General features: G+C 50.7%; 1 long non-coding RNA gene across 1 annotated transcript; it reads left to right on the top strand.

Moving 5' to 3' along the window:
• The first annotated feature begins 16,265 nt into the window (after positions 1-16,265).
• LOC140387252 (uncharacterized) lies at positions 16,266-49,346 on the top strand. The gene is made up of 3 exons (XR_011933808.1): positions 16,266-16,385; positions 20,843-20,906; positions 49,092-49,346. It is a non-coding gene; the product is annotated as an uncharacterized lncRNA (long non-coding RNA).
• Positions 49,347-72,089: the final 22,743 nt, after the last annotated feature.

Genomic DNA, 72,089 nt, shown 5'->3' with positions numbered 1-72,089 from the left:
ATCAACCACATTCTTAACATTCCCTGCCAACACAATCTGTGCACATATATCCCCTGGTTTAATTTTAGTTCTCGCAGAAAGCACTGTAAATGACAGCTACCTACAGCTCTGGGTACTTAAGGAAGGACTTTAGTACAGGGATAAGTACAAAATTGCCACCTTTCACCATAATGAAAGGGCAAAATGAAAATTCCAAATGGAAGCAGAAAATGCAGGAAGTGTACCTTAGGTCCAAAAAAGCTTATTTCACACCAGGTTAACCTATTAGGTACAGGCCCTACCTCAGAAATGGAAACTGGAGGAGGAACAAGTCCCTTTTAAGAATGCACGTGACAGAATACTTTGGGGAGGTGTTGTGGTGAACATATGCTATTACAATTCACCACTGTACTGTGTTGTATTATGTTGATGCCCTTATGTGCTCCGCCCCTCAGGGGCGGTATATAAACCTGTAAGCCTGTAGGCGACACTCAGTACAGAGCAGTCGCAAGCAGGATCAGATCTAGCGTATTAAAACCACTGTTCACTTCTACTCTTCGTCTCGTGTGAATTGATGGTCGCATCAATTTAATACGCTAAGATATCGCAATGGAAGCCGCCCTCAAACCTGACCGACTGGAAATCGGCCCACAGGCAGCCGAAGCCAACGGGATCGTTTCGCACTGGCTCCGCTGTTTTGAGGCCTACCTCGCCGCCTCCTCCTCGCCCACTGTCACCAAGGCACAGAAGTTGAGTCTCCTCCACGCCCAGGTGAACCACAGAATCTCCCGTACTAATCGAGGAAGCGACCACGTACGCAGACGCGGTCGCGATCGTGAAAAGACATTACGTGAGGCCGGTGAACGAAGTGTTCACACGGCATCTCCTCACTACTCGTCATCAATGCCCCGGAGAATCGCTGGAGGAATACCTACGCGACCTGAGGGTACACGCTCGAAACTGCAATGACAAGGACGTCACGGCCTCGCAGCATATGGAACTCGCCATTTGGGACACCTATGTAGCTGGAGTCTGGTCCAACTATGTCAGACAGCGCCTGCTCGAAAAGGGCGCCCTCGACCTAGAAGAGACGGTAAAACTATCCACCTACTTAGTAGTAGCTTTCCAGAGCCTAAATGCTTTCCCCTCCGACCACGCGATTCCCTCGTGGTCACCCGACCAGAGGGTGTCCCAGGCCTGTGCCGCACGGCTGCCCGCCTAACCCGGTGGGACGCCCTTCTATTTCTACGGTCAGAACCAGCACCTCAGGCAGCGTTGCTCAGCTCAGAACGTGACCTGTAGCGACTGCGGCAAGAAAGGACATTTTGCCAAAGTCTGCTCGGCCCGACTCAAAGCTCCTAAATCGCAGGCCCGACTCACATGCTCGCAGACCCCGCAGCGTGGCAGCGTGCCTGCCGGTACTACCCCCTTCTGACACGTCATCTGCCTCGTGCTACCCGTGGGGGCCACCATCTTTAACCCTACCTGACACGTGCGACTCATGGGGACCGCCATCTTGGCCGCCATCTTCAACGCCGCCTGACACGTGCGACCGACGGGGGCCGCCATCTTGGCTGCCATCTTCAACGCCGCCTGACACGTGCGACCGACGGGGGCTGCCATCTTGGAACACCCCGCTACCTCCGACCACGCCGGCTATCAGCAGCTCGGCGCTGTCACCCTCGACCAGTCACGGCCCTAGCACCTCAGGAACTCGTTGATGACCGTCCGGGTCAATGGGCACGAAACGCCCTGTCTGTTTGACTCTGGGAGCGCGGAGAACTTCATACATCCAGACACGGTAAGGCGTTCCTCTCTCCAGATTTCCCCCGCATCCCAAACAATCTCCCTCACTTCCGGATCACATTCGGTGCAGATCCAGGGGTACTGTGTCGCGGACCTCGCAATACAGGGCACCGAGTACGCCAATTTTAAATTCTATGTCCTCCCCCATCTCTGCGCTCCTCTCCTGTTAGGACTGGACTTCCAGTGCAACCTCAGGAACCTGACCCTGAAGTTCAGCGGGCCCCTACCCCCTCTCACCGTATGTAGCCTCGCGACCCATAAGGTCACCCCTCCCCCACTCTTCGCGAACCTCACCGCCGACTGTAAACCCATCGCCACCAGGAGCAGGCGGTACAGTGCCCAGGACAGGATTTTCAACAAGTCAGAGGTCCAGCGGCTCTTGAGGGAGGGGATCATCGAGGCCAGTAATAGCCCCTGGAGAGCCCAAGTGATGGTCGTCAGTACCGGGGAAAAGAACCGGATGGTTGTAGACGACAGCTAAACCATAAATTGGTACACGCAACTCGATGCGTACCTCCTTCCCCGTATAGCGGATGTGGTGATATGCATCACTGTTAATACACAAGGGGTTAATGTAGGTACACTACACCTAGCTAGACCCTAGAGGGAGCACCAGAGACATCATGACACACAGACATTCAACCAATAGGTCAGTAAGATAGGACACGACCAATGGGCAGTCAGGACACACCCAGATGTGACACTACCACAGGGGGGCATTACACCAACCCATATAAAAGGACACAGCACACATGCTCAGTCTCTTTCCAGTGGAGACACTTAGTGAGTATAGACAGGGTTAAATGAAACACATCACACCCACCACGTGGATTGTAGCAGACTGGTTAGTTCGTCTGAGTAGCTATAGCAGGATTAACAGGAGAGTCAAATCCAAGTAGGAGAATTGTTAATAGTTTAATAAATGTGTTAAAGCTATCTCCAAGTCTGAACCTTTCTTTGTCAGAGTGAACAACAAGAAAGCAGCTTATCCTACGTCAAAAGCATAATAAAACAGCGGACATGGTGAATCAGATTGCACTCCCGGGTTTTCTCTACGGTAGATCTGAAGTCCGCATACCACCAGCTTCCAATCCACCTGGAAGACCGCCAGTGCACGGCTTTTGAGGCAGACGGTCGCCTCTTCCACTTCCTCAGGGTCCCCTTCGGCATCACCAACGGGGTCTCAGTCTTCAAAAGAATGATGGACCGAATGGTGGACCAGTACGGGCTGCGGGCCACGTTCCCGTACTTGGATAATGTCACCATCTGCAGCCATGATCAACAGGACCACGACCCTAACCTTCAGAAGTTCCTCCAAACCGCCTAAGCCCTCAATTGCACCTACAACAAGGAGAAATGCGTTTTCCGCACAACCCGACTAGCCATCCTCCGCTATGTCATGGAAAACAGGGTCCTAGGGCCCGACCCCGACCCCATGCGTCCCCTCCTGCAACTCTCCCTTCCCCACCGCCCCAAGGCCCTGAAAAGATGCCTCGGGTTCTTTGCATATTATGCCCAGTGGGTCCCCATCTATGCAGACAAAGCCCGCCCACTTATCAAAGCCACCATCTTCCCCCTGACCTTCAGCTACATAAAGGCAGATGCACGCGGTGGACAAGTCCATTCCCTTCCAGGTGGAGAGCGACGCATCAGATGTCGCCCTGGCCGCTACCCTTAAACAGGCAGGCAGGCCCGTGGCCTTTTTCTCCCATACCCTCAACTCCTCCGTGATTTGACACTCCTCGGTCGAAAAGGAAGCTCAAGCCATCATGGAAGCTGTGCGGCATTGGAGGCACTACCTGGCTGGTAAGAGGTTCACCCTCGTCACCGACCAACAGTCGGTAGCCTTCATGTTCAACAACACACAGTGGGGCAAGATCAAAAATGATAAAATCTTGAGGTGAAGAATCAAACTCTCCACCTATAATTACGATATTGTGTATCGTCCGGGGAAGCTCAATGAGCCCCCAGATGCCCTGTCCCGCGGCACAAGCGCCAGCGCGCAAGATTACCTACTTCGGGCCATCCACAATGACCTCTGTCACCTGGGGGTCACCCGGCTTCTCCACTTCATCAAGGCCCGCAACCTGCCCTTCTCCACCGAGGAGGTCAGGGCCATGACCAGGGACTGCCAAGTCTGTGCGGAGTGCAAGCCACACTTCTATCGGCCAGACAAGGCCCACCTGGTGAAGGCATCCCGCCCCTTTGAGCGCCTCAGCATCAATGTCAAAGGGCCCCCCCCCTCCACTGACCGCAACGTGTATTTTCTTAATGTCGTTGACGAGTACTCCCATTTCCCCTTTGCCATCCCATGCCCCGACATGACCGCGGCCACTGTCATTAAGGCCCTGCATAGCATCTTGACCCTGTTCGGTTTCCCCACTTACGTCCACAGTTACCGGGGCTCCTCGTTTATGAGTGACGAGCTGCGCCAGTATCTGCTCGGTAAGGGCATCGCCTCGAGCAGGACTACCAGCTACAACACCCGGGGAAACGGTTAGGTGGAGATGGAGAACGCGACGGTATCGAAGGCTGTCCTTTTGGCCCTACGATCTAGAAGTCTCCCAGTTTCCCGCTGGCAGGAGGTCCTCCCCGACGCGCTCCACTCCATTAGGTCGCTCCTCTGCAGAGCCACAAACGAGACCCCTCATGACCGCCTGTTTGTCTTACCCAGGAAATCCACCTCCAGGGTCTCACTTCCGTCCTGGCTGACAACACTGGAGCCTGTCCTCCTCCGAAAGCACGTGAGGAGCCATAAGTCCAACCACCTGGTCGAGAGGGTCTAGCTCCTTCACGCTAACCCGCAGTATGCCTACGTGGCGCACCACGACGGCCGACAAGATACAGTCTTCCTCCGGGATCTGGCACCCGCTGGTTCCCCTGTGACAATCATCTAGCCCCCCCACCCTACAGCGGACACCGCCCCGTCCTTACTTGGCCTACACCCCCCCTCCCCCCATCGCCGACCTATAGTGATGAAGCTCCAGACGACATGCTCCCGGATTCAACAAGCCCAACACCCGTGCCCACAACGACGAGTTCAACACCCGTGCCCGCAGTGAAGCCGGAGCTGAGGCGATCACGGAGAACAATCAAGGCACCGGACAGACTCGATCTGTGAGCCCACTTCACCCCCGCTGGACTTCAATTTTTTAACAGGGGGTGAATGTGGTGAATGTATGCTATTACAATTCACCACTGTACTGTGTTGTATTATGTTGATGCCGTTGTGGGCTCCACCTGTAGCTCAGCCCCCTCGGGGGTGGTTTATAAACCTGTAAGCCTGTTGGCGGCACTCAGTACAGAGCAGTCGCAGGCAGGCACAGATCTAGCGTCTAGCGTATTAAAATCACTGTTCACTTCTACTCTTCGTCTCGTGTGAATTGATGGTCGCATCAGGTGTAAAAGACCAGGAATACTGACCCTGTCAGAGTAATACTCTGTGGATTAAACCCCGGCTCAAGAGTAGATTGGTAGCCTCAGGGGCCATAAGCTGTGGGTTCAAGCCGGACTGCAGGACGTGAGCATGCAATCTAGGTTAACAATTGAATTGAAGTGAGTGGAGGCTCATATGAAGTATAAATGGTGGCATTGCCTTGTCTCTGTGCTTAGGGCTTATGTAATTCTGTGTGAAAGGAACCAAAAATAATGCCTTTTGTTTGGGTAATATGACTTGAGGCGGTGCGCAGTCAGCAGCTCTGAATCGGTGGGGTCAGGATTTTCTGGGAGCGCATTGCACTGGAGCTGCAGCTAGTGTTATGAGAGGAAGTTTGTCCAAGTCAGCGGTCATTTAGCTATGCTTATGTTACTTTGGCCTGTACAGGTGCAGGCCTGAAAGCCCTGAGGAAGTTAGTGTGCAGGAGCCAGCAGCCAGCCCGTGCTTCTCATCTGCATCTCACCCCTAATTTTGAATGCTATCGAGGAAGAAGGGAAAGGGACACTGGCCTCGTGGTGTGTGGCAGGTACAATTATCGCTATCTATCAACAGAGCAAAACTGCCCTGTTACTTACACTGATGGACAATCAATAAATGTGGCGCTTTTCACATCTCTTTGGATAACTCCTGGGGGCACTGGCTAACCGGTTGGGAAACACACAGAAGGCTCAGTGACAAAACCCGAGATTGTTGGATACAGTGAGGAGATTGATCTTTCAACCATTGGCAAACAGCACACAGAGTGCCAGGCGCCATCTTGTTATTCTGTCCACATTGATCATCTGCGATTGATTAATTCCACACCTCCCACAGGTGGCTAGGTCGCTCAAATCATTCTGATTGGTGGAGACTGGAGATGAGGACCAGCTCCGGGTGGCTATGATGGCTCCTGCAGTCAAATATCCCAGCAGTACTCACTGCCTAGACTCTTCAATGAAAGCAATAACTGACTGGGTGAGATAGCAATGACTTGTTGCCTCATGGAACTGTAACTCAGCGAGGTTCATGAGGGGAGGAGAGAGAGAAAAGATGCAGGCTGACAGCAACAGCCCCTGGGTGACAAGGCTCAGAGGTTTCCTGCAGGTGAAATGACAGAAAACTGTGTAAAAATCATCCATCCTTGGGCAGTAGTGATGAGATTACCATGAATAAACAGTCAGTGTTCTGCAAAATGGCTGGGAGGTCATGTAAACAAATGTCTCCTTTGTTCTGCTCCACCTCCGCTACTGACAGGTGGCCAGGTCCTATTGTAAGTGAGCATCTGGCCTGCTCAATTAATGCCACACAATGCAGCACTATAAGCAAATTAGTTTATGGACATTCAACTAGATAAAAGCACTTTACCCACCCCATCACTATGACATTTAACATACAGCTGCCATCTTTTGATAATGGACCTGAAAGGTCACTGGGGTGTTGAGTTCCATCCAGGATTGCTCATCTGAGCTGATCATATTTCACACCACCTTCAGATATTGTGCCATGTTGTAAAATTTAAATACTCAGCCGTCATTTTTTGGCGAGGCTTGTTTGCTCCATTAGCAGCAACTGGGGCCAACTGGTCACTAAAGTGAACCAGCCAATGATACAATGAGGCAGTGGTGGTTGGTACAATGTTTTATCCAGCAGAATGATCCTAAACTAACCATCCACTGGACTCCATGTGTTATCCCAGGGAGGGTAGGGAGTCATGGAATCATAGAAGGACGCCATTTGGCCCATCGAGGTTGCACCACCCCTTCGAATGAGCACTCTACCCATGTCCACCCCCACCCTATCCCCATAACCTAACCTGCACATCCCTGGACACCAAGGGGAAATTTAGCATGGCCAACCCGCCTAACCCGCACATCTTCGGACTGTGGGAGGAAGCCAGAGCACCTGGTGGAAATGCACACAGACACGGGGAGAACGTACAAACTCTACCCAAGGCCGGAATTGAACCCGGGTCCCTGGTGCTGTGAGGCAGCAGTGCTAACCACTGTGCCACCGTGCCGCCTGAATGAGATGGGCAGTTGGGAACCCTGGCCTAATTCTACCCCAGTGGAATTTGTGTGTGGTGGGAAGGGATAAGAAATTTAGGTTGAGACAGTGGGACAGTGAGACGATGGTAGGCCTCAATAGCCACGTTTACACTGCTTTGCATCACTATCATGTCTCCTTACAGGGTGAGGGAAATGGATATAGCAATCCATCCCTAACAGGTTTAAATGGGCTAAAGCTCTGTTGAAATAGCAATCAGAAGAATGGGATATAAATGTGTGATTACAACATCCACTTGCACTGCTGACAGTGACCTATCAGCCAGAGGAATTCCTACATTACTGAACTCGAGGTTTCAGGAATATATCCCACCATCACTGTTTGTGGAAACCTGACTACCTCAGTTTGAGCTTATTTATTCTTTCCTATCAATTTTAATTAATTCTTCTCTTGTTTTGCTTTTAAATCTTTCTTCATATTCCTTCCCTCTTTCCTCCCATTCATTTCAGCACAGCCTGACTGTCAGTACAGAAACTCATCATAAGTCATGTACCCTAAAGACAGTGTCAATCTACAAACCCAGGTGGGCGGCGGTAGCACAGTGGTTAGCACTGTTGCTTCACAGCGCCAGGGTCCCAGGGTCGATTCCCGGCTTGGGTCACTGTCTGTGCGGAGTCTGCATGTTCTCTCTGTGTCTGCAATAGTTTCCTCCGGGTGCTCTGGTTTCCTCCCACAAGTCCCGAAAGACGCGCTGTTAGGTAATTTGGACATTCTGAATTCTCCCTCTGTGTACCCGAACAGGCGCCAGAGTGTGGCGACTAGGGGATTTTCACAGTAGTTTCATTGCAATGTTAATGTAAGCCGACTTGTGACAAGAAAGATTATTGTTATTATTATTAAAATGGCTACTGTTTCTTGATTTCTTCAGATAACGCCTCTTCTGTATCTCAGCTCCCACTGAGAAAGGCTGGATTCTCCAGTCCCCCAGACTGTGTTTCTTGGTAGCGTGACATTCCCTGCCTCAGGATTCTCTACTGTCATGTGAGAATACCTTTAAGAAATGGGCGTTTTTTATCGAATAGCTGTAGTGGATGTACCTTTAAGAAATGTGTGTTTATTACTGCAGTGATGTCAGAGTGTGGGTGGAGCTGGGCTGTCTCTGCTTTTACTTCCGCTTTGGACTTGCAGCTACAGGGTGTGTTTCGTTTCGTTTTGAGAGCTGGATAGCTGCAGGCAAAGCAAGGAGCTGTATTAGGATCTCTCTCTGCAAACTAAAGACTGTCTCTAGATCAATTGGGTGATTTCAAAGTGCTGACTGCTCTCAGTAGTGAATTTAAACCTGATCTCTGTGTTAAAAAGGGTCTTTTGTCTTATGGATGTTAATAAGGAAAGATTAATGTTTACTTATAGAACATTGTATCTGTGGGGAGGAGTGGTGTTGATAGTTGTAAAGATGTTTACTGTGGGTTTATAAAGTATTAATTGATTTCATAAATAAACATTGTTTTAATATACAAGTACTGTAGAGTTCTGTTGCATCACACCTGCAGAGTGGGCCCGTGTGCTCCCCATAACCACAATCTATTAAAAGTTGTGGGTCAGGTGAACTCCATGATACACTTTGGGGTTCTCTAAACCCTGGCCCATAACACTACTCCTGGCGCCTGTCGATGGGATTTCCCATTGAAGCCAGCCCACGCCGCTGGGAAACCCACGGGTGAAGGTGCGCAGCTGGCGGTAACAGAGAATCCCAATGGCTGGAGAATTCCGGCCCATACCATTCCCTACTCAAAAAAAATGTTTTTTCATTCCACTTTTTCCGTCACCTTGAATGCATAACTGTGTTAAATACTAAATGATTTCTGACGTTGGATTTGCATTTCATAAACCTCTCGCCAATCTTTTTGACTGTTGCCTCTAAAGTGGATACTTGGAACCACTTTAAGCAGCTGGAGAATATGCACTGGTGATGTAATCAATCCCTTCAGCTCCAGTGAGACAACTATTGACTGCACTGAGCCAGTGTTAAGTATCAGAAAGCAGAGGCTGGACCTGGTGTTGATTTATCGATAGACTGGTGATGACAACAGAACTATAAATTCAATGGTACTAATCAATCTCTGAAATTATAGCTGGGCCTTTACCCAGAACAATATTCTTAAGTCTCTATCGCACATGCCAAACCCATAAATTCCCAGTTTTGTGAATTTCCCCGTTCACCATCAATCAAACGCTGAGTGGCAGACCCCAGATGCCTCAGCCGGTGGGGGAGGGGAGGGGGTGGAGCGTTGCCCAGTGTGAATGATACAGAACAGGAAGGTTTGGTTCTATTCTGAGTTTGTTCTGGGTCAGTTTATCCCAGTCAAGACACCACGGTTAAACTCAGCACCCTTTACTGACGGAATGAAAATATATAATGATTTCCATTCAATGATCTGCTGCTCTGAAGTGTGAAATGAAGACAGGACTGGATGAACTACCACGGCAACAACCACATTGGCAGTGAGAAAACTGCACTTAGTGTTGGGGGGAGAATTCCCTGGAGTGGAGGTTCCTGATTCTTTTGGGAGGGTCTGTCGGGGTGAGGATGGGGTGCGGGGAAAGGTTCCCAGGGCATGCTTGTGGAGGTGGTTCTCCGGGGAGATATTTTTGCATGGAATGTGGGGGTTCCTCAGTGTCGGTGCATTCAGGAAAGTGAAGAGCAAGTGCAGGGAAACCCAAACGTTTAACGAGAGGATATTGAAGAAGAATGATGTCTAGGGTAAATTAGAACCTATTCCACTCAACTGCAAGACAGCAGTAAGTTAAAATAATCGTAAAGACTTGTTGCTTTGTTTCCGTTTGATTCCTGCCTATCAGTAGGTGACAATCTCATTATTACTCCTCAGATACTAAAGCAGTCCATGTCCAGATGCAATAGGACCTGGACAAGTGGCAAGTAAATTTTGGGCCACACAAATTCCAGGCAACGACCATTTCTAACAAGGGAGAGTTGCATTATTACCTCTTGACATCCAACGGCATTACCATCACTGAACCCCCATCATCAACATTCTGGGGGTTACCATTGACCAGAAACTGAACTGGACTAGCCATATAAATACTGTGGCTATAAGAGCAGGTGAGAGGCTAGGGATAACTCACTTCCTGACTCTCCAACGCCTGTTCACCATCCACAAGGCACAAGTCAGGAATGTGATGGAATATTCTTGCCTGGATGAGTGCAGCTCCAAAAACACTGAAGAGGCTCAACACCATCCAGGACAAAACAGTCCGCTTGATTGGCACACCTTCCACAACATCCCCCCCCCCCCCCCCCCCCCCCCCCCCCACCAGCAAACAGTGACAGCTGTGTGTAGCATCTACAAGGTGCACTGTAGGAACTCACCTAGGCTCCTTTGACAGCGTGTTCCAAACCCAGGATCTCTACCACTTAGAAGGGCAAGGGTACCAAATGCAACCCCTCCAAGCCACATATCATCCTGTGTTGGAACTATATTGGTGTTCCTTCACAGCCCTTGGATCAAAAGGCTCCCTAGGCAGCACCTTCCAAGCCCACAACTGCAACAACTTAGGAGGACAAGGGCAACAGATACCTGGGAACACCCACCACCTGGAAGTTCCCCTCCAAGTAACTCACTATTCTGACTTGGAAACAGTTTGTTTCTTCACTGTCACTGAGTCAAATTTGTGTAACTCCCTCCTTAACAGCACAGTGGGTGTACCCGTATCTCAGGGACTGCAGCGGTTCAGGAAGGCAGCTCGCCACCACCTTCTGAAAGGCAATTAGGGATGGGCAATAAATGCTGGCCTAGCCAGCGACATCCACATCCCATAAATGAATTTGAAGAAAGATGCAAGTCAGGGTGCCCTGATGTCTTTGGAACACCAAAGGCATTTTAAAAGCCAGACGAGAGGGGACCCAGTCAGGAAAGTAGAGAAATCCCTTCAGAATAAGTCCCGGAGGAACAATGAATTCCACACGAGCATTATGGAGCAAAATTGGACACCGAGCTAACTAAACTGATCTTAGATAGATGGCCAAAACTTTGTTTCAAAGAATTTGCATATAAGAATTGTCTTAAAGAAGGAAAGAAAGATAGAGAGGAGGAACGATTTTGGGAAAAATTCCAGAAATTAAGATCTGTGCAGCTGGAATCACAGCTGTCAATGGTGGAGCAGTTAAAACTGGGGATTCTGAAAAGGCCAGAATTAGTTAAGTGCAGGTATTGTGTAATGTTGTAGAGGAAGAGGAAATTACTGAGGCAGATAGAAGTCTAGACCTCTGCTTCCCCAGAGTCCTTGATCCTCCTAACTTTAAAATATCACTCATTCTCCCACCCTCACACAATGTAGTCTGGTGCCAATGTGCATTCAGATTGAAGCTAGCTCAAGGCTGGACAGCTGTGCCTTCCCAGTGGTTTTGGGTGAGTAACTGGGCACCGGATTACCAAAAGACCTGGGGGTTAAGGTAACCCTGCCCTCAAAATTCACAACTCAAGCGCGCAATTTGCCCAATATTCACTTGCCATTAAAACCGCTCCTTCAGGTCAACAACTGCTTGAATCCCAGAGGGCAGCTCAGACAACATACACTTGCCAGCAGAGTTCTCGCTCGAATGGTTGGGAACAGGAATCCTGACTAGATTTCTCTGACAACCTAGCAGTGTAGATTCAGGATTGAGCCTGACACCACCATGCCCCCACCCTACCTCCCCTCTGCCCTCATCTCCTGTACCTTTGTACAAACCCTTCTCTGTTTACCCAACATCTGGTGGTGGAACTTTCCAGTACCTTTGGTTTGCTCCCTGGCACTCCTTCCCTATTACCTCTGCCCCTCCATTTCCTTCTCTAAACTTTAAGGACAATCTCAAAACCTTTTATTTGAGCAGTATTTTGGTCAACCATCATAAATCTCTTCCTCCCTGGATTGACATCTTAGACTCTACGAAACACCCTGAGACATTATCCACATGGAAGAGGCTTTAGAAATACAAGTTGTCGTCGTCGTGTGAATTGTTGTTGAGGCCTCTGAGACTGAAGGTTGCCGGATTCAAGTTGAGACTTGAGCACAGGAAAATCTCGGCTGATTCTCCTATGCAGCGGGGAAGGAACCCTGCACTGTCAGAGGTGCCTCCTTTTGGATGAGATATGAAACTGCGAAATCATCTGCCCTTTCAGGTGGAGGCCAAACAAGGCATGGCACCATTTTGATGAAGACCAGAAGAGGTTTCCATGGTGTCCTGGCCAACATTTATCCATCAACCATTACGACTAAAGTAGAACAGCTTCTCAATCCTATTGAAAAAGAAAAATACTGTGGATGCCGGTAACCTGGAATAAGATCAGAAAATGTTGGAGATACTCAGCTGTTTGTATTGAGATGAAAGAGAACAGTTTGTGCGGGGGGAGGGGGGGGCGCAGTGGGGGGTGGAGGAGGGGGGGGGGGGTGCAGTCTAAAGGGTTAACAGAATGGATATGCTAATCGATGAGGAATATAATAATGTACCACTGATATCAGGCAGTGACGACAAAGATGCTCGAGGCAGCAGACAAACAGCTCTGTGAACAGATGTGTCTTTTCTGTAACTGACTCTGTTCATATCTTAAGTCGTGCAAATGAACTCATTTTGAAGTAACTACCATTCTACGCCCACAGTTCCTCCTTGTTACAGTCCACCTAGCGTAATCTATGGACAGAGAAACATGGTTAACGTTTTCAGGTTTCCTCTGGTTATCCTCTTGCTGTTTATGCGTTCTTGCTATGTTTCATATGTCTTGGGGATGAGAAACATGTCAGCCACGATTGAATGGTGGAGCAGACTTGATGGGCTGAATGGCCTAATTTTTCTCCTATGTCTCATTGGCTTATGAATTAATCTTTCTTCCCTTCTTTGTAGCACTGCTCAGCAGTTCAGTGGTAATATTTAGGCTGGCAAGAAAGAACACACAAGTTGTTGCAAAGTTTATTGATGACGACAGGAATAGTTGGCTTTATACAGGAAACGAGCACAGCTTCAGAAGGTCAGTATTTGCATCACTAATGAATATTGCAGTGTATTGGATGTAGTCTCCCTGCTATGTCCTGTCTATTCGATACAGCTGAGTGCCAATGATCCTCACAGCCTCTGCTTGCTTTGCTCAGCAGTGTTCTTGTAAAGATATAGACGACTGAGTACAAATTATTTGCAGACATATTCATGAGTCACCCATGTGAGAAAGACTTAAAGCTGTTTCCCAAACCTGTGCAGCAGGTTGCTGGAAAGATTTCAAGTTTGCTTTGTTGAATTAAATTGCCAGATAATTCAGCAGTCAGGACTTCACTGGTAACTGAAGACACTTGTACCACTTCAATTATTTCTCCTCTCATTTTATGTTACACTTTGCTGACTCCTGTTGGGATACAGCTCCATCCATCCATTGAAAACAACATCAGCCGCATACTATCCAAAAATAAGTACAATTGCCGGTCACTCCAGCCCCTTGCCAGCCATTGGTTTCCTCTTCCTTAGTTTACTGGAGTTGAAAATCCTCAACACACCAGTCGATCTGTTCTTCTTCAGTCTCCTCCCCGCACCCCCAGCCTCCTTCCAGATCCAGTAGCCACCCGTGTTCTGCAGCTTTAGAATAATAACAACAATTTGCATTTCATAGGCTCCTTACAGTGAAGAAGGAGGCCATTCGGCCCATTGAGTCTGCACCGACCCTCTGAAAGAGCATCCCACCCGGGCCCACTTCGCCCGTAGCCCCACCTAACCTGCGTGCCCTTGGACACTAAGGACAGTTTAGCCTGGCCAATGCAACTAATCTGCACATCTTTGGATTGGGGGAGGAAACCTGAGGACCCGGAGGAGACCCACACAGAAACGGGGAGAACGGAGCGAACGGAGCAGTCACCCAAAGTCGGAATTGCGCTGTGAGGCAGCAGTGCTAACCATTGTGCTATATTTATATAGCGCATTTAACATGCTAAAAATCTCAAGATGCTCAGTGAACAATCTCCCCTCAGATCTCTGCATCTTGTTTCTCCACAAAACCTAACATTATTGTCTTACTTTTGTCATCATCCGATGTCTTCTCCCAAGTCTGCACTGTGCCCTTTGCTCATTCTGAGGAGCATCTTTGGTTACTTCATTGACGGAGCTCTGTCAAGGTAAGTTGTTTTCCATGGGTAAGGTGATCACCCTCAAATAGTCATTCCTTGTGTGTGAACCTCTGTGAGTTCTGATAAGATATTTGCCCCCTGCTGACTCTGTCAACACCCATTTTCCATACGCACATCCCAAAATCTGGCTTTAGAAGTTCAAAGATGGAGTTGTGGGTAAGATTGTCATAAATTTCGGGAGGCGACAAAACATTCAAAGGCTTTCGCGAAGAACGGGAAGTTGGAGATGACGGAATGGTCACAGTGCCGAAGGAGGCCGTTTGTCCATTGTGCCCAAGATGGCTACCTGCAAGACCAGAAGCACCCAGTCCAATGCAACACCCCCTACTTTCCCAATTGTCCTGAAAATAGTTTCCTTGCAGATGCTCATCCAATTTGATTTTGAAAACCATGATTGAATCTGCCTTTCCCAAACTCCCAGGCAGTGCATTCCAGATCCTAACCACTCGCTGCTTTCCCTCATGTCGACACTGATTCTCTTGGCAACCGCCTTGAATTGATGTCCTCTGGTTCTCAACCCCTGTGCCAAAGGGAACAGTTTCTCCAGACTCTGTCCACAACCCCCCCATGAACATCCCTACCAAATCTCCTCTCAACTCCTCTACTCTCAGGAGACCGATCACGGCTTTTCCAATCCATCCATGTAACTCCTGGGACCATTCATGGAAATCTTTTCTGCGCCATCTCTGAAGCCTTCACATCCTTCCTTAAGTGAGGTGTTTCCATAATTGGACACAATACTGATTGAGGTTGAACCAGGATTTTCAGGATTCCAGGATGAGCCAAGGTTCATCATGGCTTTTTTGTTTTGGTGCTCAGTGTCCTATCTACCAAAACCAGGATCTTTGTAATCACTTTCTCAAATGCCCTACCACTTTCAATGATTTGCGCACATATAGCCGCAGGCTTCTCTGCTCCTGAACCCTCTTTACAATTGCACTCTTTAGTTTATGTTGACTCTCACAGAATCACTACAGTACAGAAGGAGGTAATTTGGCCCATCGAGTCTACACCGACCCTCCACTGCTTTATCCCTTAACCCCACATAACCTTTTAACACAAAGGGGCAAATTAGCATGACCAATCCACCTAACCCGCACATCTTTGGACTGTGGGAGGAAACCGGAGCACCCGGAGGAAACCCACACAGACATGGGGAGAATATGCAAACTCCACATAGACAGTGACCCAAGGCCAGGATTGAACCTGGGTCCCTGGCACTGTGAGGCTGCAGTGCTATCCAATGTGCTGTCCCTCATTCTTTCAACTAGAATGTATCAATTCACACTGTTTTTGATTAAATTTCATCTGCATGTGTCTGCCCAGTCCAACAGCCTATGGTCTCTTAAAATCTATCACCAGCCTTGGAAGTTTACAACACCTCCAAGGTTTGTATCATCTGCAAATTTTGGAGGTTTCACTGAATACTAACATCCAAAACCCACCTGCTTTGGAGATTAAAATCACCCCTATTACATCTGCACTACAGAAGTAGCATAAAAGATGTGTTGACAATGTAAAGCAGTCTAAAGGTAGAATAAGAGAGAAAAGGTCTATTGAGACAGCGAGGGGGCGACACAGCCACACAATGTAACAATGAGACATAGAGAATTGTGCATGAAGACCTTGTCACGAACAGGATATCACAGTTTGGTGCTTTCAGCAAGCCAATAAACGATTAAGAATCTGCACTGGTTCCAGTAATTGTGGGAGCAAAGCTGCCTGAGCCAAGTCATGTTATTGTCTTTTCACTCACTGTTCGTTGTAAAAAGTTGGAGATCTCTCAGCCGTGTCTGTCATGGCTTTACTGTGTTTTCTTTTTGTGTCAGTCAGGAGTGCCAGTCACATTTGTGTGGGTTTACCAAGTCATTAGGACTCGAGTGAGAATGCAGTGTAGCTCTGACATGAACGAATGAATGCCTTTGCTCTCATTTACTGTCAGCCACAACAGACACTTTTTCAGTACTTGCCTCCGTGGTTTTTCCTTCCTGGATTGATTCTTTGTAGTTGGATAGTGGTAAGTGTGGTAGTCACCACTGATCTATATATTGTATATAGAGGGAGACGGTGTAGGTGCTTTACGGTAAGGCCCTGTACTACAGGTACGGAGGTAATTCCCTGCCTGCTGGCTCCGCGCAGTAGGCGGAGTATAAATATGTGTGCTCCTCGTTCAGCAGCCATTTCGCCAGCTGCTGTGGGAGGCCACACATCTCAGTGTAATAAAGCCTCGATTGCATCCAACTCTCGTCTTTGTGCAATTGACCGTGCATCAGTAAGCTGGACAGATGTAATGAGGGTTGGGATTGGAATTCTGGATGGGTGTTCCATGGTTGGGATTCAGGAACAATGTGTTCAGGGTTGGTATCCGGGATCAACGTGGTCAGGGTTGGTATCTGGATTCAATGTGGTCGGGGTTAGGATTTGGAACAATGTGTTCAGGATTGGTATCCATGAACAATGTGGTCGGGGTTGGGATTTGGAATCAATGTGTTCAGGATTGGTATCCGTGAACAATATGGTCAGGACATGGATTTGGGATCAATGTGGTCAGGATTGGTATCCGTGAACAATATGGTCAGGACTGGGATTTGGGATCAATGTGGTCAGGATTGGTATCCGTGAACAATATGGTCAGGACTGGGATTTGGGATCAATGTGGTCAGGTTGGTATCCGTACAATATGGTCAGGACTGGGATTTGGGAACAATGTGTTCAGGATTGGTATCCGTGAACAATATGGTCAGGACTGGAATTTGGAATCAATGTGGTCAGGGTTGGTATCTGTGAACAATATGGTCAGGACTGGGATTTGGAATCAATGTGTTCAGGGTTGGTATCCGTGAACAATATGGTCAGGACTGGGATTTGGGATCAATGTGTTCAGGATTGGTATCTGTGAACAATATGGTCAGGACTGGGATTTGGGAACAATGTGTTCAGGATTGGTATCTGTGAACAATATGGTCAGGACTGGGATTTGGGATCAATGTGTTCAGGATTGGTATCCGTGAACAATATGGTCAGGATTGGGATTTGGAATCAATGTGTTCAGGATTGGTATCTGTGAGCAATATGGTCAGGACTGGGATTTGGGATCAATGTGGTCAGGATTGGGATACGGGAACAATGTGGTCAGGACTGGGATTTGGAATCAATGTGGTCAGGGTTGGTATCCGTGAACAATATGGTCAGGACTGGGATTTGGGAACAATGTGTTCAGGATTGGTATCTGTGAACAATATGGTCAGGACTGGGATTTGGGATCAATGTGTTCAGGATTGGTATCCGTGAACAATATGGTCAGGATTGGGATTTGGAATCAATGTGTTCAGGATTGGTATCTGTGAGCAATATGGTCAGGACTGGGATTTGGGATCAATGTGGTCAGGATTGGGATACGGGAACAATGTGGTCAGGACTGGGATTTGGAATCAATGTGGTCAGGGTTGGTATCCGTGAACAATATGGTCAGGATTGGGATTTGGGAACAATGTGGTCAGGGTTGGTATCCGTGAACAATATGGTCAGGACTGGGATTTGGGATCAATGTGGTCAGGGTTGGTATCCGTGAACAATATGGTCAGGACTGGGATTTGGGATCAATGTGGTCAGGGTTGGGATACGGGAACAATGTGGTCAGGACTGGGATACGGGAACAATGTGGTCAGGGTTGGTATCCGTGAACAATATGGTCAGGACTGGGATTTGGGAACAATGTGGTCAGGGTTGGGATTCAGAAACAATGTGATCTGGGTAGGGGTTGGAGTTGCGGAACAATGTGGACAGGGTTGGTATCCGTGAACAATATGGTCAGGACTGGGATACGGGAACAATGTGGTCAGGGTTGGTATCCGTGAACAATGTGGTCAGGGTTGGGATACGGGAACAATGTGGTCAGGGTTGGTATCCGTGAACAATATGGTCAGGACTGGGATACGGGAACAATGTGGTCAGGGTTGGTATCCGTGAACAATATGGTCAGGACTGGGATTTGGGAACAATGTGGTCAGGGTTGGTATCCGTGAACAATGTGGTCAGGGTTGGGATACGGGAACAATGTGGACAGGGTTGGTATCCGTGAACAATATGGTCAGGACTGGGATTTGGGAACAATGTGGTCAGGGTTGGTATCCGTGAACAATGTGGTCAGGACTGGGATTTGGGAACAATGTGGTCAGGGTTGGTATCCGTGAACAATGTGGTCAGGGTTGGGATACGGGAACAATGTGGTCAGGGTTGGTATCCGTGAACAATATGGTCAGGACTGGGATACGGGAACAATGTGGTCAGGGTTGGTATCCGTGAACAATATGGTCAGGACTGGGATTTGGGAACAATGTGGTCAGGGTTGGTATCCGTGAACAATGTGGTCAGGGTTGGTATCCGTGAACAATATGGTCAGGACTGGGATACGGGAACAATGTGGTCAGGGTTGGTATCCGTGAACAATGTGGTCAGGGTTGGGATACGGGAACAATGTGGTCAGGGTTGGTATCCGTGAACAATATGGTCAGGACTGGGATACGGGAACAATGTGGTCAGGGTTGGGATTCAGAAACAATGTGATCTGGGTAGGGGTTGGAGTTGCGGAACAATGTGGACAGGGTAGGGATTCAGGAACAATGCGGTTAGGATTGGAATTCCGGATCAATGTGGTCAGAACTGGTACCCGAAAACAATTGGGATTCAGAATCAATGTGGTCATGTTTAGCATTCAGAACAATGCGGTCAGCATTTAGATTCGGGAGCAACATGATCGGGGTGGGATTCAGGAACAATGTGGTCAAGGTTTGGATCTTCACAGTAACTTCATTGCAGTGTTAATGTAAGCCTACTTGTGCCAATAATGAAGATTATTATTATTATTTAGGGTGGCACGGTAGCACAGTGGTTAGCACTGTTGCTTCACAACTCCAGGGTCCCATGTCCGATTCCCGGCTTGGGTCATTGTGCGGAGTCTGCACGTTATCCCCTTGTCTGCGTGGGTTTCCTCCGAGTGCTCTGGTTTTCTCCCACAAGTCCCAAAAGAAATACTGTTGGGCAATTCGGACATTCTGAATTCTTCTTCTGCGTACCCGAACAGGCGTCGGAATGTGGCAACTAGGGGCATTTGACAGTAACTTCATTGCAGTGTTAATGTAAGCCTACTTGTGATAATAAAGATTATTATAAATGAGTTCAGGGTTGGGATTTAGAATAATGTGGTCAAACGTGGGATTCGGGAACAATGTGGTCAGTGCTGGAATTTGGGAACAATGGGGTCAGGGTTGGGATTCGGGAGCAATGTGGTCAAATTTGGCATTTGGAACAGTGTGGTCAGGATTACGATTTGGGAAAATGTTATACTGGATTCTATGCTTCGTGGCAGTGGGTAGGAGGCTGATGCGGGAGTCTGTGAATCACCGTCTCTTTCAGCCACTTTTGGGAAAGGGATCAAATTTGTGTAGCGACCAATTAACAGTCATCCAGTGTGAACTGGCCAACTGCATCATAAGAATGTGGGCAGCACACCCAATGTGAAACGAAAGGTGGGGCCTCCAAGGACAGTGCGGACAGGCTATGATCCAGGAGGAGGTCACCGTCACCCATTTAAACAAAACTTTGGCTTCCAAGGTTATTACTTTTTTAAAAAATCAATTAAGGGACAATTTTAGCGTGTCCAATTCAAGGGGCAGCATGGTAGCATTGTGGATAGCACAATTGCTTCACAGATCCAGGGTCCCAGGTTCGATTCCGGCTTGGGTCACTGTCTGTGCGGAGTCTGCACGTCCTTCCCGTGTGTGCGTGGGTTTCCTCCGGGTGTTCCGGTTTCCTCCCACAGTCCAAAGATGTGCAGGTTAGGTGGATTGGCCATGATAAATTGCCCTTTGTGTCCAAAATTGCCCTTAGTGTTGGGTGGGGTTACTGGGTTATGGGGATAGGGTGGCGGTATTGACCTTGGGTAGGGTGCTCTTTCTAAGAGCCGGTGCAGACTCGATGGGCCGAATGGCCTCCTTCTGCACTGTAAAGTCTATGATAATCTATGATAATCTATGACTTACCCTGCACATCTTTGGGTTGTGGGGGGCGAGACCGACGCAGGCACGGGGAGAATGTGCAAACTCCACACGGACAGTGGCCCAGGGCCAGAATCGAACCCGGATCCTCATTGCCGTGAGGCAGCAGTGCCAACCACTGCGCCACCATGCCACCGTCCCCAAGATTATTACAACACACCTCTGGCACCAAACATTATGTGACAGCTACACCAGAAAGCTGTGTTTGGCACCTGAGTAATTTGTGGTGAAGAGTTTGAATTCCTGGAAACTGTCGCAGGAGGTAGGAATTTTCATGTGTGTACGACTCATTCAGTTTGGAAGCATTTTGGTTGTTTATCAGAGGAGAAAGAATTTGGAATGTGGTTGGCCAATTTCCCCTGATGATTGTTCAGGTAGATACTGAAAATCAAGCCTATAACTCTTTGTCTCTCCACAGATGGCTGAGAGAATGGAGCCAGGAACTCGAGTGGGCTCAGTAATAACTTTGGCTCACCAGCTAGGTATGAAAAAACTAATGTTTATTTTCATCATACTATCCTACAGCGTTGTGCTGCTTCGTGGCTGCCAATCAGCATCTGGATCTGAAGCGACAACCCACGCTGGCTGGGGTAAACCCCGAATCAAGCCCCCGGATTGTTTATTCTGGGTCCCTATTGACCGATCGCCCCCTCAATGGGGCTAGACAATGCATCCCTCCCCCTCTAAGTCCCTTTATACATTGATAATAGTTAAACAATAGAGTCCCCAATAAATTTAACATTTAAGGTAGCACGGTAGCACACTGGGTTGCACTGTTGTTTCACAGGGTCCCCGGTTCGATTCCCGGCTTGGGTCACTGTCTGTGCGGAGTCTGCACATTCTCCCCGTGTCTGTGTGGGTTTCCTCCGGGTGCTCCGGTTTCCTCCCACAAGTCTCGAAAGACGTGCTGTTAGGTGAATTGGACATTCTGAATTCTCCCTCTGTGTACCTGAACAGGTGCCGGAATGTGGCGACTGGGGGCTTTTCACAGTAGCTTAATTGCAGTGTTAATGTAAGCCTACTTGTGACAATATTATTATTATTATTCAATTAGTCCATCATAGATTTAATCTCCGGTGGTCTCCGCTTTCTGGCACAACGGCACAGCCTCACCAATTTGGGTGTTCCTCCTGGGGTGCATCCTGCAGAAACTGTTGTACCTGGTATCTCCTCGGGTACCGGAAACTCAACCTCATGTGGCAGGCTCTCCTGTCACAGGTTGACTCGGTACTTGACTACTCGGACATCCAACGTTTCCGGCTGGCACTATGGTTTCAGGCTGCAGTACTGGTTGGTGGGACAACTCTCATCCATGTAAGTGGTCCACTTCCGAAATTTCTGACAAACGCTGGCTCATCTGTTGCAAACGACCTTGCTGCTTTGCCTGAATCATGTTTTTTCTTCTGACTGCTCTAACTGGCCACTAACCTCCCTGGCAAATTCGGAAACACCAGACTCAGCCTGGTCTTAAGATGTTTGGCCATTAATAATTCCGCTGGCGGCACTCCTGTCGTAGAATGAGGAGTTGCCCAGTATCGAGAAGCCATCGAGAAATTCTGGTTTCAGAGTTGCACCTGACTGCTTTTTAAGACCTGCCTTGAAGGTTTGGACTGCGGGTTCAGCCATTCCATTGAATTCTGGGTGGTATGGGCGCAGTCTGGATATGTGGAGGTGAAATTCTGAGATTCAGCACTCATGAAGGCAGTTCCATTATCTGACACGTTTACTTCAGGTATCCCATGGGATGCAAAACACAGATGCAGTTTCTCAACTGTGGTATGCAATGCCTCAGACTTCATTCCAAACACTGACATCCACTTCGAATGGGCCCATATCAGGAGCAAAAACTTATGCCCAAAAATGGCCCCACATAATCAATGCGGACATGCACCTTGGGCCGTCCAAGCCATTCCCAAGGGTACAAAGGGGCTCTTGCAGGTAACCTCTGTTGCATTTGGCACTGATTGCAGTGTTACACTAACCTCTCAATGTTGGCATCTATGCCAGGCCACCAAACATAACTGCTGGAGAGCATCTTCATGTTTGACACACCGGGATGTCCACTATGTAATTCAGCTAAGACCAATCCCTTCCTGGTACAAGGACGATTGCTTTTGCTCCCCAAAGCATGATGCCACCTTCAAATCGTAATTCGACTTTCCAAATACAATCTGGCTTCATCTCTTCAGACACTGGCCCATTGGTCCATCCTATTAACATTCTGTGCTCCACTTTGGACAATAAGAGGTCTCTCCTGGTCCAATACTTGATTTACTGCGCCAAAACTGGAATCAAGAAATTTAACGGCATCACAATTTCTGAGTTGCCAGTAGCCGAGGAGATACCAGATGCAGCAGTTTGTGCAGGAAGTACCCCAGCCGAAACACCCGAGTTGGTGGAGTTGCAGCACTCCGCCAGAAAGCAGAAACCACCAGAGAGACTAATAATCAGTTTCGAGATTCCAGTAGCATTGATGGATGAATTGTCGGTTTCGAAATTCCGATGACCTGCAGTCTGACGGAGTTGCTTCCCTGTTTCTGTTCAGCTGTACTCTTTGCTGACTTTGCTTAGTTCAACAATCAGAGACAGAGATAGAGATATCCCTGCTAAAAGCTTTATCAGTCGTGCTGCTGTACTGGCGGTCATCCCAAAGGTCATCTGAGGAGTAGGAGGGAGTCTGAGGGGGTGGTGCAACATATTTTTTCTCTGTATTTGACACCAGTGCAGATACACGCACCCCATTGGGTATGTGCGACTGGGGTATAATGGTGAGAGCACATCACGTTTAAAAAAAATAATAATTTAGAGTAGTTATAACCTGCCTGCTTACCACTGGCTGGGGACTAATGGCAATCCCACAATCCTTTGGGAGTATGAGCTTCCTCAATGAGGGGGGGGGGCGGAGAAATCTGAGTGCCGAACCAATGGATGAGGAGCCATGTCCATGTCGGACTTGTGGGCGGCGACCACGTCGCGGATGCCAGTCCTGGGGGCGCCGCCGTCATTCCGACAGAAACTGGGGCCAGCCCAGGGGCCGTATCTTCCATTTGGATGAACCTGCGGTGACCACTCCCAAGGACGTGGAGACGGAGGACGACTGCCTGCAGCTGCATTGTGTGACAGCTCCCCGTGTGGCCCCCATTAAGGTGACAGTACGGGTCAATGGTCACCTGCTTGAGATGGAGTTGGACACTAGCACAGCGGTCTCCGTGATCGCCCAGAGGACATTCGACCGCATCAAGCAGGGTATACAGACCCTTGCATTAACCAACACACAGGCCAGGTTGGCCACCTACACGGGGGAACCATTGGATATTGCAGGAACTACGACGACCCCTATTGTTTATGGACGCAGGAGGGGCGCGTGGCCAAGGGCCCAGCCTGTTGGGTCAAGACTGGTTGCGCCATTTGCAGCTGCAGTGGCAGCACATTCTCCAAACAGGTTCTGGACGTTTGACTGAGGTGCTAGGATGGTACCCAGAAGCATTCCAGCCCGGTTTGGGGAAAATAAAAGGGGCTGTAGCCCATATCCAATTAGAACCAGGAGCCAAGCTGCGCTATTTCCGGGCGCACCCGGTGCCTTACGCCTTGGTCGAGAAGGTAGAAGGGGAGCTCACTCGTTTGGAGGCCTTGGGTATTATCAGGCCCGTCCGTTTCGCTGACTGGGCAGCACCAATTGTACCTGTAATGAAGCCAGATGCTACAGTTCGCTTGTGCGGCGATGAAAACTTACAGTGAATACGGCTTCCTGGCTTGACCAATATCTGATGCCTTACATAGAGGATCTCTACGCGAAGCTTGCAGGCAGACTCGCGTTCACGAAATTAGATATGAGTCACGCCTACCTACAGTTGGAGCTGGACCCTGCCTCCCGGCCATATGTAACTATTAACTCACACCGGGGCCTGTATGAATATACACGGTTGCCCTTTGCTATTTTTCAACGCGTCATGGAGGGTATCTTGAGAGGTTTACCGCGTGTCGCTATCTACTTAGACAACGTTTTGATTACAGGGACGTAGGAGCAGGAACATTTGGAAAATTTGGAGGCTGTCCTTAGGTGCTTTGCAGAGGCTGGAGTCCGTTTACGTTGCACAAAGTGCGTCTTTCAGGCGAAGGAAGTAGTCTACCTAGGTTATTGGGTTGACCGTGAAGGTTTGCACCCCGTCCCAGAGAAGGTGCGCGCAATTCAACATCTTCATTTTTTTCTCGGCCTCATAAACTATTACGGGAAGTTCCTCCCCAATCTGGCAACTACGCTGACCCCGTTGCACCTTCTGCTAAAGAAGAATCACACTTGGATTTGGGGTCAGCCACAAGAAACCGCTTTCCGGCGGGTAAAACAACAATTGTCGTCGTCTGGGTTACTAACCCATTCTGATCCTGGAAAGTGTTTGCGCATCAATGCGTGTGATGCATCCCCGTATGGTATTGGGGCCGTCCTATCCCACAAGGTGGAGAATGGGGCCGAGCGGCCGATAGCTTTCGCCTCCTGCACATTGACTGCAGCAGAAAAGAAGTACGCGCAGATCGAGAAGGAGGGCCTGGCGGTGGTATTTGCAGTGAAACGCTTCCACCAGTATGTGTATGGCCACCACTTCACTATCGTGACTGATCATAAGCCTCTGCTGTGACTTTTCCGAGAGGATAAGCCAATACCGCCCATTGCTTCCGCACGGATCCAGCGCTGGGCTTTGTTGCTTGCTGCCTACGAGTATTCTCTGGAGCACAAACCTGGAACCCAGATAGCGAATGCCGACGCACTGAGCAGATTGCCTTTATCGACCGGCCCCATGTCGACCCCCATGACCGGTGAGGTGGTTGCAACCCTAAATTCTATGGACTCCTTGCCTGTCACGGCATCACAGATCCGTGTCTGGACCCAGGAGAAGCCAGTCCTGTCAAAAGTTCGGCACATAGTCCTGTATGATGGGTAGCATAGACAGCTCCCAGGTGAGTTGTGGGCATTTTCCTCCAAGCTGTCACAATCTAGCGTGGAAGACAGTATCCTCTTGTGGGGGGCGCATGTGGTTGTCCCGGAAAAAGGACAGGAGCTGATACCAAGAGACTTGCACAATGGGCATCCTGGTGTGACCAAAATGAAAATGTTGGCCCGGAGTTATGCCTGGTGGCCAGGCCTCGACACCGACATTGAGAAGGTGGCCCAAAACTGCTCCATTTGCCAGGAGCATCAGAAGCTTCTGCCGGCCGCGCCCCTACATAACTGGGAATGGCCAGAGCGGCCTTGGGCATGCTTGCATGCGGATTTCGCCGGCCCTTTTCAAGGATCCATGTTCCTTCCATTAATCGATGCCCAGTCTAAATGGTTAGAGGTCCATAAGCTGGACCATAACAACGTCCTGCGCAACAATCGAGAAGATGCATTTGTCTTTCAGTACGCATAGCCTCCCCGAGGTGCTGGTCACGGACAATGGCACTCCGTTCACAAGTGAGGAATTTGCGAGATTCGTGAAGATGAACGGCATATGCCATAACCGCACCGCTCCATACCACCCGGCTTCCAATGGGTTGGCGGGGCGCGCAGTGCAGACATTCAAACGAGGCCTAAAGAAGCAGTCTTCTGGGTCTATGGACACGAGACTGGCTTGTTTTTTGTTTTCATATAGGACCGCCCCCCATGCGGTGACTGGGGTAGCTCCCGCAGAACTCCTAATGGGCCGGAGACTTCGCACCCGCCTTAGCATGGTTTTCCCGGACATTGCCGCAAAAGTACTCCGCACTCAAGAATGGCAGGGACATCATGGTTTTTCTCGGCATCGGCCGATTCGGCAGTTTGCGCCCGGTGACCCAGTGTTCGTTCGAAATTTTGCTGGTGGTACCCAGTGGGTCCCTGCCGTTATCTTTCGCCGAACGGGCCCTATCTTTTACCTGGTGCAAGTCCAGGGTCGTCTCCAGCGCAAGCATGTAGACCACGTTCGGTCCAGAAGACCATCTCTTCCAAAGATTCCCCACCCCCGGAGCTCATTTCTACAGCCACAGAGACCAGACACAGTGGAAAGTATTCCTCACAATCTTCCTCTGGTGCCGCACTCAAAGCCTGCGCAGGTCGTTGCAGAACCGTGTGGAGATAGAGACGCCGAGATGACGGAGGCAGTGGACTCTGACTCTGAGATGGAGGCACAGGATTCCTCAGAGGGGGAGTCCTCAGGCCAACGGGCCGTGGATATTCAACCGTTACGCCGTTCATCACGGAAGCGCCGTTCTCCGTCTCGTTACACGCCACCCAATCCAGCGCCTCGTGCAAATGATGTCTGGCCTGCGACAAAACAAGTCCGCGCCCTTCTTCGCCAGGGTCTTTGGTGGATTCCTTGGACTTTGCGGGAGGGAGGGATGTTATAACCTGCCTGCTTACCACTGGCTGGGGACTAATGGCAATCCCACAATCCTTTGGTATGAGCTTCCCCAATGAGGGAGGCAGAGAAATCATTCGCAGATTCCCTGCATAAATAAAGCTGGCCAGTTTGGAACCAGCTAGAGAGGAGTGAGCAGCAAGGGAGTTGCTGCTGCTGTTGTATATATATGTTATTTTAAATAAATGTTATTTCTTTCTATCCTTCAACTCGTGCTGGATTCTTCGTGGCCCTCACAAAAAGTACCCAATCATTTGTTTTCCAATTAGGGGGCAATTTAGCGTGGCCAATCCACCTAACCTGCACATTTTTGGGTTGTGGGGATGAAACCCATGCAGACATGGGGAGAATGTACGAACTCCGCATGGACAGTGACCCAGGGCCGGGATTCGAACCCGGGTCCTCAGCGCCGCAGTCCCAATGCTAACCATTGTGCCACATGCCGCTGTAGCCATGTAAAATGGCTAACTCCCGATTAGAATGGCCAAGCCCCGATTTAAAATGGCGAACAGAAGAGGCTGATGGGAAAATCAGCCAACAGGACTCAAACAGGCAGCTGCAGGCAAAACTGTGTATTCGCCTCTGGGGAGGCCAGACAGAATCGATACCTGCAGCCATCAACACAACAACACACCAGCCATCTGAATATAAATTAGCAATCCCCGGGAACAATATGCTACAAATTAGACACACAAAGCCAACCCAGACTTTTCGGCGCCAGCAGGAGTTTACACAAAGAGAGGTGAATGACCACCTCGAAGCCGCCCATTGACCAAGGAATCGCTCCAGCATTGGAGAATATCGAACCAAGTAATTGGGACCAAGTCCAATCACTTGGAACCAGGTATAAGGTCCGCCCCGAGAGGCGGGAAGCCCCTGGGGACTATAAGAATAGGGGCCAAGTTCAAATCGACCCTTCTTCTCCTCTCCGCACCCTTTGAGACTCTTCTGCTGACCCTCTACGACAGCCGCAAGAAACAGTAAGTCTTACTCCAACGCTCGCTACGAGATAGGCACTCTTGACTATCGACCTGTACCAGCTTTGAATCCCGCAGGCTCAGGACCCATACGAAAGGCCATTCATTTCCCTGACCTGGTGGGCCATTCCCAAAGTTAAGTATTGGCCTGTTAGTTGTAGGAAGTAGCTTAGAAGTAGAATTAATGTATAAGTATTGACTGCTGTATATAATAAATGTGTGTTGATTTAACTCTTACTAAGCGGTGTGTTGGATTATTGATCATTACTCGGACTTGAACCACGTGGCGGTATCGGAAAGATACCTGGTGACTCAAGAGCAAAGGTGATAGAACAAGAGCAATTAAACTAAGGCTAAAACGAGCAACACCGCCCCCACATCACGGTTTTAATAGCAGCTGCCAGAGGCGGACGTGAAGCAGGCCTGGAATGGAGGAGTGCTGGAGGCTTCCTCGGTTCTGAGTCCCAGGCTGGTGAAAAGCCTCTGGAGTCACCCATCAGGCTGCAGATCGTGGATGTCCAGTATGAGGTGCAGGGAGATAGGTCGGAGATATCAGCGTGGTTGCATGTTCTGAAGCTGGCATCGGAAGAGTTCACCCAGGCCATGCATTTTGTCACAACCTTCTCAATAGAATGCATGGCTTCCTTCTTTGACAGATTGGTAACTATCATATGAGGCCCAAACCCAAAAGATCACTGATATAATACTGGATATGCATCCTGGCCTGCACTCCATCCGGATGGATAGAATGTGGGGGATGAGCGGTTGATGATGCCCTCAGGGGCCACCTCTCAGAATTCTTGTGATGACCACGGCCTCTCCCTCTGCACCCCTCTGGCATTGGCACCGATGCCTCTAAGTGCCATGGCAACTGGAGAACTACTTGGCACTGAGCACAAGACCCCACCATGCTGGATCCTCCATGGCCTCAGGCGACCAGAGGATGCCCACCAAGACCATGGCTGCTTCTCGGGTACCTTGCTCATACCTGCATGACTTTTTGATTGTGGCTGCACACATTCAGCTCCTTTATGGAGTGGTTGATGGAAGCCCCTGGTTACTTTGTTGGTGCAGTGATGGTGACATGGGTACAATCTGTTGTTGCTTGTTCTGTATATTGATGTCCACGCCCAAATAAGGAACCATTGAAGACTCTTAAGCAGTGATGTGCTGGAGTCAGACTAATCCCATTGAGGTCTCCACAGGATGAAATCAGCCAGAGCTGAAGAGGTTCAAGGCAACTGTGACGTTCAAGGCCACAGATATTGGGTGACCACCCACACAATTGGAGGAGTCTAAACTGCTAGCATGCCAAATAGGGAAATGTCAAATAGTCTCTTGTGAAAGGGTGAAGTCTCCGGAGATGCTGTCCCTTCGTCATCTGCAAAGAGGACATTTGCACCCTATGAATTCAATTGGCAAGGTATGGCCTTCACCACGCATGTGTACCTGCTGCTGCCTGCTGTCCACAGACCCACGCACCTCAGCAGCTGGTTCACCTTCCTGCAACTGATGTTGTTCCTGCCCCTGGTCAGCTGACCTCCTTCATCCTCATCTCCTCCTCCTCACTGGAGTACACGATGCCCATTGGGGACACTGTTTCATCGACAAATACTGCATTGCTCAAAGGTGACTACAGCATCAATCTTTCATACCCTCCTCCCTGAGTATTGGCCTGGATCTGATCAGAGTTATGTAAGCATCAGCCTCTTCTGCTAAAGTCAGGCATGTACCACCTCCAATGTTTATGTCCATCTTTTCATCAGTCCCTGAAAAAAACATGATTTTCACCGCCTGTGTTACGCGCCTATTACAGTGTGGTTAATGCTTTAGGGCAGTTGATTGAGCTGTTAACTACTTTAATCAATGTTTAAGTTTGAATTTCAAAAGTGTAGCTGTTCTGGCCTCCATGTGAGTCTAGATACGCAGCAATGAGGTCGACTCTTAAACTGCATTCTGAAATAGTCCAACAAAGGTCAGCAGGAATCGGCCTTGCCAGTGAGATCCAGATCACATGAAAAATACATTTTTCAAAATTCTGGATTAATGTAGTCAGGATTGGGAACCTGGAACAATGTGGTCAGGATTGGGATTCGGGAACAATGTGGTTGTCAGGGTTTGGGTTAGGGAGCAAAGAGCTCAGGTTTGGGATTCGGGATCAATGTGGTTAGGATTGGGATTTGGGAACAATGTGGTCAGAGTTGAGCTGTGGGAACAATGTGCTCAGGTTTGAGATTTGGGATTGATGTGGTCAGGATTGGGATCCTGCAACAATGTGGTCAGGATTGGGATTCGGGATCAATGTAGTCAGGGCTGGAGTTTGGGAACAATGTGTTCAGGTTTGGGATTTGGGATCAATGTGGTCAGGGCTGGAGTTTGGGAACAATGTGTTCAGGTTTGGGATTTGGGATCAATGTGGATAGGATTGGGATTTTGGAACAATGTGGGCAGGGTTGGGGTATGGGAATAATGCGTTCAGGTTTGGGATCCTGGGAGAATGTGTTCAGGTTTAGGATTTGGGATCAATGTGGTCAGGGTTGGGATTTGGGAACAACGTGGTCAGGTTTGGGATTTGGGATCAATGTGGTCATGGTTGGAATTTGTGAACAATATTTGGAAATATATTCATTTGTTTTCCTACTCATGATGCCCGATTATGCCTGGGCATCATAGAAGTGAAGCTTTAAATGACGAGAGTGTGTTACTGCCTGTGACTTATTGATAGTGAGGGCTTGGCTTGTCAGGTCACCTGCGTGTGACTGCTCTCTCGTTCTCAATACTGCAATCACAGCTGCATCTATACGGGTGCAGTGTCTTTGAAGAAAGGGAGCAGATTGACTTCAATTATTGGATCGCTCTTGGATACTGGGAAAGCAGATGTATAGGTTGCCATGAAGGATGTATTAGGCGGGATTTCATCATAGAGACACTGGCAGCTGTAAAATGGATAATTAAGCAGTGTCTCACTGGAATAGAAGTGAACATAGGGATTTCTGACATGATCTTAACAAAAGAGAGACAGATCAAGGACAAATTACAGGGGCAGAAATAGATTGTCTCCTCAGGCTGTTGATTCCAAAGTGTAAGTGAAAACTGTGGAATCTGCAGCATCGGAGAAAACTGCAAAACCTTTGACTTTATGAGGGAGAGGGATGGGTTTCGGCGGTGGAGGAATGAGACAGCACTAGGGCATGAAATTAGGGTGACAAACATCAGAGGTACTGAGAATCATCAGGTCATTCACATCAGAAAAGCCATTCGGCCCATTGATTCCATGCAAAGTCCCCAGGGGGCAATCCAGTCAGTCTCATCCCCCACACTCCACCCCTATCTCTGCAAGTTTATTTTCTTCAAGCGCCCATCCAATTTCCTTTTGGAATCATTAATTGTTTCCACGTTCGTCACCCTCATGGGCAATGGGCAGCACGGTAGCATTGTGGATAGCACAATTGCTTCACAGCTCCAGGGTCCCAGGTTCGAATCCGACTTGGGTCACTGTCTGTGCAGAGTCTGCACATCCTCCCCATGTGTGCGTGGGTTTTCTCCGGGTGCTCCGGTTTCCTCCCACAGTCCAAAGATGTGCAGGTTAGGAGGATTGGCCATGATAAATTGCCCTTAGTGTCCAACATTTCCCTTAGTGTTGGGTGGGGTTACTGGATTATGGAGATAGGGTGCAGGTGTGGACCTTGGGCAGGATGCTCTTTCCAAGAGCTGGTGCGTGAAGTGTTGGGTGCTCTGAGATACAGACGAACCAACATGGTTGCGATTGGTACAACGCAGGTTTATTCCTTTAAACTATTTATATAACAAACTTGGTACTCAGCCTGTGGTGACTGTGTGAGTGTCTGGCTTTGAGGTCCTTGCCCTGTGCCGTCTCCTAATGGACTGCCCAGGAAGTGTCGTGTTTCTTGTTTTGTACTGTGTATGCTCTTGTCTGTGATTGGCTGTCGTGTTATGTGTGCTAATTGGTCCGTTGCTCTGTCTATCATTATGTATGTGTGTATGTGCTGTGATGTTCCCTTGAATATCATGACATCTCCCCTTTTTTACAAGATTATGTGCCTACGTGGTTATAAATAGAAATGTGTACTGAGTGCAGCTAAATGTGTGTGTGTGTAATATTTACAGCATGTACATAAGGCTTAACTATATACAAGGGGCGATGTCGGGTCTGACATACTAACGAGGTTGTACCATAACAAAGAAAAACGTGGAAATGTGGAACGATAAAACGAATGCCTGTAACGAGAAGAACATAGATATGTTAAAAATATGGTTGCATGAGTTCAACGTGTAAACAGTCTCATGAGTCCAGTCTAGTAGGTGGGCGACGAATTTGGGTTGACCGCCTCAAGGGTGGGTCGGGAACCACCGGCTGAGGTGCGAGCCTGGCAACGGGCGGCGACGGAAAGGGCATGGTAGCAGGCAGCTCCACGAAGTCGCTATGAGGAACCACAGGAGGACACGGCGTCAGTATAAGGTCTCGTTGCGAGTGTGGAAGTAGGCGAAGAGCCCGGTGATTGCGCCTACGCACGGATCCATCAGGCATGCGTACCAGGAATGAATGGGGAGCCACGCATCGGAGAACTTCGGCAGGTGCAGACCAGCCACCTTCTGGTAGATGGATGCGGACGTCGTCTCCAGGGGCCAGGGCGGGAAGGTCAGTTGCCCGCGTGTCATATGACCTCTTCTGGTGACCGCGCTGCAGTTGCATCCTATGCAGTATCGGAGCATGGTCTATTGTTGGTGCCAGGATGGAAGGCACAGTGGTCCTGAGGGCACGACCCATCAGCAGCTGTGCTGGTGAGAGACCAGTGGCTAGTGGGGCCGAGCAATAGGCCAGCAGGGCGAGGCAGAAGTCCGACCCGGCAGCAGCAGCCTTGCAGAGGAGCCACTCGGCAATGTGAACGCCCTTCTCCGCGTTTCCATTTGACTGGGGGTGCAGAGGGCTGGACGTCACGTGTGTGAAGCCATATGAGGCAGCAAACAATGACCATTCCTGGCTGGCGAAACAGGGCCCATTTTCCGACATGACAGTCATCGGAATGCCATGGCGAGCAAAGGTGTCTTTGCAGGCCCTGATGACAGCAGACAACGTCAAATCGTGCAGGCGTATGACTTCTGGGCAGTTGGAGAAGTAGTCCACTATGATGACATAGTCCCTGCCGAGCGCGTGAAATAGGTTCACACCCACCTTCGCCCAGGGGGACGTCACCAGCTCATGGGGCAGAAGCGTTTCAGGAGGTTGCGCCGGGTGAAACCTTTGGCAGGTTGGGCAGTTGAGCACCATGTTGGCAATATCGTCACTGATGCCCGGCCAGTATACCGCCTCTCGGGCCCTCCGTCTGCACTTCTCGACCCCCAAGTGGCCTTCGTGTAGTTGGTTGAGGACCAGCTTGTGCATGCTGTGCGGAATCACAATCCGGTCCAGCTTCAGAAGGACGCCATCAATGACGGGCAGGTCGTCTCGTACATTGTAGAACTGCGGACACTGACCTTTGAGCCACCCTCCCGTCATGTGGCGCATCACACGCTGCAGAAGGGGGTCAGCCGCAGTCTCTCGGCAAATACGGGCCAGACTGGAGTCGTCAGCTGGCAGATTTGCCGATGTGAAAGCCACCTGTGCCTCAACCTGATATACGAACCCCTCCGCATCTGGCGGCGTGCTCACTGCTCTGGATAGGGCATCCGCCACGATGAGGTCCTTCCCTGGAGTGTAGACCAGTTGGAAGTCGTACCTCCTGAGTTTAAGTAGGATGCGCTGGAGGCGAGGGGTCATCTCGTTCAGGTCCTTGTTTTAATGCTGACCAGGGGGCGGTGGTCAGTTTCGACAGTGAACCGGGGAAGACCATATAAATAATCATGGAACTTGTCTAAACCGGTTAGCAAGCCCAGGCACTCCTTTTTGATCTGTGCGTAGCGCTGCTCTGTGGGGGTCATGGCTCGCGATGCATAGGCAACTGGGGCCCATAATGCCGTGTCATGGCGCTGCAGGAGCACTACTCCGCCGGATTGGCTGGCATCAGTCAAGATTTTGGTGGCACGAGACGTGTCAAAGAACGCCAATACCGGTGCAGTGGTGAGTTTGAGTTTGAGCTCCTCCCATTCCAGCTGCTGTGTGTGTTGCCACTGGAACTCTGTGGCCTTTTTGACGAGGTGGCGCAGAGTCGTTGTGTGGGAGGCAAGGTTGGGAATGAACTTCCCCAGGAAGTTGACCATGCCAAGGAAGTGTAGCACTGCTTTCTTGTCTGCCGGCTGCGGCATGGCTGTAATGGCGCTCACCTTGTCTGCATCCGGACGGACCCCTGACCGGGAGATATGGTCCCTCAGGAACTTCAACTCGGTCTGGCCAAAGGAACACTTGGCTCGGTTGAGGCGCAGGCTGTTTTCCCGTATGCGTGCAAAAACGCGTTGGTGACGCTATATGTGCTCCTGTGGTGTGCTGGACTAGATGATGACGTTGTCCACATATACATGCACCCCTTCGATGCCTTCCATCATCTGCCCCATGATCCTATGAAAGACCTTGGATGCCGAGATGATGCCAAATGGCATCCGGTTGTAGCAGAACCTGCCGAAAGGGGTGATGAAGGTGCATAGCTTTCGGCTGGAGGGATCGAGTTGGACCTGCCAAAACCCCTTAGAAGCATCCAGTTTCGTAAATATTTTCGCCTGGGCCATTTCACTGGTGATCTCCTCCCGTTTGGGTATGGGATAATGTTCCCTCATGATATTATTATTGAGGTCTTTGGGGTCAATACAGATGCGGAGCTCGCCGGAGGGCTTCTTGACACACACCATGGAGCTGACCCATGGCGTGGGCTCCGTGACCCTGGATAGGACCCCTTGGTCCTGGAGATCCTGTAGCTGCTGCTTGAGGCGGTCTTTACGTGGCGCAGGAGCCCTGCGAGGTGCGTGAACGACCGGGATGGCGTCCGGTTTGAGGCGAATTCGATAGGTGTATGGCAGTGTTCCCATGCCTTCGAATGCCTCCTGGTTGTGGATGAGGAGCGATTGGAGCTGTGCGTTGAACTCTGCATCCGGGAAGTCAGACGTGCCGTCTGGAGAGAGAGGGTGGACTTGTTGCACGAGGTGGAGAGCCTTGCATGCCTGTGCGCCCAGCAGGGAGTCCTTCGATGAGCTGACTATCTCGAACGAGAGTGTGGCCGTGTGTGTGTTGTGTGTCACCTGGAGCTGGCAGGATCCCATAGCCGGGATAACGTTCCCATTGTAGTCGACCATCCTGCACCGGGACGGCCGGATTGGTGGTCTGACCTTCATGGCGTAGAAGGCTGACCATGCTATGAGGTTGGCGGAGGCGCCAGTGTCCAGGTGGAAAGTGATCGGCCATCGGTTGACCGTCAGGGTGGCACACCATTCATCACCCGGACTGATTGCGTTGACCCTGTTCCCATCAATGACCGCAACCAGTAAGGCGTCTTGGTCATCTGCGTCATCGGTTTGGATGTCATAATGTGGAGGCTGAATGGTCCGCACATTCCTGCGAGGTTGTCGGAGATGCGGAAGATCAACAGGTTGAGCCGCTCAACAGTAAGAAGCGTAGTGGCCCACCTTGCCACAGCGTAGGCATTGTCGGGTTTTTGCGGGACATTGCCCTTTTAAATGTGCAGCTCCACAGTTGCTGCACGTCGTGATGTCATGGCGTTCGTTACGCCACCGCGCATGCGCAGTTCGGTCTTGCATCGAGAGCGCATGCACATCATGTCCCTCAGTGTTGCCGTAGGTTTTGGCGCACACAAGCGCGGGAGGCCTTGAAAAGTGTGCGAAATGGCCGCCCTCGTCCGGGCCGCGGGCCAGGAGGAACTCGATCGCCTGGACCCGTTCAGCCTCGTGGGGCACCTGGCTCGCCGATCCGGTCGCGTAGGACCCCCTCCGCGCCGATTTGGTCGCCTGAAATTGGGCACAGCGGCTAGTCGCGTTCTCGTGCAGGACACAGGCTTCAACTGCAGATGCTAAGGTCAGGCCTTTTATTTTTAGAAGCTGCTGGCGTAGGCTGCCGGAGGCAACCCCAAAAACGATCTGGTCCCGGATCATGAACTCTGAGGTGGTGTCGTAACCGCAGGACTGCGCGAGGATGCGGAGATGCGTCAGGAAGGACTGAAAGAGCTCATCCTTACCTTGCAGGCGCTGCTGGAAGACATACCTCTCAAAGCTCTCGTTGGCCTCAACGTTGAATTGTTGGTCGAACTTGAGGAGGACCGTGCCATATTTAGATTTGTCCTCGCCTTCCGCGAACACCAGGGAGTTGTATACATGGATGGCGTACTGACCTGCGGTTGTGAGGAGGATGGCGATCTTTCTTTAGTCCGAGGCGCCCTGTTTTTTGTTGGCTTCCATAAAGAGTTCGAAGCGCTGCTTGAACAGCGTCCAATTTATGCCAAGGTTCCCAGCGACTTGCAACGGCTGCGATGTGTTGACGGTGTCCATGGCGCAGGATGGCAGATTTGTGGGTAGGTTTTGATTCACTTCTGGTACCATGAAGTGTTGGGTGCTCTGAGATACAGACGAACCAACACGGTTGCGATTGGTACAACGCAGTTTTATTCCTTTAAACTATTTATATAACAAACTTGGTACTCAGCACGTGGTGACTGTGTGAGTGTCTGGCTTTGAGGTCCTTGCCCTGTGCCGTCTCCTGATGGACTGCCCAGGAAGTGTTGTGTTTCTTGTTTTGTACTGTGTATGCTCTTGTTTGTGATTGGCTGTCGTGTTATGTGTGCTAATTGGTCCGTTGCTCTGTCTATCATTATGTATGTGTATGTGCTGTGATGTTCACTTGAATATCATGACAGTGCGGACTCGATGGGCCGAGTGGCCTCCTTCTGCACTGTAAATTCTATGAAATTTGCTGCGTAAAAATGTTCTTCCTTTGGGGTGGCAAGCGGCACAGTGGTTAGCACTGCTGCCTCACAGCGCCAGGGACCCGGGTTCAATTCCGTCCTTGGGTGACTGTGTGGAGTTTACACATTCTCCCTGTGTCTGCGTGGGTTTCATTCAGGTGCTCTGGTTTTCTCCCACAGTCTAAACGATGTGCCGGTTAGGTGGATTGGCCATGCTAAATTGTCCCTAATTGCCCAAAGGTTAGGTAGGGTGAGTGGGTTACAGGGATAGGGCGGGGGATTGGGCCTGGGTAGGGTGCTCTTTCGGCGGGTCAGTGCAAACCCGATGGGCCTAATGGCCTCCTTCTGCACTGTAGGGAGTCTATTCTCTGATTCTCTGATTCCCCATGCATCTCTTACCCAGGATTTTAAATCTGTGTCCCATGGTCCTTGTACCATCAGCTAATGGGAAGAGTTTTTCCTCCTCAACCTTCTCTAATTCTGTCATAATCTTCTGCACCTTTTTAGATCTCCCGTCAATCTCCTTTGCTCCAAGGAAAACAAGTCCCGTCTTTCCACCCCAATCTTGTATCTGAACCCATTTCCCCCCTCCCCCATCCGTGGAACCACCCTGGTAAATCTTTCTGCACCCTCTTCAGCTCTTTACATCTTAAGGGTGGCGACCAGAACTGGATGCAATATTCTAGTTAGAGCCTAGCCAGAGCTTTAGAAAAGTTCAGCATAAGTTCACTGCTTTTGTATTCAATGCCTCTATTTACAAAATCCAAGATCCCAAATGTTTTGCTCACCACTGTTGTGTCCAACTACTTTAAAAAAATGCTTTTTAAAACTGTTTCATTAAATCTATATTTCCTCTCCATATCCCTTTTGCCAAGATGCACCACCCCACGATTCTCTGTGTTAGATTACTTTAGACTGAAATTTTCCAGCCCCCGCCGCCACGGATTTTCCCATGGCGGAGGCGACTCCCCATTGACCTCAGGCGGGATCTCCTGGTCCCACCGAAATCTATAGCGTTTTGCTCGGCTCGCCCGTCCTGCCACCGGAAAACCTGTGATGGGGCAGCGTCGACTTCCGAAAGATCCCTCCTGCAGGAAGGATCGGAAAATCCTCCCCTACATCTACCCCATGTCTGCCCATTCTGCTAGCCTACCTGTGTCCTGTTGCAGTCGACAGCACCTTTTGTGCAGTTGCATTTAACAATACTTGCCTGAAGTTTCTGTACAATTTACACTTAAATATAACCCTGAGCTTCATTGACCTCACCATTATTTTGAATAGCAATGTCTCATTGACTGTCAGGCAGTGACAATGTGACCGCGAAATTGGATTGGTACAGAAAGTAGAGAATACTGGTGAATGGTTTGCCGCCCTTTTGATGCGAGCACAAACGGTGAAGTCGGCGCAAAATATAGCGCGACTCGGAAAACAAGAATCTTGCCAGCGATATCTCTTTTTCTGATTCTCCCCGTCCCCCCATAGTGAGATAACGAGTTCACACCCAGATAGGTCTGGAGCCTCATTTCAGTAGATTTAAATTCAATTAGCGGGCTTCCCCTCTGTCTGGTTCCCCAACATTAGAAATTTGCCCCTTGCCAGCATGATGTCAACTGCTTTTTATAAATGGAACTCACGGGGTGCACAGGTAAGCATAGCCCCTGGAGGAAGAGAGACATTGCTGGGCACTATCTTGACATTTCCCCTGACAATCTGGCACTGCCTCCTGGCATACTGAAACTGTCCCTGGCACGTTGGCACCGCTCCCGTGAATTGCCCCTGCACTTACCCCTGGTAGTAAGAGTTAGTGCCGGTGGGAAGTGCCAGAGGGTAATTTAAGGAGGGTCGTCTGGGGAGCTCCATTGGTGGCAGGCTTCCCCATGTCAGCTGGGAGTGGTTTCCCCTTGTGGGGGGCGCTCTCCGTGTGCATGTGGGGGAGGTTTCCTGTGTTGCCTATCAGAGCGTGGGAGACCCTTTAAAAATGGTGCCCTGATCTCGGAATCCCGGTTGCCAGTTGTTTCCGGCCCTGTCCCACCAGTGTGATGTGTGGGCCACACTTCCAGATTTTTTCTGCACAGACTCCTGCATTATCTGACAAGAAAAGCAGCCAGCGAGTTGGTTTTCTCACCTCAGCCAGCGTTCAATGCACAGAGTGGAAAATTCCTCCCATTGTTTTTCTGATTGGTGAGAAGTTTACAGGCGTTTACAATTAGGATCAGTGTGGTTTTCGATGTACTTTAATGACATTTTTTAAAATTCATTTTACGGGGCGTGGGCGTCTCTCATTCGGCCAGCATTTATTGCCCATTCGTAGTTGCCCGTCAGAAGGTGGCGCTGAGCTGCCTTCTTGAATTGCTGCAATCCTGACGTGTAGGTGCATCTACAGTGCTGCTAGGGAGGGAGTTCCAGTAATTTGACCCTGGACTTGAGTCCAAATTATGCAGAAGATACAAAATCCAGAAATATGGTAAACAGTGAGCAGGATAGTCACAAAGTTCAGGTAGACATGGACTGGCGCAGTGCTCAAACGTATGTCAGATGATGTTTAACACCGAGAAATGTGAAGCGTGGCATTTGTGCGAGTAATGAGGAAAGCCAATGTCAATGAAATGGTACAATTTAAAACGGGGTGCAGGAACAAAAAGGCCGTGGAATGTATGTACTCAATTCTTTGCAAGTGGCAGGGCAGATTGAGAAGGTTTGTTTTCAAAAAGGCCTGAAGTTGCAGCGTTTTTGCTCAGATCTTGGCACCACCATCAGGGAGGATAACAAGGGGCGGGACTCTCCGGTCCGCCAGCGCGTGTTTCTCGGTCGCGCGCCATTGGCTGGCGGCACGATTCTATCTTCCCGCCGATTGCCAACGGGGTTTCCCATTGTAACCACCCCGCCGTTGCCGCAAAACCTGCTGGAGGGGGCGCACTTCCAGCGGGAAAATTGAATCCCGATGACTGGAGAATTCCAACCAAGGTTTTAAAGAGGGCGCAGAAGAAGTTAACTTAAACAGGACCAGGGATAGAGTCCTTCAGCTACATGGAGAGAAGAGAGAAGCAGTGATTGCTCTTCTCAGAGCAGAGAAGTTTAGGGCAGAGATGTTTACTGGAGGTGTTCAAAATCATGAAGAGTTTTGATAGAGTAAATATGACTGCTTCCAGTATTTACTGGAGCAATGAGTTATTAATATTTGGAATGCACTGCCTGGTGGAGTGGAGGAAGCAGAACACAATACTCCAGGTGTGGCCTCACTAACACCTTATACAATTGCAGCAGAACCTCCCTAGTCTTAAACTCCATCCCTCTAGCAATGAAGGCCAAAATTCAATTTACCTGAACAGTATCCACTAATCCCAGCTGGAAGTTTGCAAAGTGCATGTTTGTGAAAGGGCCTGTTAATGATAGAATGGGTCAAATAGCTTGTGGTTGGAGAGCCTGACAACACTCATAGAACCATAGAATCCCTACAGTGCAGAAGGAGATCATTCAGCCCATTGGGACTGCACTGACCCTCTGAAAGGGCACCCTACCAAGGCCCACTCACCCACCCCATCCCCGTAACCCCATATCCCCACTTAACATGCGCATCTTTGGACAAGGAGAAGAGAACAATACAAAGCATATTATAGCAGAATCAAAGTCAAATCCCACTCGTATATTGCTGCAAACAGGAGGTAGATGAGGCACATCAGTAATGTGGCAAACAGTAGTTCCCCAACTTGTGCACCAGCAATGCCAACTCTGGGTTTAATGTTTAATGGACCATGGCTCCCTGCTATGGAACCGCTCCGGACATCATCATGGATGATCCGCTGCCATCATCCATCATCATGGATGATTCAATGGTCTACAGTTCCACAGGAGTCGATGGAGAGGAAAACCATGCAAGATGTATGATGGGTGCCCATCTGTCTTTTCATTGCCTACACCAAGATTTAAAGTTACCTCAAGTCTTACTTGAACACTCGCACTCCACTCTGTTCCCTGGCTTGATGCCTGACTAAAGAGAAAGAACAAGCATTATTATGATGCCTTTCTTTTCCTCAAGATGTCCCAGGACACTTTACAGCTAAATAAACATATTTGAAGTGTAATCGCTGCTGTAATGTAGAATATGTGGGGACTGGTTTAGCTCACTTTAGGCTAGGCAGCTGGCTGGTGATGCAGAGTGACAGAGTATTGATTTATTGATTTATTCATAGTTTTAGATGCTGATTGAATGCATGCAGCAGAGAGATGAAAATTATTAAAAGTGTATTGACTGTGAGAATCCAGCCATTGTTTTCACATAATGAATTAGACTGGGAATCCAGACATTATTTCAGTCAATGTTTCACATGATGAATCAGCCATTGTATTCCAGTGTATTCAGCAATGAGAATGTATCAACTAATCAGTTGCAGAAATGTATTCATAGTTTATTATGAATTTACACTGTGGCGCGAGAAACATATCCAGTAATTTTCCTAAGACTGTGCACGCAGACGCTGAGCTAGTCTTGATAGGCACCAGTCAATCTTAGGTAATGGCCAATGTTTGATTAATAAATCATCCTCTAAGTAACAGACATCCATTTGAACAAGCCAGGAGGTCTCAGCTGAGAATCAGAAACCAATGAGAGTAAATGAGGGATTAAACTGGAGATAAAGATTCCCTTAAAAGTAGGACCTCATGGTCAAGGTCTGATTCCTGAATTCCTACATTCCTGAATCATCTATCTGTTTGTTTGTGTTTAAAGTGATTTGTTTATGCTTTAATGTTTCATGCTTTTTGCCTTGAGTTCAACCCTTTTATGTATTGTTTGATGTTTAATTTCACAATTTTTGATTCAGTTCTTAACCAAGTGTATTCAAGTGAATAATTAGCAATAAAATTGTATTTTGATACCTCCAATCAACCGGACTATCTACTCTTATTAAAAGATAAAATAAGAACCCCAACACAGAGCAAAGCCAGCAGATTGGGTTCAATCCCCATTCTGGCTAAAGTTATTTCTGAAGATCCTGGCTTCTCAACCTTGTCCCTCGCCTGAGGTGTGGAGACCCTCAGTTTAACGCACCACCAGTCAGCTATCCCCCCCGAAAGGGGAAAGCAGCCTATGGTCATCTGGGACTATGGTAGACTATGTGGCAGCCAATTTGGCACAGCAAACTCCCACACACACCAATGTAATGATGACCAGATGAACTGTTTTACGGATGTTGGTTGAGGCATAAATATTGGCCAGAATTCCCTGCTCTTCTTCAATATGGTGTCATGGGATATGTTTTTGTCCCCTGAGAGGGCAAACAAGACCTTGGTTTAATGCCTATTGCGATAGGTGGCACCTATCTGACAGTGCAGCACTCTCTCAGTACTGCACTGGAGTATTAGCCTAAATTATGTGCTCAAGGTCCTGAACTGTGAGTGTGGGCTATGCTGTTGCAGCCTTATCCCCATCGCTTGTGCAGCATGGGACCTCAGTACGTGGGCGAGCGGGTGTTTCTCAGATGACACAAAGAGAGATTTACCATGCGAGAATGTGATCCAGCCCTACAGCGTGAAGCTCTTCCTACTTTGCCTCAACAATATGCTCTCCACCTGACAAAGAACATCCGCCACTTGTTGACATTTCTTTCCCCCTGTTTCCCTCCCTAGCCGTCAAAATGACTAACCTGGGGAAAATGATCAAATCTGTGCTGATCTGTGATAACAGGGGTTAGTACTGAGCTATGGGCTTTCAAAATGAGGTGAGACGGCTTGTTCTTGTTTCAGAAGTAGATCACCTCAAGCACTTGTCCGGTATTCCAAATCTTTATGCTCTTTGTTGGACACTGTCAATTTAGACTGGTTGAAACCATTGTGGTTTTCTGCTGTTGGCTTGAGGCTAAACAAAACTATGTTGTGATTGTCTCAGACACAAAGGATCAGTACAACCAACTGAGGGTGAAACCCTCCACCCAATCAAGCTCATTTTACACTGAGGTGCCAACAATCTTTTTGAGTTGATCCAGCCGAACATCAAGACTTTCATTATTTTAACATTTCCCTCACGGTCGCTCCTCTCCTCCTTATACTCAACAACAATTCTGTTTACAAAAATCGACAGAGAGGCTCAGCCACTAAGAACACATGTTGGGACTCACAGGTACTTTCCCTAAGATTGTGCTGTTTTGTTATGCTCTTGATGTAGCATAAGCTGCTTTCTTGATGTGCACTCTGACAAAGGAAGGTTCAGACATGGAAATAGCTTTAACACGTTTATTAAACTATTAACAATTCTTCTACTTGGATTTGACTCTCCTGTTTATCCTTCTATAGCTACTCAGACTGACTAACCAGTCTGCTACAATCCACGTGGTGGGTGTGATGTGTTTCAAATCAACCCTGTGTACACACTGAGTGTCTCCACTGGAAAGAGGAAGATCATGTGTGCTGTGTCCTTTTATATGGGTTGGTTAAATGCCCTCCTGTGGTAGTGTCACCTCTATGTGTATCGTGAACGCCCATTGGTCGTGTCCTAACTTACTGGCCTATTGGTTGAATGTCTGTGTGTCATGATGTCTCTGGTGCTCCCTGTAGTGTTTATCTAGTCTAAGTGTATATACATTAACCCCTTGTGTACTTAGTGATGCATATCACCACATCCCCCATTTTTCGTGTTACATATTTTCTGTACAGTGTTAAAGAAAATTGAACAAACTAGGTAGATAAGTGATGCTCTGTACAAGTTATGATAACAGTGATCATTAAACAATAAGTCCAAATCATATGTATGAGTCCAAACTCCATTAATTATTATGGTCTAGTGTGTTTCTGGTTTGGTTGGTGAGTTGGTGATGTTGATGGTGGCATGTCCTTGTGAACGCCATCAGTGTCCCTGTGCGTAAGGAACCAAGAAGTGGTCAAATCACTTCATTGTCTGATTTGGAGTCATTTTTTCTTCCGATGCTTGTGGTAGCGATGTATGCAATCTGTCCTGAAAGCCATGTTGCCTGTTGGTAGTGCAGCAAACGTGAATTGGTAAGATGCATTGTCCTGCCATGGTATGTCATTGTACTGAGCTGAGCAGTAACAGTATCCCTCATGGCAGAGTTGTACCATGTCGTACCAGTCGTAGTTCCATTGGTGTTGTTTTTGTCGTGCTTGTTGTCAACGTTGTTGCCTTTGGTACGCTTCTTGGTATTGTCTTTGATGTTGTTCTTGTGGTTGGTTTTGTTGCTGTGGTTGCTGCGCTCTGTGGATAATATGAGTCCTTCACACAGTTACTCGTGTCAGTGTCATTTGTGGCATCTGCTGTGTCCTTGAGCGTGCCGTCGCTGAGTTCGCTGCGCTCCCCGCCTGGAGTCATGTCCGGCTTACTTGAATCAGCTTTGGCTTGTCGATGCTCCCCGTCTGGAGTCTGGTCTGTTTCACCTGAGTCAGTTTTGGCTTGTCGATGTTCCTCGTCTTGAGACATTTCAGATTCACTTGAGTCAGCTGAGGTTTCTTGATGCTCCACGTCCGGAGTCAAAACGTTCAGGAATGCATTTGCTTGTGGAGAGGCTCGAGCGGATGAGGTTTGAAGTAACGTGGTGTCACCGGAATCACCAGTAGTCTCACTGTGATTGTCGAGTGCCTCTGTACAGTCTAGCTGAGGTCTGTCACATTGCACATCTGGTATGGGAAGTGGGATACCGTCGTCACTTGTCGCACACACAGTGGGTAGAGACTCAGTGTCTTCTTGTCGTTCACTTGAGCTGGGTAGACCATCAGAGTCTTCTTCTGGTGGCTCAAATAATCTGGGTGGACTGTCATTGTCGCTTTGTTGTTCACATGAGCATGGTAGACTTCCATCGTCTGCTGCTGGTTGCTCAGAGGAGGTTGCTTGACCCTCATGGTCTTGTTCATGCAAGGACTGCACTCAGGAGTCTTGCGTTGCTTCTATCATGGAGGCTGTCCACGAGCTCGCTGTGGAGGCTCGTGTCACTCCCTCTGTGGAGTCTTGCAGCGTTCCTTGTGTGGAATCATGCATTGGTCTCGCTGTGAAGGCTGTCATCACTTCTTGTTCATGCAAGGACTGCGCTCTGGAGTCTTGCGTTGCTTCTATCGTGGAGGCTGTCCACGAGCTCGTTGTGAAGGCTTGCGTCACTGGAGTCACTTCTTGTGTGGAGACGTGCAGTCGTCTCGCTGTGGAGTCTTTCATCGTTTTCTATGTGGCTGGGACCCTTTGTGGTGCGTGGACCACTCTCTGTGTGGAATCGGGGACCCTTCGCGGTGCGTGGACCACTCTCTGTGTGGCAGCAGGCCGCTCTCTGTGGGCTTGTACTGCTCTCTGTCTCTTGGCCTCAGGCCGCAGCATAATCCTGCACTCACGAGTCGGGATGTCATATATGCTGGGCTGAAGATCCTCAAACCTGAAGAACACATCCGCGTCTGTGTCCGATTCTTCACTGTGCAACACATCTCGTTGGTACAGATTTGGTACTGGGGTCGCCATCTCGAATGATGAAATCATCGTCTGAGTCATAGTCTTCTAGGACCATATCATCACCTTTTGTGTCAGAGCTGGCATTGGGCTCACGATGTCCAAAGAAGAATTCAAGGTCGGCGTCGTCATCTTCAAGGACTGTATCATCTCTTTGAGCGGTGCTAACTGCTTGTTGCAGGGTTATGCGGAGGTTACTTTCAGCTACTGGTCAAATTTCAGGTATTGTGCTGTCGTTCCAGATGGAAGAATGTTGTTTTGAGGCTTAAAATTTTTTTCTTCTTGTTTTGGGACATTTCCCCGTTAAGTGGGCGTGGTCTCTGACATCATGACGCTTGTGACGTAGAGTGTAGGGATGGATTGCGCAAGCGCATATCGCTGTTCCTTTACTTTGCGCATTTCTCTCAACTGCGCATGTGCGGTACCTTTTCCAAGATGGCCGCCGATCAAAATTGTCGTTCGTTGCTCTGTTACCTCGGCCTTGTGGTGAGTATTGGCGCCTCTCTTACCATTTTCTGTTGGTTTGTTTGTGTTTTCCTCGCAGTATTGTTCGAACTTGTCCAGGACTGTCTGGAAGTCTCTCTTTACTTGCCCTCTGGAGTACTTGAATGTTTTGAAGATTTGTTCTGCATTTGCACCCGCAATTGTGAGCAGAAGCTCTGTCTTTTCAGCATTGGCCACGTCTTGTAGGTCGGCTGCAACCAGGAAGATCTCAAACCTTTGCCTGAATGCCCTCCAGTTTGCACTGAGATTGCCATGGCACCTGAGCCGCTGTGGAACCGGAATCTCGATCATCTTGCCTGGGTGTTGTTGCTGGTTGTCAATGTTTGCTGAGTTGTAACTATATGGATTTAAACAGTTACTCACTAGTACCATGTTTTGATATGCTCTGGACGTAGCATAAGCTGCTTCCTTGATGTGCACTCTGACAAAGGAAGGTTCAGACGTGGAGATAGTTTTATCACGTTTATTAAACTATTAACAATTCTCCTACTTGGATTCGACTCTACTGTTAATCCTTCTATTGCTACTCAGACTGACGAACCAGTCTGCTACAATCCACGTGGTAGGTGTGATGTGTTTCAACTCCACCCTGTGTACACACTGAGTGTCTCCACTGGAAAGAGGAAGATCCTGTGTGCTGTGTCCTTTTATATGGGTTGGTGTAATGCCCTCCTGTGGTAGTGTCACCTCTGTTTGTATCGTGAATGCCCATTGGTCGTGTCCCATCTTACTGGCCTATTGGTTGAATGTCTGTGTGTCATGATGTCTCTGGTGCTCCCTCTAGTGTTTATCCAGCCCATGTGTATTTGCATTAATCCCTTGTGTACTTAGTGAAGCATATCACCACATGTCCTTCCTGCGGCTTTCCAGGTACGTGCCAATGGTGGGTGAGTACATCTGCCCGAGGAATGGGATTACATTGAATCAGCTCAAGGAATAAAAGGGGTAGTAGAAACACGGATACAAAATTGGATGAGCGACAGGAATCAGAGAGTAGTGGTTAATGGATGCTTTTCGGGCTGGAGAAAGATATGCGGTGGAGTTTCGCAGGGGTAAGTGTTGGGGCCCTTGCTTTTCCTGATAAGTATTAATAAAGGATGTGGAGGCTTTGGATAGGGTGTAGAGGAGGTTTACCAGGATGTTGCCTGGCCTGGAGGGTGTTAGCAATGTGGAGAGGCTGAATAGACTCAGACTGTTTTCATTAGAAAGACAGAGATTGAGGGGTGACCTGATAGAGGTCTACAGGATTATGAGGGGCATGGAAAGAGTGGATGGGCAGGCACTCTTTCCCAGGGTGGAGGGGTTCAGTCACCAGGGGGTATAAGATTAAGGCCCGTGGGGCAAAGTTTAGAGATGTGTGAGGCAGCTGTTTTACGCAGAGGGTGGTGAGTGCCTGGAACGCGCTGCCAGGAGAGGCTGTGGGAGCAGATACATTAACGGCATCAATGGCGGACCTACATTTTTGGGGCCCTGAAGCTTGAACTGTTATGGGGGCCCCTTCGCAACCAGCAACAAGGTCTGGGTAACCACTGTTATCTTCTTCAATGGGGTTGTTCCACGACAGATCACCACAAATCTTTTAAAAAATGTAACCACTACATCTCAGGTTTTGATTAAAATTGCTGTGCTGGATTATCTCACATGTCAAAGTCATTGGTGTGAATAAAAATTTCCTATGCCGTGTAGTTTTCGAGTTATGGGGGGATGAAAATTAGGGAAATGTTATATACATGCATGATGATTCATAGATTGATGAAATAAAACATGGAAAAGACCACAGTCAATATAATCTTTTATTTGAGACACCTATGAGAATACATACTACATGAAGCACATTTTACAAAATACTCTTTTTTTCTGTTTTTTCTGGCAACATATTCAAGTACAGTTTTGTCATATGAGAGCTTCCTTGCAATGTCATTTTCTAGAGACAATATGCATAAAGAATTTAAGCGCTCTTCAGTCATGGTAGACCGAAATTTGTTCTTTATAAAGGATAGCTTTGAAAATGTCCTTTTCTGCTTCACAGCTCGTGAAAGGCATTGTCAAGTACAGCTGAAGCGCAGTAGTAATATTGGGGAACACTTCAATTAGGGGTTGCTCACAAATAAGCTGAAGAACTGCTGCGCATTGCATTTTAGATGGCATGTTTTCTTCTGTGTTCTGGGATTTTCTAAGGTGCAAATATTCTTTGAACTGATAACACTCGTTACGGCATTCAGAAGGCATATTGACAAGCACATGGATAGGATGGGTATAGAGAGACATGGCACAAGGAAGTGCTGAGGGATTTGGCAAAGGTTGGTATCATGACCAGTACAGGCTTGGAGGGCCGAAGGGCCTATTCCTGTGCTGTATTGTTCTTTGTTCTCTTTGACCTGGACCTTGATGTACCGGTCCTGATTTCACAATTTGTGATACAAAGTGCAGATTGCAAGCAGAGTGAGCTGATAAGTTTCTGATGAGTGGGAAGTTTGACGTATCGATAGTTTTCTCTAAATTAGGTCTGCAAATAGCATTTAACTGCTATTTACTTAAAGTAAGTTAATAAACCAAAGTAAATTTCTTCCAGCCTCAGGCAAGGATGAACATGCTGCTGAAGAGCTGTTGATTAATTAATTGGCAAACGAGGCCAATCTAGTTGTAGCCTGAGCTCAAAAGACTATAAATGTAGAGGCCTAGGACATAGAACAGAGAAAAATACAGCACAGAACAGGCCCTTCGGCCCACGATGTTATGCCAAACCTTTGTCCTAGATTATCATAGAATGTACAGTGCAGTTGGAGACCATTCAGCCCATCGAGTCTGCACCGGCTCTTGGAATGAACACCCTACCCAAGGTCAACACTGCCACCCTATCCCCATAACCCAGCAACCCCACCCAACACTAAGGGCAATTTTGGACACTAAGGGCAATTTATCATGGCTAATCCACCTAACCTGCACATCTTTGGACTGTGGAAGGAAACAGGAGCACCCGGAGGAAACCCACACCGGAACCAAACCTGGGACCCTGGAGCTGTGAAGCAATTGTGCTACCCACAATGCCACTGTGCTGCCCTAAATGTGCCTTGATGAAGCTTTGCAAATGGAGTGCCGATTGCAAGTCGAGTGAACTAATTCGGGTTTGGTAAATGGGGAGTTTGGCGAAAGGGGAGGATGAGCTCTTTTTTCCTAGTTTTTTCTTGCTTTGGTGCATAGGAAGGAACTGCTTGGTGAATAACAGGTAGGCCAATTAGGAATTAAGAAGCACTTAACTATTGATTGAAGGTGGTACTAGCACTTAATAACCACAGTAAACTGCAGTATACAAGAATTATTCTAAGTTAATTAACAAAGTAATTAAATGAACTGGATAACATAAGTATCCAAGGAAGATGGTGGCAGAGCATGGCGACTCTCTGCGAGCTCTCCCAAACAGATCCTCTTTTTTACATCTCTTATAATCGTACTAATCTTTTAAAATTTAATTCTAACACTAACATTATCACTAGCCTTTCTCTTTTATCTTCCCTTGCAGGTCTGAAGATCTTCCGAGGTCCGTGGAGGAGACCTTTTGACCCGACTCAACCTGACCTGGCTGCACTCTTGATGACTACTACACTCCTGTATGCTTCACCCGATGCCGGTGTCTATGTATTTACATTGTGGACCTTGTGTTGCCCTTTTATGTATCTTTGTTTTATTTTATTTTATTTTCATGTACTAAATGATCTGTTTGAGCAGCTCGCAGAAAAATACTTTTCACTGTACCTCGGCACACGTGACAATAAACAAATCCTAATCCTAAGTAACAATGGCAGTTCAAGAAGGCAGCTCACCAGCACCTTCTTTTTTTAAATATAAATCTAGAGTACCCAATTATTTTTTTTCCAATTAAGGGGCAATTTTAGCGTGGCCAATCCACCTATCCTGCACATCTTTTGGGTTGTGGGGACGAAACCCACGCAGACACGGGGAGAACATGCAAAGTCCACACGGACAGTGACCCAGAGCTGGGATCGAACCTGGGGCCTCGGTGCCGTGAGGCAGCAACGCTAGCCACTGCGACCACCACCTTCTTAAGGGCAGCTAGGGATGGGCAATAAATGCTGGCCTAACTAGTGAAGCGCACATCCCGCAAATGAGTAATGAAAAAAAAAAAGGACAGGTGTTGTGTTGCAGCTGTGGAATGTGGGAGCTCCTGAACACCAAGGCAATCCAAGACAAACATGTCTGCAGAAACTGCAAGCAGCTAAATGAATTTTGGATCAGGATTATTGATCTGGAAACCGAAATGAATACATTGTGCAACATCCATACCAGAAAATGGTCACACCTTTTAGAATAGGATTGTCTGTTTTGGTCCACGGCGAGGGACAGGAGGGTGTGAGGCAGGTATAGGGACCGAGCAGATAGTAAGGGTTGAGCCTCAGTGTTTGCAGTTTTCAAGCAGGATGAGTTGCTTGGAACCCCCATGGATGAAAGCGAGGTCTGCAGGATGGATAAGCAGATTGGCACCACAATGCAGAAAGCCGTTCATGTGGGGTTTGAGATAAAAAAGGAATGTATTGATACTAGGGGACAGTATAATCAGGGTTTTCTCTGTAACTGAGTGAGAATCCAGAAAACTGTGTTATCTACCCAGTGCTAGCTTTCGGGATAACAGCACAGGGCTGGAGTCGAACTTGCAGTGGAAGGATCCAGTTGTCATGATCCATGTAAGTAACAATGACATTGTGAGAACTGGGGAAGAGGTTTGGCTGAGCAAGTATGAGGAGGTGCGATTCACTAAATCAAAAAGCAGAACATCAAAGAAAATAATCTTTGGATTATTACCTGAGCCATATGCAAATTGGTATAGGGCAAATGAGATTAGAGAAATTAATGCATGGCACAAAGACTGGTTTTGTAGAAGTGGGTTCTGATGTGTGGGGCTCTGGGACCTGTCCTGAGGAAAGTCAGGGCTGTACTGTTGGGACAGCCTACACCTGAACCAAACTAGGACTGGTGTTCCAGCAAGCCACGTATCTTAGAAAGTAGGGAATATTTTGAACTAAATAGTGTGAGCAAGAGGTGAAATTTGTGAAGATGTGGCAAATCAAAGGTTAGAGACAAGGCAAGGGAGAACGATATTAATATGGGAAATAACAGACTGTGGCAAGAAGGAACAGAGAGCACAAATCTACGAGTAAATCAGCAGTTAAGGCTAGAGGTTACAAAAATAATAAGGACAAACTAAAGGATCTGTATGTGAATGCATGTAGTATTTGAAACAAGACAGATGAAGAGATAGTGCAAATAGAAATAATAAGTACAATCTGATAGCCAATACAGGTATGTGGCTGGGCGATGTCATAGATTTGGAGCCGAATATTGAAGGGTACATGATATTTAGGAAGGACAGGAAGTTAGGAAAAGGTGGAGGAGTGGCTCTGCTAATTAATAATGATATTTGCATTAGGGATGACCTCAATTCAGGAAACCAGGAAGCAGAAGCTGTTTGGGTAGAGATGGGAAATGGTAAAGGCATGAAGTCCTTTGTGGGAGTTGTGTACAGGCCCCCTAACAGTAACCACATGGTAGGGTGCAGCATAAAGGAAGAAATAATGGGGCCTTGTCAGATAGGCATGCCAATTACCATGGGTGACTTTACTTTATATATAAACTGGAAAAATTCAGATGGGCCTAGGTAGCATAGATGAGGAATTCATAGAATGTTTTGGGGATAGTTTATTCGGACAGCACGTTTTGGCGCCAACTAGCAGTAGCACGTGCTGTTGTTGAAGGGGAAATGAAAAATGTACTGTACTTAGATTTCCAGAAAGCATTTTATAAATTGCCACATCTAATGTTATTGCATAAAACAAAAATGCAGGGTGTGAGGGTTAACATATTGGCATGGATAGAGGATTGGCTAGCTAACAAGAAACAGAGTACGTATAAATGAGTCATTTTTTAGTTGGCAAGATGTGATGAGTGGTGTGCCACAGGGATCAGTGCTGGGGTATCTCAATGCTTCACAATTTAGATAAATTACTTGGATGAAGGGACCAAAGGTTCATTGCTAAATTTGCTGATGGTACAAAGATAGGTAGGAAAGTAGGCTGTGAAGAGGACATAAGGAGGGTACAAAAACACATAGATAGGTGGAGCAAGTGGGCAAAGATATGGCAACTGGAGTATCATGTGGGAAAGTATCAATGTTTCCATTTTGGCAGGAAGAATAAGAAAGAAGCATATTATCTAATGGGTGAGAGATTGTAGAGCTCTGAGCTGCAGAGGGATCTGGGTGTCCGAGTACATGAATCACAATAGGTTGGTAGCAGACACAGGAAGTAATCATGAAAGCTAATAGAATGTTATTTTATGTTGCAAAGGGAATTAAACGCACAGGTAGGGAGGTTATGCTTCAGTTATACAGGGCATAGGTGAGCCCTCATCGGGAGTACTGTGTACAGTATTGATCACCTTATGTAAGGAAGGATGTAAATGTGCTGGAAAGAGTTCAGAGCAGGTTTACTAGACTAATACCTGAAATGGACAGGTTGTCTTTTGAGAAAAGTTTGGACAGGTTTGGTTTCTATCTGCTGGAGTTTATAAGAGTAAGAGGTGTTAAGTAATGGGTTAAGAGACATTCCAATTGGTTGTCTCATTTATGTTAAGTATCCAATAATTGACACTGATATGTAAAGAGGCTTCAGGTGGCTTTTGTGTCAGGTGATGTGAAGATAGATTTTTGTGCAGTGTCTGTTAAAGTGAAATAAAGATGTTTGTGAAAAGGAGCAGAACCGTTGACTCTTTGTACAACAGCAGCTAAACATCTAACAAGAGGCGACTCGATTGGAACATACAAAATCTTGAGAGGTCTTGTCAGGATGGATGTGGACAGGCTGTTCCCTCTTGTGGGAGAATCTATAACTAGGAGTCACTGTTTAAAAATGAGGGGTCACCCATTTAAGACCGAGATGAGGAGATTTTTTTCTGAGGGTTGAAAGTTTTTTGGACTCTCTTCCTCAAACGTTGGTGGAGCAGAGTCTTTGAATATTTTTAAGGCACACGGAGATAGATTATTGATAAGTAAGGGGGTGAAAGGTAATTGGGTGTAGGTGGGAATCTGGGGTTGAAGTTACAATCACATCAACCACGATCTTGTTGAATGGTGCAGCAGGCTTGACGGGCTGAGTGGCCTACTCCTGCTCCTAATTAATACAAAATGTGGAGGCATTGTAAACTGTGAGGAGGACAGTGTAAGACTTCAACTCGATCTGGACAGGTTGGTGGAATGGAGAGACAGGTGGCAGAGGAAGTTCAATGTGGAGAAATGTGAGGTAATTCATTCTGTTTGGAAGAAGGGAGCGCAGGAGCAGAGGGACACGTGCATAAGTCATTGAAGGTAGCAAGACAGCTTGAGAGTGAAGTTAATAAAATGTACAGCAGCCTGGGCTTTATCAACAGGGGTCCAGAGTGAGTACAGAAGTGTTGTGTTTGATCTTTTATACCTTACAAAGGAATCCACCAAACACCTCGACTTGTCCAAACCAGAATCTTTTATTGAGTCTCGTGTGGTAAGATAGCAATCTGTTACAGAGCAGGTTTGCATGGAGTCTGCTTATTACTCCTCTGGAATCTGTGCCTTGCCAAATTTCTCCACACCACCACTCTCCTCAACCTCACGTATAACAAGGAGAAGTGCGTGTTCAGCACAAACCGCTTCGGCATCCTCGGCTATGTGGTCCAGAGTTCTGGGGCCCGACCCCGATCGCATGCACTCCCTCATGGAACTCCGCCTCTCCCACTGCCCCAAGGCCCTCAAACGTTGCCTGGGGTTCTTTTCGTATTACGCCCAGTGGGTCCCAAACTATGCGGACAAGGCCCGCCCACTCATTCAATCCACTGTTTTTCCTCTGACGGCCGAGGCTCACCAGGCCTTTAACCGAATCAAGGCCGACATCGCCAAGGTCGTGGTCGACGAGATGCTCCCCTTCCAAGTCAAGAGCGATGCATCAGACGTCGCTCTGGCTGCCACCCTCAACCAATACCTGGACAACGTCACCATCTGTGGCCATGATCCTGCTGATCGTGGCCGCAGATGGTGACATTGTCCAGGTATGGGAAAGTGGCACGCAGCCCGTACCGGTCAACCATTCGGTCCATCTGTCGTTGGAAGACCGAGACACCGTTGGTGACGCCGAAGGGAACCCTAAGAGAATGGTAAAGGCGGCCGATTGCCTCGAACGCAGTGTATGGGCGATCCGCCTTGATGATGGGGAGCTGGTGATAGGCAGATTTCAGGTCTACTGTCGAGAAGACCCGGAGACCCGGTACTGTGTAATCTGATTGACCATATCAGATATGCGCCGGAGGGGGTACGCGTCGAGCTACGTGTATCGATTGATGGTCTGACTGCAGTCAACGACCATTCTGTTTTTCTCCCCAGTTTTGACCACTACCACTTGGACTCTCCAGGGGCTGTTGCTGGCCTCGATGATGCCTTCCCGAAGCAGCCACTCGACTTCAGACCTGATGAAGGTCCTGTCCTGGGCACTGTACCATCTGCTCCTGGTGGCGACGGGTTTGCAATCCGGGGTTAGGTTTGCAAAAAGAGAAGGTGGGTCAACCTTAAGGGTCGCGAGGCCACACACAGTACGGGGTGGTAGGGGCCCGCCAAATTTCAGGGTTAGGCTCTGTAGGTTGCTCTGGAGATCCAGGCTGAGTAGCAAGACAGCACAGAGGTTGGGGAGGACGTAGAGGCGGAAGCCGCTGAACTCCACGCCCTGGACAGTGAGAGTATTGATGCAGTACCCCCGGATCGCCATGGAGTGGGACCCGGAGGCCAGGGAGATTCTCTGGTTAGCGGGGTGTACCGCGAGGGTGCAGCGCCTTACCGTACTGGGGTGAATGAAGCTCTCACTGCTCCCGGAGTCCAGCAAGCAGGAGATCTCGTGCCCGTTGACCTTCATTTTAGTTGAAGCAGTTGCGAGGTTGTATGGTCGAGACTGGTCAATCGTGACCGAGGCGAGATGCGGCTGGTCATTGGCGGTTGCAGGCGATGAGCGGCTGGATGAGGTGCCCGACGGCCATGGGTCCTGAGTCGGGTAAGATGGCGGCGCCCACGGGCCGCACGTGTCGTGGGGAAAACAAGAAGGCGGCACCCGTTGGTCCTGGGAGGTAGAAGATGGGCGGCGCCCATGGGCCGCACGTGTCGTGGGGAAAACAAGAAGGCGGCACCCGTTGTTCCTGGGAGGTAGAAGATGGCGGCGTCCACTGGCCACATGTGGTCCTAGGAGGGGAAGATGGAGGCACCCACTGGCTGCACGTGTGGGGTGCCAGGACAATAGCGGCGATTGAGCGGGCCTGGCACACTGCAGCCAAATGTCCCTTCTTGCCACAGGCCTTGCAGAGGGCGCTCCGTGCCGGCCAGCACTGTCGGGGGTGTTTTGACTGCCCTGGGAAGTAGCATTTGGGCCCCCCGGGGTTGGTTGGCTGCCGCGCGGCACAGGCATGGGATTGGCTGAGGGTGTCTGCGGAGTCCACGATGCACAGGGGGGCGCACGGTCGGGGGCATAGGCCTGAATGTTGCGTGATGCGACCGTAAGTGAAAGCGCTAGTTTTTTGGTCGCCGCAAGATCGAGCGTGGCCCCCTCTTTGAGGCGCTGGCGGATGTAGTCAGACCCTATGCCCGTAACAAATGCGTCTCTCATTTGCAATTTTGGGTGTTCCGTGGCCGAAACGGCCTGACAGTCACAGTCTCTAACTAGGGGGAGCAGAGCGCGCCAGAAATCTTCCACCGACTCACCAGGAAGTTGACGCCGTGTGGAGAGGAGGTGCCTGGCGTAGAGTGTGTTAGTCCGCTGAGCGTAGTTTTCCTTCAGTAGCGCCATGGCCTCAGCGTAGGTCGGCGCATCCTGGACAACTGGAAAGACGTTGGAGCTCAGCCGCGTGTAAAGGATCTGGAGCTTCTGTGCTTCTGGAATTTTGTCTGCCGCAGACCCGATGTACGCTTCAAAACAGGCTAGCCAATGTTCGAAGTCCTTTTTGGCGTTGTCTGCTTGCGGATGCAGCTGCAGGCGATCCCGCTGGATGCGGAGGTCCCTCTTCTGAAAAACTCAGTTTAATAAATTGATGCACGATCAATTACACAAAGACGAGAGTAGGATGTAATCGAGGCTTTATTACACTGAGATGTGTGGCCTCCTACAGCAGCTGACAAAATGGCTGCTGTACTGGGAGCACACCTATTTATACTCCGCCGACTGGACGGAGCCAGCAGGCAGGGATTTACCCCCGTACCTGTAGTGCAGCGGCCTTACTGTAAAGCACCTATATCAACATCCTATTTATACAATATATACATCAGTGGTGACTACCACAGGCAGCAAGTAATTATTAATGAGTCCAGAAGGGGCTAAACCATGGGGAGCACCATAGGCAAGCCTGAGCCATGGCCTACTGTAGGAATTGACCTTAACTGGTTAGTGCTAGTGATGGTGGCAGGGCCCTTGCTTTAAAGTAGAAAATCTCCCTACTGTTCATTGTTAATATTACTCCAGCTGCTCTGTTGTGCATTGAAAATGAGCCCCTGTTATATGCATTCGAAACAGAATCCTTTTTGTTTTGTGTAGCTAAATGAGATAAACAGACAGTTTTCTCTCTGGAGGTAGCTGTAAAGTTCAGGAGAAGATGGCCTGCCTCCGTTAACCAGTCTCTTACAGTCAGAACCTCATCAGATCAAGTTTGTTTCTGTAAATGTCAAGTTGCTTAAAATTAAATAGCTGGACGCCGGCCACACAGAAGTAAATATAACTAATATTGACACAGCAATTAAAGGAGCGTTATGTCAATCAAAAATTCAAACCTTTTCCAAGAAGTCAGCCCATGTAGAAGAAAGTCATGTTCTCTTCAAATACACAGGACTGATTGTGAAAGGATTGCCTTTATCTGGAACTTCCAAAGCCAGATTGGATGGTGTAATTGTGGGCCGGGCTTCTCCGTGATGGGAGGCAGTGGCCGTTCGCTGGCGGCGAGTTTCTATGCTCTCGCCGCTGTCAATGGGGATTCCCATTGAATCCACCCCAGGCTACCGGGACCAGAGAATCTGCCTGCCAGCGAATGGTTGGAGAATTCCAGCCGTGGTTGGCTTTCCGCAAATAACCGTTATCTAGTTTCACATTTTCAAAGAAAAAAGTCCAAGTAAGGGGCGATTTAGCGTGGCCAATCCACCTAACCTGCACATCTTTGGGTTGTGGGGGTGAGACCCACGCAGACACGGGGAGAATGTGCAAACTCCACACGGACAGTGACCCGGGGACGGGATCAAACCCGGGTCCTCGGCGCCGTGAGGCAGCAGTGCTAACCATCGCACCACCGTGGTGTCCCACCTGTTTTCACCTGCTGTTGGTGAGGGAATTACATGGGTGGCGTGGGGAAGGGGTGAAGATAAAATTTTATAAGAACGGAAAATGCTGGATAAACGCAGCAGGTCTGGCAGCATCTGTGGTGAGAGTTAACGTTTTGAGACCATATGACCCTTCTACCATCATATGGCCTCAAAACGACTATCCAACATTTTCTGTTTTTATTTCAGGTGTAGCATCGTTTCCTAGCCCTGAGTATTGAGCTAGCTTTTATGTGGGCTTCCTCCCTCTTAGTTATAACTCAGCTGAACACACAGATCTGCAGACACACATCAACTCCGGTTAAGATGGCTTTATTATTCCAAGTTTTGTCCATGTACATCGGAGAGAGGTCTGGATAAATGCCAAAATCACTCTGTCTGGCACTGGTTCACGTGCAACCATTATACAATTTCCCAAAAATTGTCCCACCCCAGTTGGACTTGATCCAATCCTTGGAGCTGTCAATTTTATATTGACCAGCAAAATTTACTGTAAGCAAAATGATTGACTGTGATCGGCTCATGATTTAACCCCATCCTGCCACCTGTTGTTTACTAGGATCCTGTGTCCTTTATAAAGTTTTTCTGACATTCCCATCCTACGTGTTGCAGTCAGTTCCTGCCTACCTCATTGTTCATCCAGGGGCGGGATGCCAAAGTTGGTTCCTCTTTACACCATGGCTTTTATAAGACTGGATATTGGGGGCACTGATAAGAACTGTTTACTGAGCTGACCGTGTTATTGCTGACCACAATACTTCTGTCAAATCCTGTTTGTCTCAAAAACATGGACAAGTTAGCCTGCTTAAATCCCATCATGCATTGTGGCCGCTGCTTGTAGCAAGAGTTTGAATACTTATTACTGCTATGTCCTAAAAATACATGTTTAATGGTTAATAATGATTACTAGGTATACCTACCATGATTAGTCTCATTCCTTAATAAACTAACTTATGTAGAACTATTCTTGTGTTATCCTCGCTATCCAGTTTTAAGGGGTCTCATCTCAGGACACCCGCCCTTCATCAGGTTTCTAGCATCCGTGGTATTTTGCTTTTATTTGAAGGTAAAGTAGAATTGGCTGGGTGGGTGGGTGGGGGTGGGGCGTGTTATCTACCAGAATTCAGCATCTTCAGGCACACAGGGGAGAAGATTAGAAGAAAATAGCAATGCAGTCAAATAATCATGTTCGCGTCATTTGACATTTGGAAATCAGAATTGTGCTGCAGAGAGCGTTTGAGTTAAAATATTTTGTACTGAGATTGCATAAGCATCGGACAGAGTCTCAGTGTTTCATGTTGCATGTCATATCCGATTACCTTAACTCTGGGAGTAGCTGATGGGCTTTGACACTTTTGATATTGATTGTTGGGATATGGTGAAACAGCAGCTGGGAAAGGAACGAGGAAAAGTCACTTTCAACCAGAGTGATGAGATTAGCAAAATCCCAGTGGAGATGAAGCTGAATTTATATCTGGTCTATGATCATGTTGAATCAATCACTGATCAGTCACCATAGCAACAAATGAGCAAACAACCATAAAGGATTGTAAAAGATGCTGTTGTGTTTTTTTATGGAGCGGCTGAGCTCAATAATGGAAGATTTAATATCCTTAACCTCTGCGAAACCTTCCCCGATGGATAATGGCCTGCCCCCTCCAGTTCCTGGACACCTTGCCCTCAGGCCTGACTTCCTACCCTCAGTCAGAGCAGTTTTCAATCACTTCCTATTCTAGCCCCACTAGCACACCGAGGGACCGGTTACAGATTATTGCTCGTCATTGCCCCCTCCCTGACCCAGCGGTGAACGTGGGTCCAGCTGAACTGCAGTTTATCATCTTAACATTTGGTTCTGAACATGAAATTGAGATTATTGTACAGGACCCGCTGTTACTCAAACACTTGTACCTGGCTGGAATGAATCAGCAAACTCCTTAATCTTCCACAGTCACCTGATGTAATGCATTAAGCCTAAGCCTGGTTTCTCATGATCCGTAAATGATCAGTGGAGATTGAATAGCAGTCTCTGCTGACGTGTATTGCTCTACAAAAGGTCCTGGCCAAGACTGATCTTTGTCTGAATAGCGGCAACCAGTAAGTTAAATGATGATTAGTCACCTGAATGACGACAGCCTGTGGTGCCCACTTTGTGAGGTTCATGGAACTGAAAGTCAGAGGCAGCTAGAATTTAAAAGTGCACAAAAAACGATGCCTTCTTTTATTAAACAGCTTTACAAAAAGAAATGTCATGTCAGTGGGCATTGCTGGCTAGGCTAGCGTTTATTGCCCATCCCTGATTGCCCTTGAGAAGGTGGTGGTGAGATGTCTTCTTGAACCGCTGCAATCCATGTGGTGTAAGTATAAAAGGTAAATTCACCATAGCCCCAGATTGCCATAGGCTGTTTTCCCTTTTGAGGGGGATAGCTGACTGGTGGTGATTTAACCTGAGAATCTCCACACCTCAGGCGAGGGACAAGGTTGGGAAGGTGAGGCCATCATGAATAACCTCAACCAGGACGGGAATTGAACTATTTCCACAGGATTCTGCTCTGGCCATCAATGAGGGCAAGCAGGTATTCACCGGTGGAAAGATTTCAAAGCTAACCTCAATCCATGGCCCTGGAGTGAGTTCAGACATCTTGGGCGGGATTCTCCGACCCCCCACCGAGTCGGAGAATCGCCGGGGGCTGGCGTGAATCCCGCCCCCGCTGGTTGCCGAATTCTCCGGCACCGGATATTCGGCGGGGGTGGGAATCGCACCGTGCCGGTTGGCGCCCCCCCCCCCCCCACCCCCGGTGATTTTCCGGCCCGCGATGAACCAAAGTCCCGCTGCTGGAATGCCTGTCCCGACGGCGAGAATCAAACCACCTCTCTTACCGGCGGGACAAGGTGGCGCGGGCGGGCTCCGGGGTCCTGGAGGGGGGCGCGGGCCGATCTGGCCCCGGGGGGTGCCGCCACGGTGGCCTGGCCCGCGATCAGGGCCCACCGATCCACGGGCGGGCCTGTGCCGTGGGGGCATTCTTTTCCTTCCGCCTTCGCCATGGTCTCCACTATGGCGGAGGCGGGAGAGACTCCCTCCACTGCGCATGCGCGGGGATGCCGTGAACGCCCGCTGACGCTCCCGCGCATGCGCCGCACGGCAAAGTCATTTCCGCGCCAGCTGGCAGGGCACCAAAGGCCTTTCCCGCCAGCTGGCGGGGCGGAAATCAGTCCGGCGCGGGCCTAGCCCCTCAAGGTGAGGGCTCGGCCCCCCCAGATGCGGAGAATTCCGCACCTTTGGGGCGGCGCGATGCCGGACTGATTCGCGCGTTTTTGGCGCCGGTCAGCGGACATCGCGCTGATTGTGGAGAATCCCGCTCCTTGAGAGGATCACGAAGATTTGACATTGTCATTGCTCGACATGGTAAACACCGATTTTGTACACAACCACGTGGTAAATTCCTGGGAATCATACCTTTTCCAAAAGGAGCTGTTTGGCTTTAACAGCTTTCCGGCAATCTTAAGTGCTGCACTGGCAGCACATTCCCTCAATTATTGTTTAAAGACATTGCAATTGTTCTGTAAGACGAGATCAGTTGTGGTTCTAACAGTGAGCTCATTTTGGACATTATGAAGACCGTATTGTGTGTGATTTCATTTGTAGATTCTCTCGATTACACTTTTGCAGTTTTGTAATTTCATTGCCATCATACCGAGTTGTAATGACTTCTCTTTTTCAGTTGCCGCTTTGATGTCAGCTAGTTTTAGTGACTTTAGTATTGAGTTTAAGCTTACTAGTTAAGATGTGATGTGGAGATGCCAGCGTTGGACTGGGGTGGGCACAGTAAGAAGTCTTATAACACCAGGTTAAAGTCCAACAGGTTTCTTTGGAATCATTACCTTTCGGAGCGTAACTCATTCGGAGCGCAGCTCACTCACCTGATGAAGGAGCTACGGTCCGAAAGCTAGTGATGGCAAAGAAACCTGTTGGGCTTTAACCTGGTGTTGTAAGACTTCTTACTGTAGTTAAGATGTGTTTGGCAACCTTTTCCTCACAACTAGTAGGGCTGTCACGACAGTGCGCTGAATTGAACTTGCCTGGCTGATACTCAACATAGAACTTGTACTCGTGTAGTTTGAGAATCCAATGCTCTATGTATGGTGGTGTGCTATGTAGATTGTTGAATAAGCTTATAAGTGGTCTATCACTTCCGTACATATAAAGATGAAAATATATCTTCCAAAAGACGAAATGCATTTCTCTCTGTTTGCAAATAAAGTTTCTTTATGGTGGTAGCGATTTACTTGTCACCGCGACAATTGATGGGTTCGCTGCCTTGTCTTTCTGCAGGAGAACAACACCTAAGTCAAGCAGGCTTCCATGCACGAGCTATGGGTTTTCTCAATGTCAAAATAGACATTCATGCACCTTGCTGACAACTGTTTTTTGATCAGCTATACAGCCTGTTAGTGTGATGCACCACCTGCTTGGTGGTGGTCTATTGTCAGATTGTGTAGGGGGAGGGGGGGGGGGGGGGGGGTGCATAATGTAGTGAGGTGAGGAATGAAAATGAAAATATTACAGTATGCGATGAGACCGAGCAGACTCCAGGCTTCCTGCACATTTGTCCGTTCTGCAGTATTTGCAATGGGAACAACTTCTCTTGGATTGGATTTAAGGTACTCCTTCACCACTAAACACATGACCAAAGAATTTTATTCCTCTTTCATTGAAGAAGCACTTGCCGATGTTCAAGGTGAGGTGACATTCTCTGTTGCCTTAATTTCCCAGCCCCTCCCCCGCCCCACAGCAGTTGCCTTCACAGTGAGGCCCGTGAGCCATTGACATCTCCGTTCACATTGGCGGGATCGGAAGATCCTGCTGGTGTGAGGGGTTGTAATATTCCAGCTTCAGATATTGCAGGCGTGGATCGGTCGAGTTCACTTTCAGTGTGACTGTCGATGAGAATGTCATCACTGATGTTCAGGGTGCCATCGAGTGCCGAATCATGTGCTGAAGCACTTCATGACTGAACTGACTCCAGCGTTGAGCCTCTTGTATAGAAATGTCCAATGTGGATGAAGATTGCTGTAAGATAGCTCGATACTTCAGCAAGTTCGATTTGATGGTATCCTGCATTGAGGTCACGTTCAGTGAAATGTTTAGCACCATTCACTTTCTCTAAGATGTCACCAATGGTTGGTGTGGAGTCTCTTTCTCGTTGTCTTGCTTGGTTTAGTGACTCCATATCAATTCAGAATCTCATCTGATTCTCATTCTTGGGTTCCTTTTCTTGATGACTTGTATGGACAAGGCCCAAGGCTTAGGCTCAAACCCAAATTTTTCAATAATGCCAAGGTGAAGTTGAAGTTCATTCTTGATTTGCTCCCTGACATGAATTGATATTCACCACTGCTCATGCGTGACTGGGAACACATTAGGATCTACATGCAACTTGCATGTAGCATCATTCAGTTCCCAATACCAGTGAAGCAGTCAGCTGTCAGTTCAAGAATGTTGTTAGCATGCGTAGGAATCATGTATGTGACAACAATCACATACGCATCTGTAGCATTGTGGAAACTAATAAGCACGTCATATTCTCCAAAATGGCATAATATGCAGTATTCATTTTTGGTGGCATAGTGGTTAGCACTGCTGCCTCAAAGTGCTAGGGACCCGCCTTCGATTCCAACCTTGGTTGTCTGTGTGGAGTTTACACGTTCTCCCAGTGTCTACTAGTGGGTTTCCTCCGGGTGCTCCAGTTTCCGACTACAGTCCAAAGATGTGCAGGTTAGATTGATTGACTGTTCTAAATCGCCCATTAGTGCCAAAACTTAGGTGGAGTTACGGGGATAGGGCGAGTGTGTGGGACTAGGGAGGGTGCTCTCTCAGAGGGGCGGTGTAGACTTGATAGGCCAAATGGCCTTTTTGTGCACTGTAGGAATTCTCTGATTCTATGGTGTCTTTGACTGAGATTACCATTTCAAAAGTCCTGAGAATTTTCAGTCGTTTGTCACTGTTGTGAGGGGAAATCTTCATATTCCCAGGTTCACAGAGAATCATGGTAGTGCCAGCCAATTGTACCCCTGGCAGAAGGGACGGGGGCCAGGGGCAGAGGCCCCCACGGTGCTGGGCAACGATAGGGCACGGAGTGCAGAGGGCAGGGCGCAGGGGAATGGCCGGGTGTGGGTGCGGGCTGGGTGAGGGAGGGGTTCATGCGGGGTCGGGATCTGTAATGCAGACTGAGGCCACCGTGTAGCCCGTTGAACCAGGTTACGATAGGGGGTACACACCATGCTAACAAGTGTGCATTTCACCACCTGCAGACTATGGCTATCGGAATCCAATCAAGAATGGTTGCCTTCATCCTGGCATTCTGCCCCCTGGGGGGCTCCTGCCTGCACATGATGTACCTCAGCACGAGTGTGGTGCACACCAGATAGTGTCCCAGGGGCCTCTTCACTAAAGTGCCCAACTGAGGTGAGTGTCTCTGGTACAGTGGAGTGTGTAGGAGGCAGCTGTGTCGAAATGTCAGTGTCGTCCCCAATCTGGTGCGCCTGGATTTCCTGGATTACGGGTCGAGGGCTCCCGTTGTTGTCCGTATCCTCTTCCTCACTGCTATCCGCTTGGGGTCAGGAGCGGAGGACACCAGACAGATCCACCTCATGGCCAGATGATCCTGCAAAACACAAGACATGACACATGATTGGACTGTGGTGGATGGGGGATTGGGGGGGGGGGGGCTGTGTGGGAGTGGGGGGCGTGGAGTGGGTGTGGGAAGGTTGCGGAAGTGGTGTGGGGTATTGGTGAAGGCGTGTGCGGATGGAGTGTGTGGGGGTGGTGGTGGTGGAGGGGGTGTGTGGGGGTGGTGGTGGCGGAGGGAATGTGTGGGGGTGGTGGTGGGGGTGGAGGGGTGTGTGGGGGGCATTGTGTGTGTGTGTGGGGGGTGATGCTGGTGGTGGAGGGGGGGTGGGGGCATTGTGTGTGTGTGTGTGGGGGTGGTGGTGGTGGAGGAGGGTGTGGGGGCACTGTGTGTGGGAGGGTGGTGGTGGTGGTAGTGGAGGGAGGTGTGGGGGCATTGGGTGTGTGTGTGGGGGGGTGGTGGTGGTGGAGGGTGTGTGGGGGTGGTGGTGGAGGGTGTGTGTGGGGGTGGTGGTGGTGGTGGAGAGGGGTGTGCGGGCATTGTGTGTGTGTGGGGGGTGGTGGTGGAGGGGTGTGGGGGTGGTGGTGGAGGGGTGCGTGGGGGCGTTGGGTGTGTGTGGGGGGTGGTGGTGGTGGAGAGGGGTGTGGGGGTGGTGGTGGTGGTGGAGAGGGGTGTGCGGGCATTGGGTGTGTGTGTGGGGGGGGTGGTGGTGGAGGGGTGTGTGGGGGTGGTGGTGGAGGGGTGCGTGGGGTGGTGGTGGTGGAGAGGGGTGTGCGGGCATTGTGTGTGTGTGTGGGGGGTGGTGGTGGAGGGGTGTATGGGGTTGGTGGTGGAGGGTTGCGTGGGGGCATTGGGAGTGTGTGGGGAGGTGGTGGTGGTGGAGAGGGGTGTGGGGGTGGTGGTGGTGGTGGAGAGGGGTGTGCGGGCATTGGGTGGGTGTGTGGGGGGGGTGGTGTTGGAGGGGTGTGTGGGGGTGGTGGTGGAGGGGTGCATTGGGGTGGTGGTGGTGGTGGAGGGTGTGTGTGGGGGCATTGGGTTTGTGTGTGGGGGTGGTGGTGGAGGGGAGTGTGGGGGCATTGGGTGTGTGTCTGGGGATGGGGGTGGTGGTGGAGGGGAGTGTGGGGGCATTGGGTTTGTGTGTGTGGGGGGGGTGGTGGTGGAGGGGGGGTGGGGGCGTTGGGTGTGTGTGTGGGGATTGTGGTGGAGGGCGGTGTGGGGGCATTGGGTGTGTGTGTGTGGGGATGGTGGCGGTGGTGGAGGGGAGTGCGGGGGCATTGTGTGTGTGTGTGTGGGGATGGTGGACGGGAGTGTGGGGGCATTGTGTGTGTGTGTGGGGGTGGTGGTGGTGGAGAGCGGTGTGGGGGCATTGGGTGTGTGTGTGGGGGTGGTGGTGGTGGAGGGGGGGTAGGGGCGTTGGGTGTGTGTGTGTGGGGGTGGGGGTGGTGGAGAGGAGTGTGGGGGTATTGGGCGTTAGTGTGGGGGTGCGGGTGGTGGTGGAGGGGAGTGTGGGGGCATTGGGTGCGTGTGTGGGGATGGAGTGGTGGTGGTGGAGGGGGGTATGGCGGCATTGTGTGTGTGTGTGTGGGGGGGGTGGTGGTGGTGGAGGGGGGGCATTGGGTGTGTGTATGGCGGTGGTTGTGGTGGAGGGGGTATGGGGGCATTGTGTGTGTGTGTGTGTGGGGGGGGTGGTGGTGGTGGTGGAGGGGGGGTGGGGGCATTGGGTGTGTGTATGGGGGTGGTGGTGGTGGTGGGGGTGTGTGGGGGCGTTGGGTGTGTGTGTGGGGATGGTGGTGGTGGTGGAGGGCGGTGTGGGGGCATTGGGTGTGTGTGTGGTGGTGGTGGTGGTGGTGGAGGGGGGTTGGGGCATTGTATGTGTGTGTGGGGGGGTGGTGGTGTAGGTGTGCGTGGGGGTGGTGGTGGAGGGGTGTGTGGGGGCATTGGGTGTGTGTGGGGGGGGTGGTGGTGGTGGAGAGGGGTGTGGGGGTGGTGGTGGTGGTGGAGAGGGGTGTGCGGGCATTGGGTGTGTGTGGGGGGGTGGTGGTGGAGGGGTGTGTGGGGGTGGTGGTGGAGGGGTGCGTGGGGGTTGTGGTGGTGGTGGAGGGGGTGTGTGGGGGCATTGGGTTTGTGTTTGCGGGTGGTGGTGGAGGGGAGTGTGGGGGCATTGGGTGTGTGTGTGAGAATGGGGGTGGTGGTGGAGGGGAGTGTGGGGGCATTGGGTGTGTGTTTGGGCATGGGGTGGTGGTGGTGAAGGGGGGGTGGGGGCATTGTGTGTGTGTGTGGGGGGGGTGGAGGGGGGTGTGTGGGCATTGGGTGTGTGTGGGGGGGTGGTGGTGGTGGTGGAGGGGGGTGGGGCATTGTGTGTGTGTGTGTGTGGGGGGGGCGGTGGTGATGGAGGTGGGCTGGGGGCATTGGGTGTGTGGGGGGGTTGGGGGAGTGGGGGTGGTGGTGGAGGGGACTGTGGGGGCATTGGGTATGTGTGTGTGTGGGGTGGTGGGGGTGGTGGTGGAGGGGAGTGTGGGGGAATTGGGTGTGTGGGGGTGGGGGTAGTGGTGGTGGAGAGGAGTGTGGGGGCATTGGGCGTGTGTGTGGGGGTGCGGGTGGTGGTGGAGGGGAGTGTGGGGGCATTGGGTGCGTGTGTGGGGATGGGGCGGTGGTGGTGGATGGGGGTATGGGGGCATTGTGTGTGTGTGTGTGGGGGGGGCGGTGGTGGTGGAGGGGGGTGTGGGGGCATTGGGTGTGTGTGGGGGGTTGGGGGAGTGGGGGTGGTGGTGGAGGGGACTGTGGGGGCATTGGGTGTTTGTGTGTGTGGGGTGGTGGGGGTGGTGGTGGAGGGGAGTGTGGGGGCATTGGGTGTGTGGGGGTGGGGGTAGTGGTGGTGGAGAGGAGTGTGGGGGCAATGGGCGTGTGTGGGGGGTGCGGGTGGTGGTGGAGGGGAGTGTGGGGGCATTGGGTGCGTGTGTGGGGATGGGGTGGTGGTGGTGGAGGGGGAATGGGGGCATTGTGTGTGTGTGTGGGGGGGGTGGTGTTGGTGGAGGGGGTGCATTGGGTGTGTGTATGGGGGTGGTGGTGGTGGAGGGGGGGCATTGTGTGTGTGTGGGGGGGGTGGTGGTGGTGGTGGAGGGGGTGTGGGGGAGTTGGGTGTGTGTGTGTGTGGATGGTGGTGGTTGTGGTGGTGGGGGGTAGTGTGGGGGCGTTGGGTGTGTGTGTGGGGGGGATGGTGGTGGTGGAGGGGAGTGTGGGGGCATTGGGTGTGTGTGTGGGTGGTGGTGGTGGCGGGTGCGGGGGCATTGGGTGTGTGTGTGTGTGTGTGTGTGTGGCGGTGGTGGTGGTGGTGGAGGGGGGGTGGGGGCGTTGGGTGTGTGTGTGTGGGGGGGGTGGTGGTGGAGGGGGTGTGTGGAGGTGGTGGTGGTGGTGGAGGGGTTTAGGAGCGTTGGGTGTGTGTGTGTGTGGATGGTGGTGGTGGTGGAGGGGGTGTGGGGGCGTTGGGTGTGTGTGTGGGGATGGGGTTGGTGGTGGAGGGGAGTGTGGGGGCATTGGGTGTGTGTGTGGGCATGGGGGTGGTGGTGGTGGAGGGGCATGTGGGGGCATTGTGTGTGTGTGTGTGGGGGGGTGGAGGGGTGTGTGTGGGCATTGGGTGTGTGTGGGGGGGGGTGGTGCTGGTGGTGGAGGGGGGGTGGGGGCATTGGGTGTGTGGGGGTTTGGGGGAGTGGGGGTGGTGGTGGAGGGGATTGTGGGGGCATTGGGTGTGTGTGTGTGTGTGGGGTGGTGGGGGTGGTGGTGGAGGGGAGTTTGGGGGCATTGGGTGTGTGGGGGTGGGGTTTGTGGTGGTGGAGAGGAGTGTGGGGGTATTGGGCGTGTGTGTGGGGGTGCGGGTGGTGATGGAGGGGAGTGTGGGGGCATTGGGTGCGTGTGTGGGGATGGGGTGGTGGTGGTGGAGGGGGGTATGGGGGCATTGTGTGTGTGTGTCTGTGGGGCGGTGGTGGTGGTGGAGGGGGGGCATTGGGTGTGTGTATGGCGGTGGTGGTGGTGGTGGGAGGTGTGGGGGCGTTGTGTGTGTGTGTGGGGATAGTGATGGTGGTGGAGGGCGGTGTGGGGGCATTGGGCCTGTGTGTGTGGTGGTGGTGGTGTAGGGGGGTGGGGGCATTGTGTGTGTGTGGGGGGTTGGGGGAGTGGGGGTGGTGGTGGAGGGGACTGTGGGGGCATTGGGTGTTTGTGTGTATGGGGTGGTGGGGGTGGTGGTGGAGGGGAGTGTGGGGGCATTGGGTGTGTGGGGGTGGGGCTAGTGGTGGTGGAGAGGAGTGTGGGGGCAATGGGCGTGTGTGTGGGGGTGGTGGTGGTGGGGGGGGGTGTGAGGGCGTTGGGTGTGTGTCTGGGGATGGTGGTGGTGGTGGAGGGCGGTGTGGGGGCATTGGGTGTGTGTGTGGTGGTGGTGGTGGAGGGGGGTGGGGGCATTGTGTGTGTGTGTGGGGGGGTGGTGGTGGAGGGGTGTGTGGGGGTGGTGGTGGAGGTGTGCGTGGGGGCATTGGGTGTGTGTGGGGGGGTGGTGGTGGTGGAGGGGGGTGTGGGGGTGGTGGTGGTGGTGGAGAGGGGTGTGCGGGCATTGGGTGTGTGTGGGGGGGTGGTGGTGGAGGGGTGTGTGGGGGTGGTGGTGGAGGGGTGCGTGGGGGTGGTGGTGGTGGTGGAGGGGGTGTGTGGGGGCATTGGGTTTGTGTTTGCGGGTGGTGGTGGAGGGGAGTGTGGGGGCATTGGGTGTGTGTGTGAGGATGGGGGTGGTGGTGGAGGGGAGTGTGGGGGCATTGGGTGTGTGTTTGGGCATGGGGTGGTGGTGGTGGAGGGGGGGTGGGGGCATTGTGTGTGTGTGTGTGGGGGGGGTGGAGGGGTGTGTGTGGGCATTGGGTGTGTGTGGGGGGGTGGTGGTGGTGGTGGAGGGGGGTGGGGCATTGTGTGTGTGTGTGTGTGGGGGGGCGGTGGTGATGGAGGGGGGCTGGGGGCATTGGGTGTGTGGGGGTTTGGGGGAGTCGGGGTGGTGGTGGAGGGGACTGTGGGGGCATTGGGTATGTGTGTGTGTGGGGTGGTGGGGGTGGTGGTGGAGGGGAGTGTGGGGGCATTGGGTGTGTGGGGGTGGGGGTAGTGGTGGTGGAGAGGAGTGTGGGGGCATTGGGCGTGTGTGTGGGGGTGCGGGTGGTGGTGGAGGGGAGTGTGGGGGCATTGGGTGCGTGTGTGGGGATGGGGCGGTGGTGGTGGAATAGGGTATGGGGGCATTGTGTGTGTGTGTGTGTGTGGGGGCGGTGGTGGTGGAGGGGTGTGTGGGGGCATTGGGTGTGTGTGGGGGGTTGGGGGAGTGGGGGTGGTGGTGGAGGGGACTGTGGGGGCATTGGGTGTTTGTGTGTGTGAGGTGGTGGGGGTGGTGGTGGAGGGGAGTGTGGGGGCATTGGGTGTGTGGGGGTGGGGGTAGTGGTGGTGGAGAGGAGTGTGGGGGCAATGGGCGTGTGTGTGGGGGTGCGGGTGGTGGTGGAGGGGAGTGTGGGGGCATTGGGTGTGTGGGGGTGGGGGTAGTGGTGGTGGAGAGGAGTGTGGGGGCAATGGGCGTGTGTGTGGGGGTGCGGGTGGTGGTGGAGGGGAGTGTGGGGGCATTGGGTGCGTGTGTGGGGATGGGGTGGTGGTGGTGGAGGGGGTATGGGGGCGTTGGGTGTGTGTGTGTGTGGATGGTGGTGGTTGTGGTGGTGGGGGGGGTAGTGTGGGGGCATTGGGTGTGTGTGTGTGGGGGGGATGGTGGTGGTGGAGGGGAGTGTGGGGGCATTGGGTGTGTGTGTGTGTGTGTGGGTGGTGTTGGAGGTGGGAGCGGGGGCATTGGGTGTGTGTGTGTGTATGTGTGTGGCGGTGGTGGTGGTGGTGGAGGGGGGGTGGGGGCGTTGGGTGTGTGTGTGTGGGGGGGTGGTGGTGGAGGGGGTGTGTGGAGGTGGTGGTGGTGGTGGTGGTGGTGGAGGGGTTTAGGTGCGTTGGGTGTGTGTGTGGATGGTGGTGGTGGTGGTGGTGGAGGGGGGTGTTGGGGCGGTGGTGGTGGGGTACTGTGTGGGGGCATTGGTTGTGTGTGTGTGTGGATGGGGGTGGTGGTGGTGGAGGGGCATGTGGGGGCATTGTGTGTGTGTGTGTGGGGGGGTGGAGGGGTGTGTGTGGGCATTGGGTGTGTGTGGGGGGGGGGTGGTGGTGGTGGTGGATGGGGGGTGGGGGCATTGGGTGTGTGTGGGGGGTTGGGGGAGTGGGGGTGGTGGTGGAGGGGATTGTGGGGGCATTGGGTGTGTGTGTGTGTGGGGGGTGGTGGGGGTGGTGGTGGAGGGGAGTTTGGGGGCATTGGGTGTGTGGGGGTGGGGTTAGTGGTGGTGGAGAGGAGTGTGGGGGTATTGGGCGTGTGTGTGGGGGTGCGGGTGGTGGTGGAGGGGAGTGTGGGGGCATTGGGTGCGTGTGTGGGGATGGGGTGGTGGTGGTGGAGGGGGATATGGGGGCATTGTGTGTGTGTGTGTGTGTGGGGGGGGGGTGGTGGTGGTGGAGGGGGGGCAATGGGTGTGTGTATGGCGGTGGTGGTGGTGGTGGGGGGTGTGGGAGCGTTGTGTGTGTGTGTGGGGATAGTGGTGGTGGTGGAGGGCAGTGTGGGGGCATTGGGCCTGTGTGTGGTGCTGGTGGTGGTGGAGGGGGGTGGGGGCATTGTGTGTGTGTGGGGGGGGGTGGTGGTGGAGGGGTGTGTGGGGGTGGTGGTGGAGGGGTGCGTGGGGGCATTGGGTGTGTGTGGGGGGGTGGTGGTGGTGGAGAGGGGTGTGGAGGTGGTGGTGTTGGTGGAGAGGGGTGTGCGGGCATTTGGTGTGTGTGGGGGGCTGGTGGTGGAGGGGTGTGTGGGGGGGGTGGTGGTGGTGGAGGGGGTGTGTGGGGGCATTGGGTGTGTGCGTGAGGATGGGGGTGGTGGTGGAGGGGAGTGTGGGGGCATTGGGTGTGTGTTTGAGCATGGGGGTGGTGGTGGTGGAGGGGGGGTGGGGCATTGTGTGTGTGTGTGTGGGGGGGTGGAGGGGTGTGTGTGGGCATTGGGTGTGTGTGGGGGGTGGTGGTGGTGGTGGAGGGGGGGTGGGGCATTGTGTGTGTGTGTGGGGGGGGTGGTGGTGATGGAGGGGGGCTGGGGGCATTGGGTGTGTGGGGGGGTTGGGGGAGTGGGGGTGGTGGTGGAGGGGACTGTGGGGGCATTGGGTGTGTGTGTGTGTGGAGTGGTGGGGGTGGTGGTGGAGGGGAGTGTGGGGGCATTGGGTGTGTGGGGGTGGGGGTAGTGGTGGTGGAGATGAGTGTGGGGGCATTGGGCGTGTGTGTGGGGGTGCGGGTGGTGGTGGAGGGGAGTGTGGGGGCATTGGGTGCGTGTGTGGGGATGGGGCGGTGCTGGTGGATGGGGGTATGGGGGCATTGTGTGTGTGTGTGTGGGGGGCGGTGGTGGTGGAGGGGGGTGTGGGGGCATTGGATGTGTGTGTGGGGGGGGGTGGTTGTGGTGGAGGGGGGGCATTGGGTGTGTGTATGGGGGTGGTGGTGGTGGAGGGGGTATGGGGGCATTGTGTGTGTGTGTGGGGGGGGTGGTGGTGGTGGTGGAGGGGGGGTGGGGGCATTGGGTGTGTGTATGGGGGTGGTGGTGGTGGTGGAGGGGTCTGCGGGGGCGTTGTGTGTGTGTGTGTGTGTGGATGGTGGTGGTGGTGGAGGGGGGTATTGGGGCATTGGCGGTGTGTGTGTGTGTGGATGGTGGTGGTGGTGGAGGGGGTGTGTGGGGTGGTGGTGGTGGGGGGCTGTGTGGGGGCATTGTGTGTGTGTGTGTGGCGGTGGTGGTGGTGGTGGAGAGCGGTGTGGGGGCATTGGGTGTGTTTGTGGGGGTGGTGGTGGTGGTGGAGGGGGGTGTGGGGGCATTGAGTGTGTGTGTGTGTGGATGGTGGTGGTGGTGGAGGGGAGTATTGGGGCATTGGCGGTGTGTGTGTGTGGATGGTGGTGGTGGTGGAGGGGGTGTGTGGGGTGGTGGTGGTGGGGGGCTGTGTGGGGGCGTTGGGTGTGTGTGTGTGGATGGTGGTGGTTGTGGTGGTGGGGGGTTGTGTGGGGGCATTGGGTGTGTGTGTGGATTTGGTGGTGGTGGTGGAGGGGGTGCGTGGGGGCATTGGGTGTGTGTGTGTGGGGGTGGGGGTGGTGGTGGTGGAGGGGAGTGTGTGGGCATTGGGTGTGTGTGTGTGGGGGTGGGGGTGGTGGTGGTGGAGGGGAGTGTGGGGGCATTGGGTGTGTGTGTGGCGGTGGTGGTGGTGGTGGAGGGGGGCTGGGGGCATTGGGTGTGTGTGTGTGGGGGGGTGGTGGTGGTGGAGGGGGGTGTAGGGCCATTGGGTGTGTGTGTATGTGGGGATGGTGGTGGTGGTGGGGGTGTGTGGGGATGGTGGTGGTGGTGGAGGGGGTGTGTGGGGTGGTGGTGGAGGGGGTGTGGGGGCGTTGGGTGTGTGTGTGTGTGGATGGT

Source organism: Scyliorhinus torazame, chromosome 12 (assembly GCF_047496885.1).
Source record: "Scyliorhinus torazame isolate Kashiwa2021f chromosome 12, sScyTor2.1, whole genome shotgun sequence".
Taxonomy (NCBI): Eukaryota; Metazoa; Chordata; class Chondrichthyes; order Carcharhiniformes; family Scyliorhinidae; genus Scyliorhinus; species Scyliorhinus torazame.
This window is presented reverse-complemented; position numbering and strand designations above follow the sequence as displayed.